Source organism: Rhinoderma darwinii, chromosome 3 (assembly GCF_050947455.1).
Source record: "Rhinoderma darwinii isolate aRhiDar2 chromosome 3, aRhiDar2.hap1, whole genome shotgun sequence".
In the NCBI taxonomy this organism is placed as follows: domain Eukaryota; kingdom Metazoa; phylum Chordata; class Amphibia; order Anura; family Rhinodermatidae; genus Rhinoderma; species Rhinoderma darwinii.
In genome coordinates, this window is record NC_134689.1 from 420,902,171 (window position 1) to 420,974,259 (window position 72,089).

Consider the following 72,089-nt stretch of genomic DNA (forward strand, 5'->3'; position numbering starts at 1 on the left):
ATATATTATATTTAATCTCAGTTGGCTTGTGACAACATATTTTCTAATAGATGAGTATTTTTCTTATCCAATGTAGCTTTTATAAGAACATCCCCCATTACATGGTAAGGGAAGAAGGTGAGAGAGTTTTAGACAAACCATTTGATAGACAGGTATTTATGGAATTATTAGACAATTTCAGTAGTTTTCCCTTCGAGTATTGACGTAATTGTTGTGAAATCCATCTTCCTCCCCTATAAATAGCTCCATTCACAGTCTTGTAAATCAACGTCAATGTCACCAGCTCCTGTCCATTTCATTGTTCCTTAGTCTGGAGCACAGCCCAGGATTGATGTGATTGCAAAACCTCCTCTGCGGTTGTGGAGAATCTCTTGAGAATATGTGAGAGTGTAGAGTTGCCAGGCCAACACGCAAATGGAAAACCACAAATGTCCATCGTCATGAGCGGTGCTAAGTGAATGAACTATTCTTTATTGGAACTTCTATAGAAGTAGGCAGTCTAAGTGGGTAGACTTGTCACGCTCAGGGTACTCAGATCTGAAATCTAAGGTCATCACATACACTCAGATATTTACTAATAGTTACGTCTTTTTCTATGGTTTCCTCAAAGTTGGGCTCAAGGACGAGACATACTTTTTTAGTTATTTTGTCTCGGTATTACGGATCATAGAATTTTCTTATTTTTGCGTTGGCCCAACTGAATGAGGCCTTGATTTTTGGAGAACATGTTCTACTTTCTATTGCAGTTGGTGGTACATATACATTAGCATTTATTTCTTAAAAATTTCTTAGTGGGGGTACAAGAAAAAAAACACCTAGATATATTTAAATGGGCTGTCTCAAAGGGACTGCAAAATGTTGCTCGTTGTGGCCACGCTTTTCTCTGGTTCATGGAGGGGATTCCCTCTATGAAGTTCATCTGCCCGTCCCGAGATGAGACAACCCCTTAAATATCATAAAAGTTGTTATACGTCATATGTGGCTGTCGGGGTTGAGGACTTCTGTGCTACATAGACATCAAGGGGAACCAGGTGAAAAGCCTCAATGACTTACATTGTGTACATTAAAGCGACCCTCCGGTCGTGCGACAACATTTTAAACATGATAGGGCATATGGAGTAATATTACCTGGTGCCCTCCAGTTGTGACCCTCTGTCATAGATCCACCGCTTTGGGATCCCCTCTGTGTTGTCCCAACATGGCTGCAAAGCTTCTTAGGGTACGAGACTGAGACACTCCCATTGTTCTCGGTTTTGCCAGAGCTGCTCAAGTGAGCAGTTCTGGCCAATCAGAGAACAAAGGGTGTGTCTTAGACTCAGTCTGTGAAGCACTGTGGCCATTTTACGACAACGCAGAGGGCATCCTAAAGCAGTGGATCCAAGGCATATTGTCAGATCTGCAGGACACTAGGCAATATAACTCCATATACTCCATCGTATTTATAATTGTGACCTTGGACCGGAGGGCCGCTTCAAGAAATTGAGGCCCCTCGAAATAGATGAACCTAAGATATATCTTAATAATCAAGTATTCTAGACCTTCTCAGAATCTTTTAACAAAGCCCCAAACGCTCATCATGTATTGTGTTCAGATTTACACCGTATTTGTCTTTCAACCTCTACAGTAAACTTTGAGCAGTAGCGCAGCTGGAGGTGAGGGATGTGCCTTGGATGCTAGATGGCGCATCAACAAGCCACTTTTCTTTGGTTAGGCTATTTAGATATAGGGCTAGAGCAGTGAACTGAATCTTTGCCTAGTGTGACGGAAAGCCTAACACCTCTTGCACACGACCGAGTTCGGGCCGTGAAAAACGGTCCGTGTGTCGGCCGCATTTCCCGGCCCCACTGCGGTACACGTGGACAGGACCCCTGGAATCATATACATTTTATAGTGCTAGGAGTCCCTGCCTCCCCACGGAACTGCTGTTCCATACTGAACAAAATGATACAGTACAGAACAGCAGTTCCGCGGGGAGGCAGGGACTCCTAGCATCATAAAACATCTAAGATGCCAAGAGTCCCATTCACCTGTACCGTGGTTGGGCCGGGACATCCAGCCGACACTCGGACCGTTTTTTAACGGCCTGAACTTGGTCGTGTACAAGAGATGTAACTATGACTACATTGAGTAAGAAGCAGGTGATTGTGACTTGTAGTATTATACTGCACAGGTGCAGACAATGAAATCTCAATGGAAATTAGTAAAAACTCATCATCCTACTAGTTGTCTTTGTATTAGATCAGCTGAAGATATTAAACTGAATTAAATGGACACACTGTGCTCTGCACCATCGATAATGATCAGATTGTACTGGAAGCTAACCTATAATTTTTATGGAATTTCAATAGAACATGATTTACCGTAACTGGTGCTATACTTCATCCAAGAAAACTGAGATTTATAAACAGTTTATTTTAGGTAAGATGATAGAAGGCGCCGTCCGAGAATGGGTAAAATATTGAGGTGTGCCACGGACATTTGTGGCATTCCATAGATAAAATGCTTGAATACAAGACAACTAAAGAGTGGGAGAATAATCCAGAAGGCTATGAATGCCAGGAACCTGTAGATGAGGCCAAGAGGAAGAAAAGGCGAAGATGTTAGGAACGGGTAGCCAGGTTGAGGGAATAAGATGGAACATTGTTTAACCCCTTAAGGGTAAAGCCAATTCTAGATTCAAAAGGGTAGAAAAGTCATCATCAAATACGTGTACCCTATAAAGAATGGCCGTACCCTAGCCACAGGCATAGGGGGAGGCCACATGACTGGGGAAATAGGAAGGGGAGGAGCCAAGGGACACGAGGCCGGGTTAGACGGCGCTCTGGTCTGAGCGCCACTCTGACCAGAAGAAGCACACCAAGCAGTTGTCCCACCCTCGCTCCCTCCCTGTTTTTTCATTAGGTGCTTGTTTTGGTCTGTTTCGGGTACATTTTTCATTGTGGGTTTTTTTTGGATGAGTGTCTTGATCATAACTTTTATACGGTGTTATAGCAGTGTTTGGCGGGTTTGGGGGACCTTGAAGTTGGTTAAATTTGGTGAGGGATTCATGGTCCCTCCCAAATTATAATTATGGGTGTTCTGGCTTATTTGGGCTCCTGCTGGGTGGGTTCCAGAGGAGAAAATATATGTGAAGTTTAGCCATCTGTGGTTGGTTAGGGTGCCCCATAGCCTGTGATTTGATCGGCTGGGGGTAAAATTGGAGTTATGGGCAGACTGACGCCAGATCCTTCTTCTGAGCTGCAAGGACCTCCTCCCCAATTTTCTGTAGGGGGAATGTTTTTTCACGTGAATGTTTGCGTGAAAAGGTGAAAAAATTTCTTATTTATTGTTGATATGTTATTTAATGATTTATTTTTGTTGTTTGTTAATAAAATGGCTGCTGTGCCCAACTTTAACCCCTTAGTGACCACTAATACGCCTTTTTACGTCGGTCACTAATGGGCTTTAGGCTAGGCTGACGCCTTTTCACGTCAGCCTAGTCTAAGTCCTGCACGGGTCTCCTGTGCAGGCAGGAGCCGGGGCTCTGCTGTCTGATGACAGCTGAGCTCCTGCTCCAACGCCCGCGATCGAAGTTTACTTCGATCGCGGCCATTTAACCCGTTAAATGCCGCCGTCAATAGCGACCGCGGCATTTAACTTTGTTTACAAAGGGAGTGCGCTCCCTCTGTCACCCATCGACGGCCCGCGAATGCAATCGCGGGTCTCCGATGGGGTGTCATGGCAGCCAGGGGCTTGATAAAAGCCCCCAGGTCTGCCCTGGACATATGCCTGTTAGGACGCGCCGGAGGCACGTCCTAACAGATTGCCTGTCAGATTTACACTGACAGGCAATAATGCTCTGGTATACGAAGTATACCAAAGCATTATAGCAGCGATCGGAACATCGCACAGTAAAGTCCCCTAGTGGGACTAATAAAATAAGTCAAAGTGAAATAAAGATTATTAATAAAAAGTACAGTAAAAAAATAAATAAAACCATTTTTTTCCATAAAAAGTGGTTTTATTTAGTAAAAGTGTAAAAAAAAAAAAAAAAAGTACACATATGTGGTATCGCCGCGACAGTAATGACTCCATTAATAAAGTTAATATGTAATTTAAACCGCAAAGTGAACACCGTAAAAAAAAAACGCAAAAAACCATGGCGAAATTGCAATTTTTTTCCATTGCCCCCCAAAAAAGTCAGAATAAAAATGAATCAATAAGTCCCATGTACCCCAAAACAGTACCATTCAAAACTACGTCTTGTCCCGCAGAAAACAAGCCCAAAAAATCACTACATTGATGGAAAAATAAAAAAATTACGGCTCTTGGAAAGCGACGATGCAAAAACAAATAATTTTAGTTCAAAAGTGTTTTTATTGTGCAAAAGTCGTAAAACATAAAAAAACCTCCACATATCCTTGGTATCGGCGTAATCGTACCGACCCATAGAATAAAGGTAACATGTTATTTACGTCGCACAGTGAACGGCGTCAATTTAAAAACGCATAGAACAATGGCGGAATTTCAGTTTTTTTTTATAATCCCCCCCAAAAAGGTTAATAAAAGTTAATATAAAAATTATATGTACCCAAAAATGTGCTATTAAAAAGCACAACTAATCCCGCAAAAAACAAGTCCTCATACAGCTATGTAGAAGAAAAAATAAAAAGGTTATAGCTCTTTGAATGCGTCTATAGAAAAACGAATAAAATAGCTTGGTCATTAAGGCCTAAAATGGGCTGGTCACTAAGGGGTTAATTTTAATCCAACAAAAGCTTCTGTGTCGTTATTGGGGGAATCTGATTGCTACTAGATATCCTGAGATGAATGGGTGTAAATTGGTACAGCAGTATTAAAAGTCGGAACGTACTCTATTGTCCCTTGTCATGGAATTCTGAGCTTAAAAATGTGAAATGAGTTTGTTCAGGACCCTCATTTATTATCCAGAGTGGAGAGCAACTACGAAGAGAGTCTCTTGGACAACCCAGTTATGACCAACAGGTTATGGACCCACTGTGCTACTCCACCAGTGAGAGTAGCGGCTGGCCCAGCAGACCGGGATACTATGGTGTAGTAGACCGAGATGATGTCTTGGCAGCTGGATGCGGATCAGAAAACCGTTTGTAATAGGCGGGAACATCACAGGCAGCAGGATGTCGACTGGCAGCGGGTAACAGGAGACAGGCTGTAGTAGATAGCTGGATACAGGCTGATAATAGAGAGCAGATGCAGACTAGTAGGACACAACTAGGTTGCACCAAGGTTGTGTTGGGTGTGTTCAGTGAAGCAGACTGATATGCCTGATCATTGACAGGGATCTGATATACCTGGTGAATGACCGGGAGAGGTTGGGGAAGGATTTGGGTGCGTGCGCAGGCCCTATGAGATGCAGGAAGTGAACGCAATACCAGCAGCAGAAGGAAGTGCACGGCATTGTGGAGATCTAGGGACCGTAGAGCGTGTACCAAAGGTAACCTGCTAGCTGTGCCAGTAGGAGGTAGTACATCAACGAGCGCAGAGCGCAGGCATTTCAGTCTACACATTACACGGACAGCCGACTGATTTTAACGAGCACTGGTAATGGTCCATTCAAAGGAGGGCTTCCCCTATCGATCACCTCACGATCATTACTGCAATTAATAATAGATATTCTTATTTGCCCGTGTCACATGTGATTGATGATGGTCATTGACTGTGTCTGTGTTTAGTGTAATAAAAAGCGAGGAGCTCCTTATACAGACTAAGGTCTTTTTACACGTGAAGATGGATTTGTAAAACATTAAGACATGCATTTATATGGAACAATATACTTTGTTTTCTCGGAGGTTTGATCGCTCATTTTTACGTCACCCACTATAAATGTGACATTTCTCGCTGATCGTGCAATCACTTCTCATCCTTACACTGGCCAATGTTTGACAAATATAATCACCCCGTATAAAAGACCCCTAAAGCTGTCCGTATACATAAGACAGCTGTTGGTCGAATCACAGACACCTCCTCCACACCTCTAGTAGTAGCTTATTTTCTGGCACAAGAAAGGACTCACCAAGTTGCTCTGTCAATATAAACCAGACATTAATATAGAGTTTATAGAAGGTCCAAGTAGTTGACTAGGAATCGTCACATTGAGGCTCGTTACCCTGAACTGACCTTCTCCCAACTGGTGGCTCTAATTCAAAGTGGTATCACCTGACTACACAACGGACCGTGTCGTCAGACATGAGAGGCACCAGTTGATGATGTATGTTGAGACCAATCCCATGAAACGTCAAAAATTGTGTTAGGATTGAATAGACCTTTGACTGCCTCTATTAGGTAGATATCGAATAAACCAGAGCACAGAATTTGAGGGGTTTTCCAGAACCAACTAACTAGTTCCTAGTTAACTAAACATCTAAAATCAATGCAGTTTGTAATATACTTGCACTTCCATAGATGTTCCTGATGCCGTATCTTACGGGAGGTGACGTTATGCGTCGCCCACAGTTAAAGGGAAAATTAACGTTTGACAAACTTCTGATATGTCATAGTGACATGTCAAAAGTTTTGATGAGTACTGAGACCCCCACCAATCACTCAAACAAAGCTCTCGTGTTCGGCTTTTTCCGGAAATGAATGTATCGGAGTACGGACTCAATAGAAAGTCTATAAGCCACACCGGCTTTACGGAGAAAGCTGAACAGACACAAAGCGGCTGAGCGCTCACACATATCGTTTGACCGATTGGTGGGGGTCTCGGTGCTCGGACCCCCACCAATCAAAACTTCTGACATGTCACAATGACATGTCAGAAGTTTGTCAAACGTTTAGTTACACTTTAATCCGAACTTCCGCCGCTGCCCTGTACATGAGCTATCACTTCCCTCAATATACGGGCACGTCAATCCTCACGTCACTGTATACTGTGGGAAGGGGCGGACCGGATACTGCTTCCTCCATGTCTGAGCATGCGTGGTTGATACACAAACAGTATTCGCCAGGCATGCTCGTTCCACTGCACTTACAGCACCTGCGTGGCTTGTCCACCCCCCAGCCTATGCTAAATTCTCCATCCCGCTAGCTATATCTTGGTATTTTTAGGCTATGAGAGTCCAGGAAACGGGTGTGTAGCGGTAGTGCCGGTTGTAAACAATGTGGAGATCAGCCACAGTGCGCTTACAGGGAGTAAAATCAATGGGAAAAAAAGTGCTGGACAGCGTTGTTAGACCGGGTCGAACAGCAATATCCCAATAAAATAATTTCAAAACGATATCGGAAAACCCCTTTAAGACAGATTTCCATTGTTCTAGGTCAGGTCAATGCACAAACTGTCAAAAACAGAACCAAAGCATGGTCTAGATCGTGATCTCCAACCTGTGGCCTACGGTGGGCTAGAAGTTGAATTCTTGCAAGCTGGAGAGCCGCGGATTGGAGACCATTGGTCAAGCTCGTCATCAGAAGATCGTGTAAGATGTTTTAACTTTGCAGCTCACAATGTGTAGAGCCTTATTATGTATTACGTGGTCAATCTAAGGCTACGTCCACCATTCGATTGGAGGTTGTCGGCAGTTCTGGCACAAGAGAAGGCAAGAATAGCACCACAGCCAGTGCTATTCTTGCTGTCAAAATTATGAAAATCCCAACAGGACACCACTATAATTCAATTTGGTTTTTTAGGCACTATAGGGATCCGTTGTACGATGGATGTGTCACAGCGTCGTGGCTTCCATATGCCAATCGCAGGGTACACAAACTAAACTCTGGAAGGTTACCTGCCCAGGATTTGACTAAAATTTCAGTAGCAAGATCCACATCCCACTGCACGCAAATTCGTAAATGTGACTCTGCTTTTTGCGACACGCATATGGAAAATAATACATATACGACTCCCATAGATTCATCTTCTGAGTGACCAAAATCGCCGTGTAGCTCGAATACCGAACCCTAGATATATTTATTTTTTTAGTGCATGTTGCATGTTCGTGTTAATGAGTCATATTTTATCACGATCTTTGTATATATTATAAGGTTTTGTCCATAATTACACAGATTTATGACATCTGTGGTAAATAATTCCCCATAAATCTATAAGGTGGAGCAGATATTCTCAATGGCGGCTGAAGTTGGTTCCAACACATTTATTGAGTGACAGAAATTTGTTAGCAGATCTCGTTAATAATTGATGGTCATGATAGACACAGGAGTTGCTGAAGGTGGAGAAATAATGTATCGGAGGCACAGGTCGCGTTATTTGACCGCTGTTATCACAAAATACCCAAAGTAAAACTACTTTCATTGTACATTGACAGGCTCTAAATGATGAAAGATAGACCTAATTCCTAACTCAATGAAATATATGATATATATACTCACAAACAGGGCTGACCTTGGGTCGGTTTAGTGCCATGTGTAGTAACTTTATCTAATGTGCAAGTTCCACATGTCTAGGTCATCAGGAACAGTGGTAACCCATTCCATAGTGACGGGTGAAGCAACTTCTGCGACCACATAGGTCTCACCCCTCTATATCTAAAGACACTATATGGACAAAAATATGTGCCCCCCTCTTAATCATTGAATTAAGGATACATTTCTCTATCACAACCGGTGTATAACATCCAGCACCCGCCCTGCAGTCGCCTTTAGTGATAGAACGGGTCCTTGTAAAGAGATCACTGAATTCCAGCGCGGTCCTGTAATAGGACGCCACGGTTGTAACAAGTCAGTTCTGGAAATTTCTTCCCTCCTGGATATTCCACCATCACCTGTGACTGATATTATTGTAAAGTGGAAGGAACCGCAGCCACTCAGCCACGAATTGGAGACCACGTAAAATTACAGAGTGGGGGGCCGAGTGCTGAGGAGCAAGTGCAGAAAAGTCACCAATGCTCCGCTGACTCCATAACTGCAGAGTACAGACCTTCTCTGGTATTAACATCCACACAAAAACTGCCTGGGAGCTTCATGGCATGGGGACGAGCAGCTGGATGCCAGCCGAACATCACCAAGCACAATGCCAAGTGTCAGGTGGAGGAGTGGACTCTGGAGCAGTGGTAACGTGTTCTGTGGAGTGACGCTTCTCTATGTGACGTGTTCTGTGGAGTGACGCTTCTCTATATGACGTGTTCTGTGGAGTGACGCTTCTCTATGTGACGTGTTCTGTGGAGTGACGCTTCTCTATGTGACGTGTTCTGTGGAGTGACGCTTCTCTATGTGACGTGTTCTGTGGAGTGACGCTTCTCTATATGACGTGTTCTGTGGAGTGACGCTTCTCTATGTGACGTGTTCTATGGAGTGACGCTTCTCTAAATGGCGTGTCCTGTGGAGTGACGCTTCTATATGTGGCGTGTTCTGTGGAGTGACGCTTCTCTAAATGGCGTGTCCTGTGGAGTGACGCTTCTCTATATGACGTGTTCTGTGGAGTGACGCTTCTCTAAATGGCGTGTCCTGTGGAGTGACGCTTCTCTATGTGACGTGTTCTGTGGAGTGACGCTTCTCTATATGACGTGTTCTGTGGAGTGACGCTTCTCTAAATGGCGTGTCCTGTGGAGTGACGCTTCTCTATATGACGTGTTCTGTGGAGTGACGCTTCTCTATATGACGTGTTCTGTGGAGTGACGCTTCTCTAAATGGCGTGTCCTGTGGAGTGACGCTTCTCTATATGACGTGTTCTGTGGAGTGACGCTTCTCTATATGACGTGTCCTGTGGAGTGACGCTTCTCTATATGGCGTGTCCTGTGGAGTGACGCTTCTCTATATGACGTGTCCTGTGGAGTGACGCTTCTCTATATGACGTGTTCTGTGTAGTGACGCTTCTCTGTGACGTGTTCTGTAGAGTGACGCTTCTCTATATGACGTGTTCTGTGGAGTGATGCTTCTCTATGTGACGTGTTCTGTGGAGTGACGCTTCTCTATATGACGTGTTCTGTGGAGTGATGCTTCTCTATGTGACGTGGTCTGTGGAGTGACGCTTCTCTATATGACGTGTTCTGTGGAGTGACGCTTCTCTATGACGTGTTCTGCGGAGTGACGCTTCTCTATGACGTGTTCTGCGGAGTGACGCTTCTCTATATGACGTGTTCTGTGGAGTGACGCTTCTCTATATGACGTGTTCTGTGGAGTGACGCTTCTCTATATGACGTGTTCTGTGGAGTGACGCTTCCCAATCTGGCGTGTTCTGTGGAGTGACGCTTGTCAATCTGGCGTGTTCTGTGGAGTGACGCTTCTCTATGACGTGTTCTGTGGAGTGACGCTTCTCTATGTGACGTGTTCTGTGGAGAGACGCTTCTCTATGACGTGTTCTGTGGAGTGACGCTTCTCTATATGACGTGTCCTGTGGAGTGACGCTTCTCTATATGGCGTGTCCTGTGGAGTGACGCTTCTCTATATGACGTGTCCTGTGGAGTGACGCTTCTCTATATGACGTGTTCTGTGTAGTGACGCTTCTCTGTGACGTGTTCTGTAGAGTGACGCTTCTCTATATGACGTGTTCTGTGGAGTGATGCTTCTCTATGTGACGTGTTCTGTGGAGTGACGCTTCTCTATATGACGTGTTCTGTGGAGTGATGCTTCTCTATGTGACGTGGTCTGTGGAGTGACGCTTCTCTATATGACGTGTTCTGTGGAGTGACGCTTCTCTATGACGTGTTCTGCGGAGTGACGCTTCTCTATGACGTGTTCTGCGGAGTGACGCTTCTCTATATGACGTGTTCTGTGGAGTGACGCTTCTCTATATGACGTGTTCTGTGGAGTGACGCTTCTCTATATGACGTGTTCTGTGGAGTGACGCTTCCCAATCTGGCGTGTTCTGTGGAGTGACGCTTGTCAATCTGGCGTGTTCTGTGGAGTGACGCTTCTCTATGACGTGTTCTGTGGAGTGACGCTTCTCTATGTGACGTGTTCTGTGGAGAGACGCTTCTCTATGACGTGTTCTGTGGAGTGACGCTTCTCTATGTGACGTGTTCTGTGGAGTGACGCTTCTCTATGTGACGTGTTCTGTGGAGTGACGCTTCTCTATGTGACGTGTTCTGTGGAGAGACGCTTCTCTATGACGTGTTCTGTGGAGTGACGCTTCTCTATATGACGTGTTCTGTGGAGTGACACTTCTCTATATGACGTGTTCTGTGGAGTGACGCTTCTCTATATGACGTGTTCTGTGGAGTGACGCTTCTCTATATGACGTGTTCTGTGGAGTGACGCTTCTCAATCTGGCGTGTTCTGTGGAGTGACGCTTCTCAATCTGGCGTGTTCTGTGGAGTGACGCTTCTCTATGACGTGTTCTGTGGAGTGACGCTTCTCTATGTGACGTGTTCTGTGGAGTGACGCTTCTCTATATGACGTGTTCTGTGGAGTGACGCTTCTCTATGTGACGTGTTCTGTGGAGTGACGCTTCTCTATGTGACGTGTTCTGTGGAGTGACGCTTCTCTATATGACGTGTTCTGTGGAGTGACGCTTCTCTATGTGACGTGTTCTATGGAGTGACGCTTCTCTAAATGGCGTGTCCTGTGGAGTGACGTTTCTCTATGTGACGTGTTCTGTGGAGTGACGCTTCTCTATGTGACGTGTTCTGTGGAGTGACGCTTCTCTATGTGACGTGTTCTATGGAGTGACGCTTCTCTAAATGGCGTGTCCTGTGGAGTGACGTTTCTCTATGTGATGTGTTCTGTGGAGTGACGCTTCTCTATATGATGTGTTCTGTGGAGTGACGCTTCTCTATATGGCGTGTCCTGTGGAGTGACGCTTCTCTATATGACGTGTTCTGTGGAGTGACGCTTCTCTATATGACGTGTTCTGTGGAGTGACGCTTCTCTATATGACGTGTCCTGTGGAGTGACGCTTCTCTATATGACGTGTTCTGTGTAGTGACGCTTCTCTGTGACGTGTTCTGTGGAGTGACGCTTCTCTATCTGGCGTGTTCTGTGGAGTGACGCTTCTCTATATGACGTGTTCTGTGGAGTGACACTTCTCTATATGACGTGTTCTATGGAGTGACGCTTCTCTATGTGACGTGTTCTGTGGAGTGACACTTCTCTATATGACGTGTTCTATGGAGTGACGCTTCTCTATGTGACGTGTTCTGTGGAGTGACACTTCTCTATATGATGTGTTCTGTGGAGTGATGCTTCTATATGACGTGTTCTGCGGAGTGACGCTTCTCTATGTGACGTGTTCTGTGGAGTGACGCTTCTCTATGTGATGTATTCTGTGTAGTGACGCTTCTCTATATGATGTGTTCTGTGGAGTGACGCTTCTCTATAGGGCGTGTTCTGTGGAGTGACGCTTCTCTATATGATGTATTCTGTGTAGTGACGCTTCTCTATATGACGTGTTCTGTGGAGTGACGCTTCTCTATATGACGTGTTCTGTGGAGTGACGCTTCTATATGACGTGTTCTGCGGAGTGACGCTTCTCTATGACGTGTTCTGCGGAGTGACGCTTCTATACGACGTGTTCTGTGGAGTGACGCTACTCTGTGACGTGTTCTGTGGAGTGACGCTTCTCTATATGACGTGTTCTGTGGAGTGACGCTTCTCTATATGACGTGTTATGTGGAGTGACGCTTCTCTATGTGACGTGTTCTGTGGAGTGACGCTTCTCTATATGATGTGTTCTGTGGAGTGACGCTTCTCTATATGACGTGTTCTGTGGAGTGACGCTTCTATATGATGTTTTCTGCGGAGTGACGCTTCTCTATGTGACGTGTTCTGTGGAGTGACGCTTCTCTATGTGACGTGTTCTGTGGAGTGACGCTTCTCTATATGACGTGTTCTGTGGAGTGACGCTTCTATACGACGTGTTCTGTGGAGTGACGCTTCTCTATGTGACGTGTTCTGTGGAGTGACGCTTCTCTATATGATGTGTTCTGTGGAGTGATGCTTCTCTATGTGACGTGTTCTGTGGAGTGACGCTTCTCTATATGATGTGTTCTGTGGAGTGACGCTTCTCCATATGGCGTGTCCTGTGGAGTGACGCTTCTCAATCTGGCGTGTTCTGTGGAGTGACGCTTCTCAATCTGGCGTGTTCTGTGGAGTGACGCTTCTCTATGACGTGTTCTGTGGAGTGACCCTTCTCTATGTGACGTGTTCTGTGGAGTGACGCTTCTCTATGTGACGTGTTCTGTGGAGTGACGCTTCTCTATATGACGTGTTCTGTGGAGTGACGCTTCTCTATATGATCTGTTCTGTGGAGTGACGCTTCTCTATGTGACGTGTTCTATGGAGTGACGCTTCTATATGACGTGTTCTGTGGAGTGACGCTTCTCTATATGGCGTGTTCTGTGGAGTGACGCTTCTCTATATGACGTGTTCTGGGTAGTGACGCTTCTCTATGTGACGTGTTCTGTGGAGTGACGCTTCTATATGACGTGTTCTGTGGAGTGACGCTTCTCTATATGACGTGTTCTGTGGAGTGACGCTTCTCTGTGACGTGTTCTGTGGAGTGACGCTTCTCTATATGGCGTGTTCTGTGGAGTGACGCTTCTCTATATGACGTGTTCTGTGGAGTGACGCTTCTATATGACGTGTTCTGCGGAGTGACGCTTCTCTATGTGACGTGTTCTGTGGAGTGACGCTTCTCTATGTGACGTGTTCTGTGGAGTGACGCTTCTCTATATGACGTGTTCTGTGGAGTGACGCTTCTATACGACGTGTTCTGTGGAGTGACGCTTCTCTATGTGACGTGTTCTGTGGAGTGACGCTTCTCTATATGATGTGTTCTGTGGAGTGATGCTTCTCTATGTGACGTGTTCTGTGGAGTGACGCTTCTCTATATGATGTGTTCTGTGGAGTGACGCTTCTCCATATGGCGTGACCTGTGGAGTGACGCTTCTCAATCTGGCGTGTTCTGTGGAGTGACGCTTCTCAATCTGGCGTGTTCTGTGGAGTGACGCTTCTCTATGACGTGTTCTGTGGAGTGACGCTTCTCTATGTGACGTGTTCTGTGGAGTGACGCTTCTCTATGTGACGTGTTCTGTGGAGTGACGCTTCTCTATATGACGTGTTCTGTGGAGTGACGCTTCTCTATATGATCTGTTCTGTGGAGTGACGCTTCTCTATGTGACGTGTTCTATGGAGTGACGCTTCTATATGACGTGTTCTGTGGAGTGACGCTTCTCTATATGGCGTGTTCTGTGGAGTGACGCTTCTCTATATGACGTGTTCTGGGTAGTGACGCTTCTCTATGTGACGTGTTCTGTGGAGTGACGCTTCTATATGACGTGTTCTGTGGAGTGACGCTTCTCTATATGACGTGTTCTGTGGAGTGACGCTTCTCTGTGACGTGTTCTGTGGAGTGACGCTTCTCTATATGGCGTGTTCTGTGGAGTGACGCTTCTCTATATGACGTGTTCTGTGGAGTGACGCTTCTATATGACGTGTTCTGCGGAGTGACGCTTCTCTATGACGTGTTCTGCGGAGTGACGCTTCTCTATGTGACGTGTTCTGTGGAGTGACGCTTCTCTATATGACGTGTTCTGTGGAGTGACGCTTCTATATGACGTGTTCTGTGGAGTGACGCTTCTCTATATGACGTGTTCTGTGGAGTGACGCTTCTGTATGTGACGTGTTCTGTGTAGTGACGCTTCTCTATATGACGTGTTCTGTGGAGTGACACTTCTCTATGACGTGTTCTGTGGAGTGACGCTTCTCTATCTGACATGTTCTGTGGAGTGACGCTTCTCCATATGGCGTGTCCTGTGGAGTGACGCTTCTCAATCTGGCGTATTCTGTGGAGTGACGCTTCTCAATCTGGCGTGTTCTGTGGAGTGACGCTTCTCTATGACGTGTTCTGTGGAGTGACGCTTCTCTATGTGACGTGTTCTGTGGAGTGACGCTTCTCTATATGACGTGTTCTGTGGAGTGACGCTTCTCTATGTGACGTGTTCTGTGGAGTGACGCTTCTCTATGTGACGTGTTCTATGGAGTGACGCTTCTATATGACGTGTTCTGTGGAGTGACGCTTCTCAATCTGGCGTGTTCTGTGGAGTGACCCATCTCAATCTGGCGTGTTCTGTGGAGTGACGCTTCTCTATGACGTGTTCTGTGGAGTGACGCTTCTCTATCTGACATGCTCTGTGGAGTGACGCTTCTCCATATGGCGTGTCCTGTGGAGTGACGCTTCTCAATCTGGCGTGTTCTGTGGAGTGACGCTTCTCAATCTGGCGTGTTCTGTGGAGTGACGCTTCTCTATGACGTGTTCTGTGGAGTGACGCTTCTCTATGACGTTTTCTGTGGAGTGACGCTTCTCTATGTGACGTGTTCTGTGGAGTGACGCTTCTCTATGTGACGTGTTCTGTGGAGTGACGCTTCTCTATCTGGCGTGTTCTGTGGAGTGACGCTTCTCTATGTGACGTGTTCTGTGGAGTGACGCTTCTCTATCTGACGTGTTCTGTGGAGTGACGCTTCTCTATGACGTGTTCTGTGGAGTGACGCTTCTCTATGACGTGTTCTGTGGAGTGACGCTTCTCTATGTGACGTGTTCTGTGGCGTGACACTTCTTTATATGACGTGTTCTGTGGAGAGACGCTTCTCTATATGACGTGTTCTGTGGAGTGACGCTTCTCTATATGACGTGTTCTGTGGAGTGACGCTTCTCTATGTGACGTGTTCTGTGGAGTGACGCTTCTCTATATGACGTGTTCTGTGGAGTGACGCTTCTCTATGTGACGTGTTCTGTGGAGTGACGCTTCTCTATGTGACGTGTTCTGTGGAGTGACGCTTCTCTATATGACGTATTCTGTGGAGTGACGCTACTCTATGATGTGTTCTGTGGAGTGGCGCTTCTCTATGACGTGTTCTGTGGAGTGACGCTTCTCTATGTGACGTGTTCTGTGGAGTGACGCTTCTCTACGTGACGTGTTCTGTGGAGAGTCGCTTCTCTATATGACGTGTTCTGTGGAGTGACGCTTCTCTATATGACGTGTTCTGTGGAGTGACGCTTCTCTATATGACGTGTTCTGTGGAGTGACGCTTCTCTATGTGACGTGTTCTGTGGAGTGACGCTTCTCTACGTGACGTGTTCTGTGGAGTGACGCTTCTCTATATGATGTGTTCTGTGGAGAGACGCTTCTCTATGACGTGTTCTGTGGAGTGACGCTTCTCTATATGACGTGTTCTGTGGAGTGACGCTTCTCTATATGACGTGTTCTGTGGAGTGACGCTTCTCTATATGACGTGTTATGTGGAGTGACGCTTCTCTATATGACGTGTTCTGTGGAGTGACGCTTCTCTATATGATGTGTTCTGTGGAGTGACGCTTCTATATGACGTGTTCTGTGGAGTGACGCTTCTCTATATGACGTGTTCTGTGGAGTGACGCTTCTGTATGTGACGTGTTCTGTGGAGTGACGCTTCTCTATATGACGTGTTCTGTGGAGTGACGCTTCTCTATGACGTGTTCTGTGGAGTGACGCTTCTCTGTCTGACATGTTCTGTGGAGTGACGCTTCTCCATATGGCGTGTCCTGTGGAGTGACGCTTCTCAATCTGGCGTGTTCTGTGGAGTGACGCTTCTCAATCTGGCGTGTTCTGTGGAGTGACACTTCTCTATGACGTGTTCTGTGGAGTGACGCTTCTCTATGTGACGTGTTCTGTGGAGTGACGCTTCTCTATATGACGTGTTCTGTGGAGTGACGCTTCTCTATGTGACGTGTTCTGTGGAGTGACGCTTCTCTATGTGACGTGTTCTATGGAGTGACGCTTCTATATGACGTGTTCTGTGGAGTGACGCTTCTCAATCTGGCGTGTTCTGTGGAGTGACCCTTCTCAATCTGGCGTGTTCTGTGGAGTGACGCTTCTCTATGACGTGTTCTGTGGAGTGACGCTTCTCTATATGACGTGTTCTGTGGAGTGACGCTTCTCTATATGACGTGTTCTGTGGAGTGACGCTTCTCTATATGACGTGTTCTGTGGAGTGACGCTTCTCTATGTGACGTGTTCTGTGGAGTGACGCTTCTCTATGTGACGTGTTCTGTGGAGTGACGCTTCTCTATATGACGTGTTCTGTGGAGTGACGCTTCTCTATGACGTGTTCTGTGGAGTGACGCTTCTCTATATGACGTGTTCTGTGGAGTGACGCTTCTCTATATGACGTGTTCTGTGGAGTGACGCTTCTCTATATGACGTGTTCTGTGGAGTGACGCTTCTCTATGTGACGTGTTCTGTGGAGAGACGCTTCTCTATGGCGTGTTCTGTGGAGTGACGCTTCTCTATGACATGTTCTGTGGAGTGACGCTTCTCTATGTGACGTGTTCTGTGGAGTGACGCTTCTCTATATGACGTGTTCTGTGGAGAGACGCTTCTCTATATGGGGTGTTCTGTGGAGTGACGCTTCTCTATGTGACGTGTTCTGTGGAGTGACGCTTCTCTATGTGACGTGTTCTGTGGAGAGACGCTTCTCCATTACGTGTTCTGTGGAGTGACGCTTCTCTATATGACGTGTTCTGTGGAGTGACGCTTCTCTATGACGTGTTCTGTGGAGTGACGCTTCTCTATATGACGTGTTCTGTGGAGTGACGCTTCTCTATATGACGTGTTCTGTGGAGTGACGCTTCTCTATGTGACGTGTTCTGTGGAGTGTCGCTTCTCTATGTGACGTGTTCTGTGGAGTGACGCTTCTCTATATGACGTGTTCTGTGGAGAGACGCTTCTCTATATGGGGTGTTCTGTGGAGTGACGCTTCTCTATATGGGGTGTTCTGTGGAGTGACGCTTCTCTATATGGGGTGTTCTGTGGAGTGACGCTTCTCTATGTGACGTGTTCTGTGGAGTGACGCTTCTCTATGTGACGTGTTCTGTGGAGTGACGCTTCTCTATGTGACGTGTTCTGTGGAGTGACACTTCTCTATGTGACGTGTTCTGTGGAGAGACGCTTCTCTATGACGTGTTCTGTGGAGTGACGCTTCTCTATATGACGTGTTCTGTGGAGTGACGCTTCTCTATATGACGTGTTCTGTGGAGAGACGCTTCTCTATGACGTGTTCTGTGGAGTGACGCTTCTCTATATGACGTGTTCTGTGGAGTGACGCTTCTCTATATGACGTGTTCTGTGGAGTGACGCTTCTCTATGTGACGTGTCCTGTGGAGTGACGCTTCTCTATGTGACGTGTTCTGTGGAGTGACGCTTCTCTATGTGACGTGTTCTGTGGAGTGACGCTTCTCTATATGACGTGTTCTGCGGAGTGACGCTTCTCTATATGATGTGTTCTGTGGAGAGACGCTTCTCTATGACGTGTTCTGTGGAGTGACGCTTCTCTATATGACGTGTTCTGTGGAGTGACGCTTCTCTATATGACGTGTTCTGTGGAGTGACGCTTCTCTATATGACGTGTTCTGTTGAGTGACGCTTCTCTATATGACGTGTTCGGTGGAGTGACGCTTCCCTATATGACGTGTTCTGTGGAGTGACGCTTCTCTATATGACGTGTTCTGTGGAGTGACGCTTCTCTATATGACGTGTTCTGTGGAGTGACGCTTCTCTATATGATGTGTTCTGTGGAGTGACGCTTCTCTATATGACGTGTTCTGTGGAGTGACGCTTCTCTATATGACGTGTTCTGTGTAGTGACGCTTCTCTATATGACGTGTTCTGTGGAGTGACGCTTCTCTATATGACGTGTTCTGTGGAGTGACGCTTCTCTATGTGACGTGTTCTGTGGAGTGACGCTTCTCTATATGACGTGTTCTGTGGAGTGACGCTTCTCTATATGACGTGTTCTGTGGAGTGACGCTTCTCTATATGACGTGTTCTGTGGAGTGACGCTTCTCTATGTGACGTGTTCTGTGGAGTGACTCTTCTCTATATGACGTGTTCTGTGGAGTGACGCTTCTCTATATGACGTGTTCTGTGGAGTGACGCTTCTCTATGTGACGTGTTCTGTGGAGTGACACTTCTCTATATGACGTGTGCTGTGGAGTGACACTTCTCTATATGACGTGTTCTGTGGAGTGACGCTTCTCTATATGACGTGTTCTGTGGAGTGACGCTTCTCTATATGATGTGTTCTGTGGAGTGACGCTTCTCTATATGACGTGTTCTGTGGAGTGACGCTTCTCTATATGACGTGTTCTGTGGAGTGACGCTTCTATATGACGTGTTCTGTGGAGTGACGCTTCTCTATGTGACGTGTTCTGTGGAGAGACGCTTCTCTACGTGACGTGTTATGTGGAGTGACGCTTCTCTATGATGTGTTCTGTGGAGTGACGCTTCTCTATGATGTGTTCTGTGGAGTGACGCTTCTCTATGTGACGTGTTCTGTGGAGTGACGCTTCTCTATATGACGTGTCCTGTGGAGTGACGCTTCTCTACGTGACGTGTTATGTGGAGTGACGCTTCTCTATGATGTGTTCTGTGGAGTGACGCTTCTCTATGTGACGTGTTCTGTGGAGTGACGCTTCTCTATATGACGTGTCCTGTGGAGAGACGCTTCTCTATATGACGTGTTCTGTGGAGTGACGCTTCTCTATGTGACGTGTTCTGTGGAGTGACGCTTCTCTATATGATGTGTTCTGTGGAGTGACGCTTCTCTATATGACGTGTTCTGTGGAGTGACGCTTCTCTATATGATGTGTTCTGTGGAGTGACGCTTCTCTATGTGACGTGTTCTGTGGAGAGACGCTTCTCTACGTGACGTGTTATGTGGAGTGACGCTTCTCTATGATGTGTTCTGTGGAGTGACGCTTCTATATGACGTGTTCTGTGGAGTGACGCTTCTCTATATGATGTGTTCTGTGGAGTGACGCTTCTCTATGATGTGTTCTGTGGAGTGACGCTTCTCTATGATGTGTTCTGTGGAGTGACGCTTCTCTATGTGACGTGTTCTGTGGAGTGACGCTTCTCTATATGACGTGTCCTGTGGAGTGACGCTTCTCTACGTGACGTGTTATGTGGAGTGACGCTTCTCTATGATGTGTTCTGTGGAGTGACGCTTCTCTATATGACGTGTTCTGTGGAGTGACGCTTCTCTATATGACGTGTTCTGTGGAGTGACGCTTCTCTATATGGGGTATTCTGTGGAGTGACGCTTCTCTATATGATGTGTTCTGTGGAGTGACGCTCCTCTATATGACGTGTTCTGTGGAGTGACGCTTCTCTATGTGACGTGTTCTGTGGAGTGACGCTTCTCTATATGACGTGTTCTGTGGAGTGACGCTTCTCTATATGGGGTATTCTGTGGAGTGACGCTTCTCTATATGATGTGTTCTGTGGAGTGACGCTTCTCTATGTGACGTGTTCTGTGGAGTGACGCTTCTCTATGTGACGTGTTCTGTGGAGTGACGCTTCTCTATGTGACGTGTTCTGTGGAGTGACGCTTCTCTATATGACGTGTTCTGTGGAGTGACGCTTCTCTATGTGACGTGTTCTGTGGAGTGACGCTTCTCTATGTGACGTGTTCTGTGGAGTGACGCTTCTCTATATGACGTGTTCTGTGGAGTGACGCTTCTCTATATGATGTGTTCTGTGGAGTGACGCTTCTCTATGTGACGTGTTCTGTGGAGTGACGCTTCTCTATGTGACGTGTTCTGTGGAGTGACGCTTCTCTATATGACGTGTTCTGTGGAGTGACGCTTCTCTATATGATGTGTTCTGTGGAGTGACGCTTCTCTATATGACGTGTCCTGTGGAGTGACGCTTCTCTACGTGACGTGTTATGTGGAGTGACGCTTCTCTATGATGTGTTCTGTGGAGTGACGCTTCTCTATATGACGTGTTCTGTGGAGTGACGCTTCTCTATATGACGTGTTCTGTGGAGTGACGCTTCTCTATATGGGGTATTCTGTGGAGTGACGCTTCTCTATATGATGTGTTCTGTGGAGTGACGCTCCTCTATATGACGTGTTCTGTGGAGTGACGCTTCTCTATGTGACGTGTTCTGTGGAGTGACGCTTCTCTATATGACGTGTTCTGTGGAGTGACGCTTCTCTATATGGGGTATTCTGTGGAGTGACGCTTCTCTATATGATGTGTTCTGTGGAGTGACGCTTCTCTATGTGACGTGTTCTGTGGAGTGACGCTTCTCTATGTGACGTGTTCTGTGGAGTGACGCTTCTCTATATGACGTGTTCTGTGGAGTGACGCTTCTCTATATGATGTGTTCTGTGGAGTGACGCTTCTCTATGTGACGTGTTCTGTGGAGTGACGCTTCTCTATATGACGTGTTCTGTGGAGTGACGCTTCTCTATATGACGTGTTCTGTGGAGTGACGCTTCTCTATATGATGTGTTCTGTGGAGTGACGCTTCTCTATGTGACGTGTTCTGTGGAGTGACGCTTCTCTATGTGACGTGTTCTGTGGAGTGACGCTTCTCTATGTGACGTGTTCTGTGGAGTGACGCTTCTCTATGTGACGTGTTCTGTGGAGTGACGCTTCTCTATGTGACGTGTTCTGTGGAGTGACGCTTCTCTATATGACGTGTTCTGTGGAGTGACGCTTCTCTATATGACGTGTTCTGTGGAGTGACGCTTCTCTATGTGACGTGTTCTGTGGAGTGACGCTTCTCTATGTGACGTGTTCTGTGGAGTGACGCTTCTCTATATGACGTGTTCTGTGGAGTGACGCTTCTCTATATGACGTGTTCTGTGGAGTGACGCTTCTCTATATGATGTGTTCTGTGGAGTGACGCTTCTCTATCTGGCGTGTTCTGTGAAGTGACGCTTCTCTATGACGTGTTCTGTGGAGTGACGCTTCTCTATCTGGCGTCTGATGATGAGTCTGGGTTTGGTGAATGCCATGAGAACGTTACCCGCCTGACTGCATTGTGCCAGCTGTAAAGTTTGGTGGATGAGGGATAATGTGGGTTGTTTTTCAGGGGTCGGCCCCTTAGTTCCAGTGAAGGGAAATCTTAGTTCTTCAGCATAACAAGACATTTTGGACAATTGCAGCTTCCAACTTACTGGGAAGTTTGGGGTTCGGCCATTTTCTGCTCCATATAGGTACGTGGGGCATCTGCGGAGGATTTTTTTGTTGGATTCCATACAAATTGCTTCCATGGGAGAATATCTCCATAATACAGAACCTTAATGCGCCTGTACACTAGGACACAGAGGCAGGGTAGGTCTGTACTAGAGAGCTGTGTCAAGTCCACGGCTGCAGACCATCGTTCCTATTCACCCCTCGACGGCCGCGGCCATGGACTCCTTCCTAGGAGACCCCGGCACTCACTTCCCGTCCACTCTGCAGTGTACCATAGGGTGCGGGCGGGTTCGTGCCTGGCCTTATAGGGCCACATGCATGGTTAATTAGCCATAATCACCATGGACTATAAAAAGGGCTCTGCGCTTTCATTCCTTGCCTGAGCGTTGTTGTAGTTTACCCATGTTCGTATTGCAAATGATCCTTTAGTGTTATCCTGCTCCCAGTGTTTCCCGTGCCCTGCTACCTGTATCCCATGCTGTGTTTGGTCCTGAACCTGTCTAGTGTTGGAGTCGTATTGTGCCACCTGCTGTTATACACCACGTCTGGTGTCATCTGCCATCCCTGGTAACATCCGCCACGTCTGGCGCAACCTGCCACTTCTATTCCCATCCATGCCTAAGCCTCTGCCACTATCTGGACTACTTCAGGTACCCTTGTGTTACGAACTTTTATATAGACTTTGCATAGACTGTGACAGTGCCGAATATGGCACCTATTGCCTATGGTCCCATACCTCCAATTTTATATGTAGGCCCATGAATGTTTTTCATACGAGTCCATGGTGCTGTATTATGTAGGAGGCATTTCTTCTAAGGGAAAAACTGTCTTGATGGTCCCATACAATGGGACATGGAGTTCCTATAATACGTACCGAGTCCACAATGTTTGATATTTTTTGTCATTATCATAAATCGCGTGCATTTTTTTCTCATAGGGTTCTATAAAAAATCCGTAAAACAATACGCAATATCCCAATGTGATTTGAATATTTTTACTTTTAATAAGTAGGCTCCTCTCCTGCATGTGATTTTCTGCAATGCATTATCACATAAAATCCCAATTTCCTTAGTGTGATAGATCGAATTTCAAGACATTGTATGCGATAGGTCGCGATGGGGCCCCAGCTTGTGTCTCCTCTGTTTCGGATCGAATTCTAGTTTTGGCTCCAACCGACTGCTAGAAAAAACTGCAACAAAAAGCCTGACATGGGCCTAAGAAAAAGACTGAGAAATTCAAATTATAGGAAACATTTGGTTGCAATTTTTGCGGCTAAAGGTGGTGCCACCAGTCATTAAAGGGGTTATCCAGGGATCTTTTTACAATCGGCAGGGTAGGGGATGGCAAAACATAATAAACCATCCGATACTCACCCCCTGAAGTTCACCCCGATATGGATCAGTGCTATACGGTCCCCGGAAGCTACTGCAGCAGTCGCATGCCGCTGCAGCCAATTGCTGGTCACATGGCTTCCATGATAGGCCCGTGACAGTGAGGTCATCGATTGTCTGCAGCGGCACGTGACTGGTGAACGCCACGTGACCGCTGCAGGAGCTTCTGGGACCGGATAGGGGAGAACGAGACCTCAGCACTGGAGCGGGGGGGGGGGGGAATAGTTTACAGAAACTACTGTTCAGCGTGACCAATAAGAATTGGGGGCCAATACTTTTTCATATATCTGCAAGTATATGGAGCGTTATACATAAAAAGCACCGCTGTGTTTACCTTGAACCTGAGGGATGCTTTACCCCCCTCACACTCATCCATCGCTGTCACAGTCTAGAAATGTTTAGCTATGCACTGTATTTGCCAATGCCGCAATTGTTCTTTATATTAGAGCAGCGTGTAATTTAACTTCCCTCTACACGCATGACCGACCTTGGGATCTCGTGACTGCAGGATGACTGAAGAGACATGTACGAGATTTATGGGCATTCATATACTGTGAATCACATTGGATGACGGTTCGGCTATTATCATGTTACAGGAAGAGAAAGTTGTATAAACGACTCCCAAAATAATAGCGCTGCGACTACGGGAAGAGCGAACAATTACCTGGAACTTATAATGCATGAGGAATGACTCTGAATCTAAACTGTACAAAGGGTTAACGGTACTGAAGATAGAATCCTCTCTTACATGTCAGAAGGACACGGTGGGGTTTCACGACCTAGGATCTCTGATGTCACGAACTACCCAATGCCACTGCGAATGGCCTTTAACGGGCAAGGACGTATGGAATATGTAATGACTTTAATGTTAGCTTTCAAATGATACCAGGATCAAAGCAATAGGTGCAATATTAGGGGTGCAGCACTTGTTTAAAGTCAGGGAGCAGGATAAATCGTTTTAATTCCTTGTTCTGTGTCTGTGAAGGGGAGGGAGGGAGGAGGAGAAGCTGCAAATGAGAGCAGAAGAAAGATCACAGCCTGTAAAGACCCTATTACACCAGCCGGGGCAGCGAGCGCCGATCAACGAGACATTATTGATCGGCGCTCGTTTGCTCAAGTCACACAAGGCTATGGATGGGGACGAGCGGTCGTTACTCCAATCGCTCGTCCCCATACGTTATTATCAAGTCGGCAGCGCGTCTCCCTGTTTACTCACCAAGATGTGCTGGCGACAACGATAATATTTTACTTTTTTAAAACGATACGACCAGCAGATCATCCAGAAAGTCGGGACCAGGTTTGCACATTAGGGCCATTAATTTTATAAGAGGAACTTCACTTAGATCCGATGCAGAAACTGGTTTGTTTTGGGTGATCAGCAGTCAACAGGCTAATGTGGGCCCCTGACTGCATTATCAACTGTACTGCTCCGATGACGGCCCTGCCTGTCAACATTCAAGTCGTGAAGTCGACAATTGGTCTGATTAATCTCAGAGAGTAATTAGATGTGGAACTGTTTATTTTTTCACCTGTTTAGTGGAGAGAAAAAAAACACTCTCAAAATGTGATAATCAGAGAGCATATATCCTATCTGGCTGGTAAGATGGGTGATAACATGGAGAAAAGTTCCTGTATCACCCCCTGGGGTCACTGGAGGCTGTACAGGGGGAGGGATGACAGTAAAGGGGGCTTTACATTGGGCGATTATCGGGCAGACAAGCGTTAAAAAAAACATCTGTCTGTTACCGAACTGTATATTACACCCCCACTTATATATTATTTCATCTGATAGAGATATATATATATATATACACATATATATACACTAGTCCTTCTCAATTATTTATAATATCATCAAAAAGTTAATTTATTTCAGTAATTCAATACAAAAAGTGAAACTCATAGATTCATTACACACAGAGTGATCTATTTCCAGCATTTTTTTCTTTTAATGTTGATGATTATGGTAACAGTTACTGAAAACCCAAAATTTAGTCTCTCAGAAAATTAGAATATTTTATAAGCCCAATTTAAAAAATGTTGGCTTACTGAAAAGCATGTCCAGTATCTGCCCCCAATACTTGGTCGGGGGTCCAGAGTCAGTGCAGCGTCTACCAGGAAATTTTCCAGCACTTCATGCTTCCCTCTGCTGACAAGCTTTATGGAGATGCTGATTTCATTTCCAGCAGGACTCGGCACCTGCCCACACTGCCAAATGTACCAATACCTGGTGTAATAACCACAGTATCACTGCGCTTGATTGGCCAGCAAACTCACCTGACCTAAACCCCATAGAGAATCTATAGGGCATTGTATAGAGGAAGATGAGACACCAGACCCAACAATGCCGATGAGCTGAAGGCCGATATCAAAGCAAAGCAACCTGGGCTCCATAACACCTCAGCAGTGCCACAGGCTGATCGCCTCCATGCCACGCCACATTAATAACACCTCAGCAGTGCCACAGGCTGATCACCTCCATGCCATGCCGCATTGATAACACCTCAGCAGTGCCATAGACTGATTGCCTCCATGCCATGCCGCATTGTAACACCTCAGCAGTGCCATAGGCTGATCACCTCCATGCCATGCCGCATGGATAGCACCTCAGCAGTGCCACAGGCTGATCACCTCCATGCAACGCCAAATTGATAACACCTCAGCATTGCCACAGACTGATTGCCTCCATGCCACGCCGCATTGCTAACACCTCAGCAGTGTCACAGGCTGATCGCCCCATGCCACGCCGCATTGATAATACCTCAGCATTGCCACAGTCTGATCGCCTCCATGCCACGCCACATTGATAACACCTCAGCATTGCCACAGTCTGATCGCCTCCATGCCACGCCACATTGATAACACCTCAGCAGTGCCACAGGCTGATCGCCTCCATGCCACGCTGCATTGATAACACCTCAGCATTGCCACAGTCTGTTCGCCTCCATGCCACGCCCCTTTGATAACACCTCAGCAGTGCCACAGGCTGATTGCCTCCATGCCACGCCACATTGATAACACCTCAGCAGTGCCACAGACTGATTGCCTCCATGCCACGCCACATTGATAACAACTCAGCAGTGCCACAGACTGATTGCCTCCATGCCACGCTGCATTGATAACACCTCAGCAGTGCCACAGACTGATTGCCTCCATGCCACGCCGCATTGATAACACCTCAGCAGTGCCACAGACTGATTGCCTCCATGCCACGCCGCATTGATAACACCTCAGCAGTGCCACAGGCTGATTGCCTCCATGCCACGCCACATTGATAACACCTCAGCAGTGCCACAGACTGATTGCCTCCATGCCACGCCACATTGATAACACCTCAGCAGTGCCACAGACTGATTGCCTCCATGCCACGCCGCATTGATAACACCTCAGCAGTGCCACAGACTGATTGCCTCCATGCCACGCCACATTGATAACACCTTAGCAGTGCCACAGACTGATTGCCTCTATGCCACGCCGCATTGATGCAGTAATTCATGCAGAAGGAGCCCCGACCAAGTATTGAGGGCAGATACTGCACATACTTCTCAGTAGGACAACATTTCCGTATTAAAAATCATTTTTGAAGTTGGGCTTATATAATATTCTAATTTCCGGACTAAATATTGGGTTTTCATTAACTGTTACCATAATCATCATCATTAAAAGAAAAAAGCTGCTGGAAATAGATCACTCTGTGTGTAATGAATCTATATAATATATGAGAGACTTTTTCAATTGAATTACTGAAATAAATTAACTTTTTGACGATATTCCTCATTCATCAAGAAGGACTAGTATATATACAGTGAAGGAAATAAGTATTTGATCCCTTGCTGATTTTGTAAGTTTGCCCACTGTCAAAGACATGAACAGTCTAGAATTTTTAGGCTAGGTTGATTTTACCAGTGAGAGATAGATTATATAAAAAAAAAAAAAAAAGAAAATCACATTGTCAAAATTATATATATTTATTTGCATTGTGCACAGAGAAATAAGTATTTGATCCCTTTGGCAAACAAGACTTAATACTTGGTGGCAAAACCCTTGTTGGCAAGCACAGCAGTCAGACGTTTTTAGTAGTTGATGATGAGGTTTGCACACATGTTAGATGGAATTTTGGTTCACTCCTCTTTGCAGATCATCTGTAAATCATTAAGATTTCGAGGCTGTCGCTTGGCAACTCGGATCTTCAGCTCCCTCCATAAGTTTTTGATGGGATTAAGGTCTGAAGACTGGCTAGGCCACTCCATGACCTTAATGTGCTTCTTTTTGAGCCACTCCTTTGTTGCCTTGGCTGTATGTTTCGGGTCATTGTCGTGCTGGAAGACCCAGTCACGAGCCATTTTTAATGTCCTGGTGGAGGGAAGGAGGTTGTCACTCAGGATTTGACGGTACATGGCTCCATCCATTCTCCCATTGATGCGGTGAAGTAGTCCTGTGCCCTTAGCAGAGAAACACCCCCAAAACATAATGTTTCCACCTCCATGCTTGACAGTGGGGACGGTGTTCTTTGGGTCATAAGCAGCATTTCTCTTCCTCCAAACACGGTGAGTTGAGTTAATGCCAAAGAGCTCAATTTTAGTCTCATCTGACCACAGCACCTTCTCCCAATCACTCTCAGAATTAGCCAGATGTTAATTTGCAAACTTCAGACGGGCCTGTACATGTGCCTTCTTGAGCAGGGGGACCTTGCGGGCACTGCAGGATTTTAATCCATTACGGCGTAATGTGTTACCAATGGTTTTCTTGGTGACTGTGGTCCCAGCTGCCTTGAGATCATTAACAAGTTCCCCCCGTGTAGTTTTCGGCTGAGCTCTCACCTTCCTCAGGATCAAGGATACCCCACGAGGTGAGATTTTGCATGGAGCCCCAGATCGATGTCGATTGACAGTCATTTTGTATGTCTTCCATTTTCTTACTATTGCACCAACAGTTGTCTCCTTCTCACCCAGCGTCTTACTTATGGTTTTGTAGCCCATTCCAGCCTTGTGCAGGTCTATGATCTTGTCCCTGACATCCTTAGAAAGCTCTTTGGTCTTGCCCATGTTGTAGAGGTTAGAGTCAGACTGATTAATTGAGTCTGTGGACAGGAGTCTTTTATACAGGTGACCATGTAAGAGCTGTCTATAATGCAGGCACCAAGGTGATTTGGAGCGTGTAACTGGTCTGGAGGAGGCTGAACTCTTAATGGTTGGTAGGGGGTCACATACTTATTTCTCTGTGCACAATGCAAATAAATATATATCATTTTGACAATGTGATTTTCTTTTTTTTTTTTATATAATCTATCTCTCACTGGTAAAATTAACCTAGCCTAAAAATTCTAGACTGTTCATGACTTTGACAGTGGGCAAACTTACAAAATCAGCAAGGGATCAAATACTTATTTCCTCCACTGTGTATATATATAATTTTTTATGCTTAGATTTAAATTAAAAACGATTTATGCATATAGAGATGCATGAAAAAAATGGATCTTTCGCACACTGAACCTAAAGTGTCCCTCTTGGACCGTCCCAAAAGTTGGGAGGTATGCTCTTATATTCTAGTCATGGTAATGGTTTAAATTTCTGACATATCACATATGTGCTCAGCAGTGAAAGAGTTAAGGGCTTATCACAACTCAAAACATAAAGCAACAAACACCTAAAAGAGTCAAATCACCTTTGGGAGTGCCCCTTAGTAGGGATAACTCGTAGATTGGAGAATTTATAGATCATTTTCAAATTTAACCTAAATCCGTTAATTTTGATTAGACAATAAAAACCTCCAAAATACTCAAAAAATTTCCCTCCTGGGTCCCAAACAATATTGTACGGTAAAAAAAACGAAGACATGAAACGTACACAAATTAATACTTTAAATACATGCCCATTGAGTGTCACCCCATATTGTGTTGACTTTGCAGGATTATGTGATGCTGCTGTGTAAGAGGGACAACCTACAATTGCCTCTGGTCGCCTCTCATGCAATATATGACCAGGCATCTATGCAGTCTCTGTGGCAGTCACTTCAGGAAGTACATCAAGATCGCACCCTTGTGTAAGCTTCATGCATTACAATAGGCTGCAAGAATAAACCATGTGTCACCAACATAGAAAAATATCACCTCAAAGCCCTTGACAGTCAGTCTAGGCACGCCAGTGTCCTTCAAGTCATGGTAGGTGCTGAGTTTTGAGGGATAAAAAGGCAGCAAGCTAAAGCCTCATTCACATAGAGTACATGCCAAAAGATTCATTCTAAATCAAATCCAACATCTCAGGCCCCCTTCACATCGCGTTTTTGTGCCTGTCGGAGTCACGCGTTGGAAGGACTCCTGAAGTATACCTCAAATGGAAGGCCAAAACATATCCCAGTGTATGGCATACGTCACCCAGGGACTGGCCCTGGGGAAACTCCTTAAGTCGCTGTCCCGGAGCTTCCTCAGCGTCGGAGTCCCGGGGCAGAGCATCAGCTAACACTCTGCCTGGGGATTTCGGCCCTGGAGAGGCCCCTGACATCACTGTCCATATATGGACAGTAACATCAGGACCATTGCATTATAGGAGTTCCTGGAAAGAGCGTTGGCAACGCTCTGTCCAGGTATTCCGATGCTGGGGAAGCCATTGACGTTACTATTCTATATTGACAGTGATGTCAGGAGCTTCTCCAGTCCATGCGCAGAGTGCTTCCAATGCTCTTCCTGGGTACTTTAGCATTGGGAAGCTCCTGGCACAACTGTCTATATAAGGACAGTGATTTTTGGAGCTTCCTGTCATATTCGTTTAGCATATAACTGCGACGGATGCCATACAGTGGTATCCGTCACACATAGGCTCATGGCCACGGACCATCGGCAGTACTCACCCCCCGATGGCCGCAGCCATGTATCAGTGGGCGCTGGGCCACATCTCCTGCCCAGGAGGCGCCAGTGCTCACTTCCGCTTCGTTCGGCTGTGTCCCGTAGAGCCAGCACGTGCACATGAAAATAATTACCAATTAACCCATGACCACTCTGGGCTATAAGAAGGGCCATGCCCCTTCACTCATTGCCTGAGCGTTGTTGTTTACCCGTGTTAGGCTTGCAAATGGTCCCTTAGTGTTATCCTGTTCCCAGTGTCATCTGCCACGCTTTGCATCATCTGCCCATTTGAAGTACAATCTGTGCCTAGCCACTGCGACTGTCTGGACTAGTCAGGTACCCTTGTGCTGGACTTTGTATTATTAGATACTCTGTTCTTTGGCCAGCTGCCTCCGCGCTACGGCGGTGCGGCCTACTGGGTCCACATACCCACAGATCGTGCCAGCTCATATGTTAAAAAGACAACAAGGTCCTAAGGATGAAATAGTGATATTCCATCCTCTAAAAAAAGGTATACCGCCCCGACGGAGACCAAAAGGACACTTTTGGTCTATGTCGGTATAATGGAGCCCTATTAACACATTTATCGTGGATATCTGGAGCTTTCCCAAAGTACACGATAAACGCAGGGCAATAACACGATTTCAAGCGGTCCTTAACCAGAAATGTGTAAAGCCACATAAATGGCATACACCAAGGACATAACATAAACGTCTGGTGAAGGTCCCAGCACTAGAACCCCCGGCTTTCAGAGAAATGGAGGCACCATGTCCCTCATTGTGCATTTGAGACCTGCCTAAATTGTCCACAAAGGAGAGAAGCAGGGGAAAGTTGGCTAAGCATGTGTGCAGCACTCTCGATTACAGCCTTAGCAGTTTTCGGATTCCTGTTGGTAGATATAGTTGGTTGAGCCTTTAAATTTAAAGCACATATTTATTTATCTAAACATACTATTACTTTACATACTAACAATTGTGAATGAACATACTACCATACAACATGGATCACAGAGCATGGCCATATCTTACACCCTCCCAGCCCTGCTTCCCCTTTCCTGCAGTTCTCCTTGTGTGTGAGCCTTCACTATAACACTGGCATTATATATCTAAACAACAAGACTCAGGGTGATCAAATACAAGACACATTAAGATTTGGCACACAGCTACGATGCAAGGAATTATTGTAGGGTCCCATTTGTAAACAATGCTGGTGTCCCGCATCCTTGGCAATAGTCTTTGGAGTCTACTAAAATGTCCCTTTAAATCTGGATGTTTGGGGTTGGTAACCTGGAACCTTCTCATAACAGGTTAAGCAAAAAATCTGGCGTATTAGTAAAATAAAGTAATTAGATGTTAAGATACTTCCTTTCTCCACATAATAAAGGAAGCAAAGTGTGCCAGATCCTTACCCGCGATAAAGAAAATACTTGTGAAGATAGTGTTACCCAGACAATGGAGCAGTGTGATCCTAATCTATGGATTATACATGAAAACACAGCTGTGTTAATAACAAAACATCCTCCATCCAGACACACGTATATGCCACTGTACAGTGCATTCAGAAAGTATTCACACCCCTTCATTTTATTATGTTACAGCCTTATTTCAAAATGGATAATATTCATTTTAGTTCTCCTCAATCTACACAAAACACCCCTTAATGACAATGCAAAATCATATACGTAGAAATGTGTACAAATGTATTAAATGTTTCCAATAATCTTCATTGAGATGTTTCTACAACCTGACTGGAGTCCGCCTGTGGTCAAATCAATTGATTGACCATGATTTGGAAGCAATACACCTGTCTATAGAAGGGTCCTACAGTTGGCAATATATGTCAAATAAAAATAAGATCGAAACAATTGTCTGTAGACCTCCGAGACAAGATCGAGTCAAGGCACAGATTTGGAGAAAGGTAAAACAAAAAGTTTCTGCAGCATTAAAGGTCCCGAAGACCACATTGGCCTCCAAAATTCTTAAACCATCGGGACTCTTTCTAGAGATGGACGCCTGGCAAAAGTGAGCAATAAGGGAAGAAGAACCTTGGTCAGGGAGGTGACCAAGACCCGATGGTCACTCTGACCGAGCTCCAGAATTCTGCCATGAAGATACTGTAGGTGAACCTTCCAGAAGGACAACCATCTCTGTAGGACTTCACCAATCAGACCTTTGTGGTAGAATGGCTACATGGAAGGAAATGACAGCCCACTGGAGTTTGCAAAAGGGTACTTTAAGGACACTTAGAACATGAGGAACAAGATTTTCTGGTATTATGAAACCACAAGTCATCTTATTGCCTGGCAAGAATCATGTCTTGAGGAAACCAGGCATCAATCGTCACCTGGCCAATACCATCACTATAGCCATAGTGGTGGCAACATCATGCTGTGGGCATGTTTTTTCAGCTGAAGGACCTGGGAGACTAGTCAGGATCGAGAGAAAGATGAAACAAGAGCGATCAGGACCTCAGACTGGGCGAAGGTTCACCTTCCAACAGGACAACGACCCTAAACAAACAGCCAAGACAACACAAGAGTGGCTTCAGGAGAACTCTGCAAATGTCCTTGAGAGGCCCAGCCAAAGCCCTGACTTTACTTGATCAAGTATCACTGGGGAGACCTAAAAACGGCTGTGCTAATACCTACCATCCGACCTGCCAGAACTTGAAAAGAGCTGCAGTGAACAGGAATAAAATCCCTAGATACAGTTTGTGGTGTCATACCTGAAGACATGAGGCCGCAATCGCTGCAAAACATCTCCCAGCAAAGTACAGAGGAAAGGGTGTCTATACTTATATAAATGTGATATTTCGGGTTTCTTTTTTTTTTTTTTTATGTTGAAAAACCTGCTTTATCATTATGGGAGATTGTGTGTAAATTGATCAGAAAAAGAAAATGAATATTATCAATTATAGAATAAGGATGAAACAACAAAAAAATTTGGAAATTGTGAAGGGATCTAAATACAATCTGAATGCACCGTATTCTAATACAGGGTATCTATGTGTAGTGGTGGTGAACTGTATAATGAACTGGAGTATTTCTATGTATATGTTTCAAGAAAAAGTAAGTGAACCCTTTGGAATTACCTGGATTTCTATATTGAATACTAATAAAAATGTGATCTGATTGTTATCTAAGTCACAAACATAATCAAACTAAACTAATCCAACTAAAGTAACAACACACAAACAGTTGTAATTTTCATGTCTTATATTGAGAACATTCAGTAAATATCCACAGTGCAGGGAGAAAAAGTGATTGAACCTCGGTGTTAATTACATTTTCAATACCTAATTGGCAATACATGTTATAATTAAAGAGATGGGATTGGAAGTGTGGGTTTCACAGGTGCTTGGCCCATTAAATAAAGGCACTCAAAGCCTGGTTACTGACAAAGCTGTTCTCACTAAACTTTCAGAAGACCTCACAAGAGACGCATGAAGCTGGAAAAGTCTACAAAAGCAAAAGATCTGAATGTACATCAATCTACAGATTGTCTACAATCGGATGAAATTACAGACTGTTGCTCCTCTCTCTGGGAGTGGGTGTCTTGTTATGTTCACTTCAAGAGCACAACAGGCAATTCTGAAAGAGGTGAAAAAGAGCCAAAGAGTAACAGCAATAGACCTACTTAAGACCCTACAAACTCCAAAAACCTCAGTTGCCACCGTTAGAAAAACAAGAATGACGTTCATGGAAGGACACCACGAAGGAAGCCGCTGCCAAAATAAAACTTTGCGGCCCATCTAAAATTTGCCTGAGGCCACCTGGAAGTTTCACAAGGCTTCTGGGAAATAGTTTTATTGGACAGATGAGACAAAAGTCGAAAAATTGCACAACGCAAGGAAAAAAGAACACTGCACGTCAACACCTCATCTCAACTGTGAAGCTTGGTGGAAGAGGCATCATGGTTTGGGGCTGCTTTTCTGCCTCAGGACCCGGACTCCTTGGAATCATTGATGGAACAAAGAATTCAAAGATGAATCCAAACATTATCAGGAGAATGTAAGGGCAGCAGTCCATGACCTCGAGCTGAAGAGACGTTGGGTGATGTAACAAGACAATGACCTAGAGCACAGAGACAAATTAACTAAAGAATGGCAAAAAAAAAAAAAGAGGATTTGTGTTTTGAAATGGCCAAGCCAGAGTCCTGACCTTAACCCTATAGAGATGCTCTGGCATGACCTGAAGAGGGCTGTGCACGCAAGACATCCCAGAAATATTCATGAACTAAATCACATTTGCATGGAAGAATGGTCCAAAATTGTGCAAACCTTATTTGCCTCTACAGGAAACATTTGGTGGAGGGGATTGCTGCTAAAGAGGGGTCTACAGGTTATAAAATTCAAGGGTTCACTTACTTTTGCACGTTGGATGTTTACTCAATGTGCTCAAAAAAAGACGTGAACAGTACAAGGGTTCACTTACTTTTTCTTTCACGTGTGTGTGTATATATCACAAATATCCAAATATAGTGATGCCATGCCCTGTAAAAACCCTTTTACATGGGCCAATTATCAGGCAAATGAGCGTTCACACAACATTCGTTCCCAATCATTGCCCTGTATAAACAGGGAGACATGCTGCCGACTTGATAGGAACGTATGGGGACTGAGCGGTCATAGTAATGAGCGCTCGTCCCCATACATAGCTCCTTGTGAAAGGAGCAAACGAGTGCCGATCAACGAGCAGTCTCATTGATCGGCGCTCGATTACACAGCCGACGTCGGGCCTCGTAAGAGGATCCTTACTCGCATGTAACTATAGACACTGCAGTCACTCGATGAGCATAGAAATATACACTGCATTGTATGATATCACACCACATTATACAGTTGTGCCTCCTAAGTACGATTCATCTGATTTCACGCTTGGTAAAAGTTCCTTCTTCGCTCTCTTGATTTACAATCATTTTGATGTTTTCTGCACACCTCTTCGGAAACGGCTGTTTTGGGCAGAATATGGGCTGTAATTACCTGGGTATACTTGGCATGCATTATTTGACATTTCAAGCTCTTTGATCTACAGCTGTGGTTTGGGCTACATCCAGCCATAACATCACAAGATCCTGTTGAGGTGTAAAGCTGCATATCATGTGACACGCTGAAGGAAGCAACGCAAGCACGTTGGGTTTATTGTTATAAATTGATCGAGCACACATAGAACGGCTTCTGCGTTTCCATTATCGGAGAGGTCTGTCCCAGGAACGTCTTCAGTACTGGTAACTTCACCTGAACCCCTCTCAAATACCTGGCTGCCAGGGTCATTGCCAAGTAAAAGCCAGTCTTTTAGCACATAAGATAAAACAGCAGCGCAACATCAGACTGTCCTTCACTAAAGCCCACAGACTCCTAGCAATGTACAGAAAGCCACTGTATGTGTTCTTTAAATGGACGCTAACTTTTTCAAACAACGTATGCTAATCTATAGTTGACTTGATATGCATCAACTTTGTAATTTATGGTTTCAATTTAGCTGTTAAATCCATGTAAGTTCGGTGTGAAATTACTGCCATAAAGTGCTTTCCTTCCTGTAATTTGCGGTCCACCCTCTGTTGTCAAGCAAAATCCATCTCTAGTTACAAAGCAGTGGAGACATACCGCAGAAAGTGGGGTTGTGTCTCTTCACTGCCTGCCTATACAAGTCTATGGAGAGGGAAGGGGGAGCAGGAGTAGAGTGAGAAAGACAGACATGTTACATGCAAGTCTACAGAGAGCGGATGGGGCAGAGAGAGGGAAATAGACATGCTGCCTATACAAGTCTATGGAGAAGAGAGGAGGGAGCAGAGTGGAGCGACAGACACACTGTCCGTAGAAGGCTATGGAGAGGGGGGGGGAGTAGAAGCAAATAGAGAGACACAGATGCCGACCATATAAGTCTATGGTGAGGGGGAGCAGAGAGAGAGACAAAAAAAATTATTTGTTTTTGCATAGCAGAATTCCAAGTGCTGAAAGCTTTTTTTTAATGTTTCAGTCGATGTAGGCATCTGTGGGCTTGTTTTTATTGGAACACTTTTCGGGTTCATGGAACATATCAACTTTCAAATATTTTTCTTAGGAAAAGGCGGATGGAAAAAAAAAATAAAAATAAATAAGCTATTCTGCTTGTCCAGTCTTCACCATGCAGTTTAAATATTGCAATAACTTTATTGTTGTTCAGTTGTTGCGACCATCGTGATACCATATATGTGTATTTTGTATAGTTTACAAAATAAAACCACACCTTATGGGAAAAAAACCACAACATTTTAATAAACTGTATTTAGGACGTTTTTAAGTCCCACTAGGGCACTCCACAATGCGATCTGCTGATCGCTTATATAATTGCTTTGTATGCCAAAGCAGTACTGCCTTTCAGTGTAAAACTGACAGGCTGTCTATTGGGAGACTATTAACTAATTGCTGGCCATGGATCGTGTTCACAGGCCGCCAACAGGTGAAGAGGGTGCCCCCTCCCTCTGTCAAACCACTTAAACGCCCCAGTCGCTATTGACCGCCGCATTTAACAGGTTATACGGCCGGGATTGGCGGTTTCTCTGCTCCCGACCATCGCAGCAGGCTCCAGCGCGATCACCATCGTGCACTTCCCGTGACGCACATGTATGTGAAAATGTGGGCCAGATTTTCTAAAACTGCCATACGCCACTTAGATAATACCAGCTACAAGTTGGCATAGATTTCCACCCTAATTTCCGCCAATTTCTAGTGTCAATTATAGTCAGTTTATTGAGCCACTTTTTTTTTTAATCAAAAGTGTTGAGTGGCTTAAAAGTAAAAAAAATGGCGTATTATTCTGCAAAATACGGGTACGCGTTTTTCCGCCAGAATACTAGCACAAGTTTTATAAACTCTCCCTACCGTATGTTCTTTTATTCCATAAACCTCAGCCCTTTAACAATCCACCATCTTCCTTCCTGTATATCCATGTGCTTATACCCCCACATCTTCTTCCAGTCTCAGAAACTCTTCCATTGCTTTAATCCATAGCCTAATGGTTGGACTTCTTAGTTCCCCCATGTGAATGGAAACTTGGGTGACATTGGAAGACATTTGGCAAATAACATGAAGAAAAACAACGAACCCACACAGTAATTTTTTTTCCCCCCTCCATTACAACCACAGGTTTTGCCTGATGAAGTCTTCAAAACCTGCATATTAAAAAACAGCAAAAAAAAAAAAAACCGACTCCCCCTCAGATTATTCATCCCCCCTCCCCAAAAGAAATACAGCTTTATTTTTGTTGAAATATCATTTTATTTACATTAGCTGCAAACCCAATCTTCTATAAATACAATGTAAGCATTATAACAGGGCTGTAGCTGTAAAACCGGTTATTCGACCTGGTGAAAAAGATAGTAGTTACATAAAGTCCCTTTATATATAAAAAAAAAATGATAATATATTGAAACAAATAAAAAGTTGGTATTTCCGCTGTTGCCTGTGAAGAGCTGCTACATAAACATAGTTATTAAAAAATAAAAAAATAATTGTCCAGTATACCAAAAAAAACCAAAAATCTTCCTTCGTGTGGACTGCGAGTATAGGGCCTCCTCTAATCTTCTTCTTAAGGAACAATCTTCTTGCAAACTTTTTTTCTTTGTCTCCTGTGCCTTGTTACGCGGACTCGTAACCTACACGAGGGAGGAGGCAGTCATATTTTCACAAATAAAAAGTGCAGGAGAGACAAAAAAAAGCTAAACTATGAACAAAATGACACTTTGTTGCATCACGGTGCCCAGTACGGACCGGAAACCACACTCGGCATTGCCCATTTTTTAACCTATGCTTTAAGAGAGCCTCTAGGAACATAGAGCAAGGAAGTTGATGGCCTCCATTTCTATCAATTCCGCAGTAGGGCAGATCCGATAATGGAGTGCCATTGGCACGACACGCAATTGGCAAAAACACCAAGCTATTTTATGGGTGGAACCAATATTCTCCGGTCGGTTCAAGTAGAGGGTGGCATCACATTTACTTTGGGTACTTCATTAAAATCACTGGTTCCTACGAAACTTCTAGTACACGCGTAAAAGGCATCGTAAAAACTTCTTGCCAAACTCAACCGATGATGCAATTCACCGAACAAAACAGCCTTTGAACAAGACAGGTTTACGATCTTCAGCAAGCGACACTCGTCAATTTCTCAGCCAAAGTGATCTCGCTAAACAAACAGAATGACTTGGTTGTGCTTTGTCATTGTCTTTTAAACACAATACCAACGGGTCTCTTAACAACCGGCGATCAACAAGTCTCAAAATATTTATCTGGGGTCCAGTGACTTGATAAATAGTCTGAGCATAGACCCATTGTCAAGACTATGATAAGGGATTAATCACGGAGACAACTAATAAAAGTGTTTGGGCTGCCGCCCCTGGAATACAAATAATATAAAAAAAATTATGTGATATATAGAGTGACACATTTCTGACGGGGATTCCACAGCGAAGGTGTGAAGAGGAGCGGAATTCTTGACATGACAGCCTGAAAAACAGGTCTCGTAGCGAAACGCGCGTTACAAATTATGATCCGAGAGAAACCAATGAACTGAAATGTGTGAAAAAAAAATTGGCAAATGATTTTTGCAGTTAAAATTAAAAGTTGACTGCACATGGGTCAGCCAAGAAGCATAATAACTAGAGCTTCCGATACTCACAACATTTAGGAAAAAATTCAATATAAATTCCATTTATTCAGCTAGTGCAATATAAACAGGGAGGGGGGATGAGAAGAGCCATAGCAGCCAGCAGAACAGAGGAAGAGACTTTAGATACCAGTAGGGTTGGTTATCGATGCAGCATCCATTGATGTTAGATAATAAATTAACTTCGGAGAGTCTGGTGACCAGGACAGGACTTCGGGGTTGTAAATTCCAGAATAATTATATGTATGATTAGTAGCCAAGGTAGTCTGCCAAAAATAATAAAAGCAAGGCCTTGTGCACCAATTTTTTCCCTTTATTTGGACTTGGAAATAGCCAAACCGATAAGGCCAGCGAGACCGGCAACTCCCAGAGCCATACCGCCAACAATCGCCATGCCGACCAAACCCTCTATAAAAGAAAAAAAAAAAAAAAAAAAAGAGACATGAGTGTTTCCTTTATATACTTATTTATCTCTGTACATGAGAAGTTCCTGTCGCTTCCCTTATTCTACTCTACCCAATGCAATCCTCTCCTTTACTCTCTACACCAAACTCAAACATCCTTCCTTTATTCCAGCCAGATAAATTCCGTCTCTGTACCAGACAAGTTCAGTCTTCCCTTACTCCTCTCTGCATCAGACACGCTCCCGTCCTTCCCTTACTCCTCTCTGTACCAGACAAGTTCAGTCTTCCCTTACTCCTCTCTGCATCAGACACGCTCCCGTCCTTCCCTTACACCTCTCTGCATCAGACACGCTCCCGTCCTTCCCTTACGCCTCTCTGTACCAGACAAGTTCAGTCTTCCCTTACTCCTCTCTGCATCAGACACGCTCCCGTCCTTCCCTTACACCTCTCTGCATCAGACACGCTCCCGTCCTTCCCTTACGCCTCTCTGTACCAGACAAGTTCAGTCTTCCCTTACTCCTCTCTGCATCAGACACGCTACCGTCCTTCCCTTACTCCTCTCTGTACCAGACAAGTTCAGTCTTCCCTTACTCCTCTCTGCATCAGACACGCTACCGTCCTTCCCTTACTCCTCTCTGTACCAGACAAGTTCAGTCTTCCCTTACTCCTCTCTGCATCAGACACGCTCCCGTCCTTCCCTTACTCCTCTCTGCATCAGACACGCTACCGTCCTTCCCTTACTCCTCTCTGCATCAGACACGCTCCCGTCCTTCCCTTACGCCTCTCTGTACCAGACACGATCCCGTCCTTCCCTTACTCCTCTGTACCAGACACGCTCCCGTCCTTCCCTTACGCCTCTCTGTACCAGACACGATCCCGTCCTTCCCTTACTCCTCTGTACCAGACAAGCTCCCGTCCTTCCCTTACTCCTCTGTACCAGACACGCTCCCGTCCTTCCCTTACTCCTCTGTACCAGACACGCTCCCGTCCTTCCCTTACTCCTCTGTACCAGACACGCTCCCGTCCTTCCCTTACTCCTCTGTACCAGACACGCTCCCGTCCTTCCCTTACTCCTCTCTGCATCAGACACGCTCCCGTCCTTCCCTTACTCCTCTCTGTACCAGACACATTGCGGCAATTATCTTACTCTCTGCACCAGATACATTCCCTTCCACTTCTTTCAGATTCCTCATTACTCTTTTCTGTGCCGGACACTTTCACAACCTTCCCTTACTCTTCTATGTCATAGATGATTATAAAACTATTATGCTACTTATATTCCTGAGATATTGTTTGCTTCGTTAACTCTGTTCTAAGCTGCGTCCATTACTCCTCAGCAATGCTCCGCATAGTACTGAACATGTTCCCATCCCCCCTTGTTCTTCTGATATAGTCCCATCCCTCTATATTACTATAGCCGACAGATTATCCCTTCTCCGGTCTTCTCCCGTCTACGGCCCATGTTAACGAAGCTTTACCGTTTTGCATCTTTTTCTCTATGACCTTCTCCAGCTCCAGAGCCTGTGTGTTCTTTGGTTCTTTACCGAGAAGAGTCCTCACATACTTAAGAGCTTTCTCATATTCCTGAGAACAGAATCATAATCATCATCTACTAAAAATTATTCGACCAATCACTGATAGTAATATTTCACAAGAATCTTCAATTTCCCAAATAAGGGGGAGGAAAATATGTACCGTATTTTTCTAACTAGAAGACGCAGTTTTTAGCAAGAATAAATCGTGCTAAAAAGTCCCTGCGTCTTATAGGTCGGCAGTCAAGGGACCCGGCAGCGCCGGGCCCCCTGACCGCTTCCCGACCCATGATGTGCCGGCACATCATGGAGCGGGGAGGGGGATGATGTTTGGAGCCTGCTCCATACACTGCAGGTTTCAGCTGTGTTTTACAGCTGACGTGCTGCTCTAACGGCCAGAAACAGCGATGGTGCAGTTCCTGGTCGTTTAACTTGTTAAATGCTGCGGTCAATAGCGACCACAGCATTTATAGTTGTCTTCCCATAAATGTCAGATAGATGTGGGTCCTACCTCTGGGACCCGCACCTATCTCTAGAACGGGGCCATCTAAACCCTGTTCCAGCTTACTCGGCTCTGCTGTCTCCCGGACACTTCCTGGTTAGGTGGTTGGGAGTTACGGAAACAGCCGAGTGCTCGCAGAGCTACGCGGTTTCCGTAACTCCCATAAAAGTGAATGGCAGTTACATTAAAGAGGCTCGGTCACCAGATTATAAGTGCCCTATCTCCTACATGATCTGATTTTTGAGCAATTTTAGATTTATGCAAATTAGTTTCTTAATAGACAACTGGGCGTGTTTTTACTTTTTACCAACTGGGCGTTGTACAGAGGAGTGTATGAGGCTGACCAATCAGTGACTAATCAGTGACCAATCAGTATCATACACTTCTCATTGTTCCGGTCCATTGTTACAGTGTGATTGTGCAGTGAAAGAAGCTGGGCTGGAACAATGAGAAGTGTATGACACTGATTGGTGGTGATTGGTCAGTGTCAGCCACTCCTCTGTACAAAACCCAGTTGGTAAAAAGTAAAACACGCCCAGTTGTCTATTAAGAAACTAATTAGCATAAATCTAAAATTGTTCATAACTTGCTCAAAAATTATCGTTTTTCAAAATAAAAACCACTGCTGTTATCTAAATTACAGCGCCGATCACATTATGTAGGGACACTTATAATCTGGTGACAGAGCCTCTAACAGCGAAGCACCACGAGCTACGCTGTTTCCGGAACAAGGTAGCTCCGAAAACAGCATACATGGTCGAGTTACGGAAACAGCGTAACTTGCTGAGCTACGCTGTTTCCATAACTGCCATTCACTACTATGGAAGGTAGGGAAACAGCGTAGCTCAGCGAGGAAAGCGGTTTCCGTAACTCATCCATGTATTGCAGTGTATTCTACCAGCGATCTTATGATCGCTCATTCAAGTCCCCTAGGGGAACTAAATAAAATGTGTAAAAAAAAAAAAAAAAAATAGTTGGATACATTTTCTGGAGTGTAAAAAAAAATGCCTCTCAGAATGTGGAGAAGCAGAACAAATGATTTTTTTTTTTTTAACAAATAGTTTGTGCTTTATAAAAGTAGTAAAATAGAACATGTTTTCCTATTTTCTGTTGTCTAAAACCCGGCTGCGTCTTATAGTCCGAAAAATCCTGTACGTGGACGCCACAGCTCACACTCACCTTTAATCTGTGGTGAGCCACGGCCAAGTAAAACAGATAGTCACGCTGCTCGTCTTTACCGCCTTTGGGTAAAAGATCTTAAAATAAAAGAATAAAATCTAAGTTGGCGCTCTGAAAACTTGGAGACGTTTGTTGGTTCTGGATAGGAAGGGCCACACGAACCTCAAAATAATTTATAAAAACATATCTATATCTACTAAGAGTCCTTTATCTAAACTAAGCGACCTCAACCTACTGAGGTATCGGAGATCTTTGGGTGGGTCTTATTCGGAGAGCCAACATGAGAGGGATGAGGGTTTCATGTCTGCGGCTCCTCGTCACTGCATTCACAACCTCTCACCCCCCAAAAAAGGTTTAGTTATGAAGAACCCTCCTTGTTGTAGAGCCACGACACAGCGTCTTCTCCCCCATGTGGACACACAACACAGCTAGACAAGGAAAGAAAAAGCTCCTGGGGGACTGTTTTGAAGGAGGAGGGTCTGCTCTGGGGTCTGTTTTGAAGGAGGAGGGTCTGCTCTGGGGTCTGTTTTGAAGGAGGAGGGTCTGCTCTGGGGTCTGTTTTGAAGGAGGAGGGTCTGCTCTGGGGTCTGTTTTGAAGGAGGAGGGTCTGCTCTGGGGTCTGTTTTGAAGGAGGAGGGTCTGCTCTGGGGTCTGTTTTGGAGGGGGGGGGGGCGGGCGCTCTTGGGTCTGTGCTGGAGGGGGGGCTACCGGGAGAACAGACTACAACGTAGCGGCTACCACCACACCTCCTCGGAGCCCATACATTCTAGGCACAACCATTACTTCCGGATGTGACGGTCGGCGCCCGTGGATAAGCAGAGGCAGCGGGCGGCAGTAATACGGACTGTTCCTGGGTTCCCGCAGTATATAGAGCGCAGGCATCCTGTGCCGCTGGCCGGTAGTATTATACGTCATAGGTAACGAGCGACTGTGTGTGACGTATAATACTACTGCCCGTCAGTCCCCGCTTCCTGTGCTCTATATACTGTGTAAACCTAGTGACAGTCAGGATTACTGCCGCCCGCTGCCTCTGCTTACACTTGGGCGCGGAAAATTACATCCTGAAGTAATTGATGAGGAGAGAGGGCAGTGGCAGCAGCTGCTATTAAAGAGCAACAGATAAGAATATGACTTAAATATTACGGGACTCCCCTGCTGGATTAAAACATTTCCAGTGCTGGGCCAAAAGAATAAAAAAAAAACAATTTGCTGAAAATAAACCAAAAAGCGCTGACCTTCCAGAAGCACCACCCCCTTCTGGATGTCGGCAGAGTACTTGCTGCGGATCAGGCACCAGGCGTACTCAAACTGCGTGCTCTTGCTCAGCGATCCGGCGGAGAGTTCGGCCAGATACTTCTTCTCGAATCTCTGTAAATGCAAAAACAATTGTCAACGCGGAGAGGAAATCTCTCGGTTGACAAGTTTTCGGAGAATTAAAAAGAACAAAAAAAATTCAGAGCATATCACGAGGCTGCAGCTCGACTTTACCAAGGACTTAAAGTTCTTACCAAGGACAATCTCTGGAGGTCGTTACTTTGAGTCCTGCTGTGACGCAACTAGTAGATGAGGTGCCGAGTCTGGCTGAGAATTTGACCCATTTGGGTTAATCCGGACTCAAACTTCAGGGTAGAGGACTCAGAGGTCACAATGGGGGAGCCCGTTACTCTCATTCGGAAACATCTCTTAGAACATCATTCATGCCAATATGGTGACTCGACGAATGAACATCAGCAAAAAAAAAAAAAAAAAATGCGTGAGGTGTCTCCTTCCGGGCCGGCAGATCCCTGGAATGGGGGATGGGTGGAAGCCAAGGGGGTCAAGTTCGAAATGTACAAGGAAAGGCCATCCAAAGTCATAAGAGGCTAATCAAGGGTCATCCCCTGGAGAAGAGCAAGTGACGAGAACAGAGTTTTACCTATTCGGGAAGAACCTAAACGGTGACATTTTTGATTCCGGAGAAATTTGATTTTAAAAACATTCAACCCCCTGGAGAATCTGCTCGCCCGGTATCACGTTGGTCCCGCGGACAACGGATTGAGAAGATATTCTGGAGAAAAGTTTTTGCCCTTTGGATCAAACAACCCTCGTCGACATCGTTTTTCACGTTCAAAGTTTTCTCACCACATTTTAAAAGCCGTAACTTTTTTATCTTTCCGTCTATAGCCGTACGAGGGCTTGTTTTTTTTGCGGGACAAGTTGTAGTTTTTCATGCACCGCAGAATGTGCTGGGAAAATGTCTTTTGTGGGGTGGATTTCAAAGAAAAAAAACTGCAATTCTGGCACCTTTTTTTTTTTTTACGCCATTCACTGTGCAGGTTAAATAATGTTATATTGTAACAGACCTTCTTTAGTCCCCCAGGCTGCAATGAAAACCATCGGCACCCCATAGTCGTGAGAGGGGGCGCTGTTGGGGGGGGGCCACACCTCTTTCTAACGGCTTTGATGCAGCCGCCGCAAATGACTGCGGCAATTAAGGGCTTAAATGAGCGGGATCAGAGTTATCTCCGATCCTGCCCGTTGCAGTGACGTGTCGGCTGTAAAACACAACCGACACCCGAAGCTTATGGAGTGGGCTCGGCCCGTTTCATACTTTCCCTTCCAACGGCGGACGTTGGGAAGGAGATAAAAGGACATCACAGTACCCCAAGGGCTTGATGATACAGCATGAGGACAGTGTGAATGGGGGTACACGTGTGACGGGTGAAGGACCACGGCACCAGAGTATGGAGAAGGCAAGTTGCATTTATTTGATTATTTTTTTAATCGGATCCAATGGTCATCAACGGGGAGACAGGAGACAGAGTGGTGCACGGCTTTATCAGCGCCGCTGCCAATTTATGGGAGCGATAGGCAGGGGGGGGGGGGGGGTCACATTTGACGTTTGGACATTCCCTAGTGATTAGGATTGGAGGATACAACCTCTAATTACAGATCCATGGTGGGGTGAAGTATTCATAGGATAGAGGTGGAGGGATAAGGGGAGGATGTAGTATAAAAAAAAATAAAAAAAAAAAAAAAAGAAGAAAATGGTACAATGTCGAGCATAAACACCACATCTCCCAAAATGCATGACAACAGTAAGACGTGACGTCCTGAGTCTAAGTCATGACGTCCACCAGAAGTAAAGCAAAGGGTGTTTCATGGAAGGGTTTACTGAAGAAGCGGCGCCCGCCTGTCGCGGTGATGTCACTGACAGTGACCGCTGTGTTGTCATTCTGTCGGCACAGAAATATTTACACAAGTGTCTGAACACCGAGCGCCGGCAGCAGACACCTCCGCGTGTACTCAAAATCTACAGCACGTAGCAACGGGGTCCGAGCAGCAGCCTGCTGTGCGGTCATGTCCCGGGGACGGCAGCGAAGTACCCCCTCCATGATGTCTAAATGCTGTAATAGGACATATAGACAGGGGCTCTTTATACTTTCCACACAACTGAGGGTTTGTTACAATGTATCAGTGGAGGACGTTCTCTAAACCGAGTAATAAAACCTCTCTCTCTTATCCTGGACTCTAGGCTGGTAGACCAGAACTACACTGAACCTCAAGCCAGCAGCTGTGCGAGCAGGACACGTATGTAAGGCCTAGTTCAGAAAACACCCGAAGCCGAAAAAACACCCGAAGCCGAAAAAACACCCGAAGCCGAAAAAACACCCGAAGCCGAAAAAACACCCGAAGCCGAAAAAACACCCGAAGCCGAAAAAACACCCGAAGCCGAAAAAACACCCGAAGCCGAAAAAACACCCGAAGCCGAAAAAACACCCGAAGCCGCCTCCCATTGATTTCATGGGAGACGGATGAGGTTTTTTTTTCCCGCGAGCGCAAAAAAAAACCGCTTGCAGGAAGAAGCAGTGACATGCTGTTTTCTCCCGCGTTTCCGTCTCGGACTTCCGATTAAAATCAATGGGAGGCAGAGAAAGCGTTTTTTTTAGGTGCATTTTATGCCCGCGGCGCTCTATGGCCGTGCCCGAAAAACGCTGCAAAGAAAGTGCAGGCGGGTCAAAATATGCCTGCAAAAAACTCAGTGTGAACATACCCTAAGAAATTAAGTCTTCTGTTTACTGACAACAAGCAGAGATCTTAAAAATAGTTAGGACAAATAATAGTAGAAAGTTGCAGAAATGCTTCAGGAGTCTGATGGGGAAGCGCATTAAATAAAAACAATAAAAAACATTTTGTTGCGAGACTTTTTTTTAGGCTCCGCTGTGCCGGTAATTGCCACCCGTAATGGACCGCCATCTGTATTTAAGAGCCATTATAACGTATGGGAGCACGGGCCGTAAAAAAAAGAAATAAAAATAGGACATGTCCTATTTTTTTTTCGGCAAGTTTCTACAGCACGGACACCCTCCGGTAAATTTACGGGAAGGTGTCCGTCGGCCTTCGAAACTAATGGCGATTTTACGGTGGTGTGCACGGCGCCTTATGTTTCTTATGTTGTTACACAACTAAAAACTTCACAGAACTTGTGCTGTGGCGCCATCTGCTGTCCACTTAGAGGATCCTCCACTGCAGTGATTTATGCCTTGCTATCACATGGTACGGTTCTGCATTGTCCCGCTCCTTAACCCCTTGAGGACGTGGCATATTTATTTAGGACCATGTGGCAAAAACAGTCACAATGGTTTTGCTTTATTTTATTTTTCATTTAGGATTATTTTTTACTTTGTGGGTCGCGGCGTTTACACCAACGCCGGATATAAAAACAACTCGACAGATTTTACCGCTTTTGTACGATAGAACATGAACTTTATTACGCACGTCATTACTTGTTTTTTTTAATATTTCACTATTTTATCAGCATATCATGGAAAAATTTACATTTTATTGATTTTTCCTTTAAAAACTTTTTTTTTAATGAAACTTTATTTGATTATTTTTTGTACACTGGGGACTTGGCGGCGCCACCGTCTGATCGCTTCAATAATACGCTTCACATCGGCACCAGGAATCACGCTGCGGGGGCGCCCATAGGGATCACAGAAAGAGCCCCCTCCCTCTGTTAAACTTAGCAGCCGCAGACGCTTTTGAGCACGGAATCTAAGGGGTTAAACGGTGAGGATTGGAGATGGCGGCGTGCCCGGCGATGCCCTCGCTGTGGATGCTCTTGAGCCTCTGCCATCCACGCAACGTACAGCAGAGGGTCACGACTGCAATGGAGGAAAAGTCCCAAAAAAGGTTCAGTGGTTTCCAGAAGGGGGGCAGGAACGGGCGCCACTTATCAGTGCTGTATCTAGTGTATAGAGCAGCGGTGTCGTTCCTATGTGACTGTGCAGTGATCGAGCAGATCATAAGGTGGTCAAAAAAACATGTCAGAAGCAGAAGACACTGCAGGAGCTGCCAGCAGGGGGCGTACATCCTCCGATCCGAGGAGCAGGAGGAGGCAAGTAATAATGAGATCTACTTATCCCGTCCTGGGCGCTGCACTATCTCCGGCCGTCACATGGAGGACGGAGCAGCAGCAGCACGTGTGGGACCCCCGCTCCGCTCCTTCAGGGGACTCCGGACCCCCAGTCATCTAACACTTATAACATCAGACGTCGCTGTTACTTGGGGGGCGCTGCAGACGTCACAGTTACATGGGGGGGCCGCAGACGTCGCCGCTACATGGGGGGGCCGCAGACGTCGCCGCTACATGGGGGGGCCGCAGACGTCGCCGTTACATGGGGGGGCCGCAGACGTCGCCGTTACATGGGGGGGCCGCAGACGTCGCCGTTACATGGGGGGGCCGCAGACGTCGTCGTTACGGGGGGGGCGCCGCAGACGTCGCCGTTACGGGGGGCGCCGCAGACGTCGCCGTTACATGGGGGGGCCGCAGACGTCGCCGTTATGGGGGGCGCCGCAGACGTCGCCGTTATGGGGGGCGCCGCAGACGTCGCCGTTATGGGGGGCGCCGCAGACGTCGCCGTTATGGGGGGCGCCGCAGACGTCGCCGTTATGGGGGGCGCCGCAGACGTCGCCGTTATGGGGGGCGCCGCAGACGTCGCCGTTATGGGGGGCGCCGCAGACGTCGCCGTTACATGGGGGGCGCCGCAGACGTCGCCGTTACATGGGGGGCGCCGCAGACGTCGCCGTTACATGGGGGGCGCCGCAGACGTCGCTGTTACATGGGGGGCACTTTAGAGGTCACGGTTACGGGGTGAAGATTCCCTGATTGGTGGTATGAGGACCTCGGTGTCATGCTCCGCCCCCTCAGACTCTGCACCAGTAATAATAACACATATCGGGAGGTTGATGAGATCTGGTACACCGGAGAAGTCGTCCGTAGCGACCAATCACATCACAATGTTCGTCTGGCAGTGACAGCAGTCACACAATTTGTCGCCACGGGCAACTGCTCCACCAATCCTGTGCTCCGGATTAGACACGATCAGTTTTACGTGACGTACCATCTGGAATGTTTACCTGGCACAGGAGAGTTTGTGCCCCCGATATAAAGTTATACAATCCATTGTAAGGAGACCGCGACCTGACAGGAGATAAGCGGCGCCGCGTGGACAGATATCGCCTGTAATGACGTCAGCGCTCTGTAATAATATGAAGTTTCGGGGTTCGGCGTCTGCACATATTTCGGGGCCTGTGGAACTCGTCACGATTATACCGGAGAGAAGCGGTGACGGTTCGGCCGATGATAAGCGTTCTCCTCCTGACGTCACAATCCGTGGTGACATATTACCACGAGAATTATTATACATTGGGGCACGGACAACGCCACATTTATCAACCCTTTGCCAAGGACGCCGCGATGCGTGAAGTCGCCGCATAAACCGTCTACGATGAACCGTGAACGTCAGGAACGCAGCGATTTCTAAATAAGAAGGTGACCAAAAGTAAAACACAAACTTAAAGGGTCTGTCAGTGATTACTGCCTCAGCTGTAGTCTACACCACCACCCCATGACGTCACCTCCGGGCCATGACGTCACAACCCTTCTCACCATCAAATCCTCCACGGCCACCAGGTCATTGAGCACGGCTTCCATCCTGACTCCTCGCAGCCGTTACTTCCGGTCACGTGTCTCTACCTCATAGCTCCGGCGCGGCCATCTTAAGTGAGGTCAGTGTCGCTTTAGCGGCATAGGATACGGGAAGCTGCGGCGGCCATTTTTCTTGCTGGCGAAACGGCGCTGCGTCATGACGTCAGATAACCGCGCCTCCATTTAAAGGGGGATACCCATAATTAGATCGTACTGACGTCAATATTAACTCCTTAGTGACAACCAGCTTTCATGCTTATACTGTATATGGAATTACATTTTTATAGTTTTTATTTTTTATTGTTTTTTTTTCCTCAATCTATTCATCCTTTATTTTATATAAACTTTTATTTTCATTTCCACTTTTATAGATTGTTTTTATTTCGGTTTTCAACTATTTTGATTATTAATATTGAATACATAACGTAACATTTCTATATAGTTACTTTTTTATGTTGTTATTTTGTCATGTCTTTATATTTATTCCTATTATTATTATTAATTGCATTTATTAATATTTCATTATTTTGTTTATTTTTACTTGTCATATATTTTTAGATGTTAATTATTATGACCTTCATTTCTATTTCTTGCGTGTGAATTTCTTTAGTTCCGTGAATTTATTTAATTATTTTACGGGCTTCATTATTTTTTTGGGTTTTAATTTAAATTATTTAGCATATTTATTATATTTATAATTTGTTTCCTGTTTGTGATATTTTTGTATGTGACGTATATTTATTTATTTGTATTCATTTTTTTTCAATTTATTTATGTTTTTTCATGTTTCTATGAAGTCATTTAGATATTTTTGTATTTTAATCAATGTGTCAATTATATCATAGAAGATCCATAAGAATCATTTTTTTTATAGACAGATGTTATTTTCATCTTCCTGATATATAATGTATACACAGATAGAGGTGCAGATAATATGGGGTTAAACCTTTTCCTGCCAATGGCGTTGTTAGTTGCCCAGAAATTTGAAACACTAATACTGGAAAAACAGAAAGTCCCAGCGCCCCCTGGTGGTGAAGTTTATGTATGTGCTCTGCCTATAGACCTGTATAAGATAATGAAATAAAGATGTAAACATTGATGCAAATTAATAAAAAGAAAGGACCAAGATATTTGAGGTTACGGCGAAAAAGTTAAACCCTAACTTTTAATGAAAATTACATAAAGAAGCGAATAGACAAGTGATCCTTCTGTATGTGACTGCAATGGTTACTATTGGTTGCTATTGGTGAATGCATGGGATTGTTAAGAAGATACCTTATAACAGCCATGTGTGTGTGTGTATATATATATATATATATATATATATATATAACTATATGGCAAGGTGCTTGGACTACTCCAGTATGGCCCGTATCACAACTATACTGTGCGTAAAAGAGCACCGGACATTGCTCAAATACAAATATTACCTTCATATGGTGCCCAAATATTACTTCCATACGGCACCCACATATTACCTTCATACAGCACCCCCATATTACCTTCATACAGCACCCAAATATTACCTTCATACAGCACCCACATATTACCTCCTTACAGTGCCCACATATTAACTTCTTACAGTGCCCACATATTACTTCCATACGGCACCCACATATTACCTTCATACAGTGCCCACATATTAACTCCTTACAGTGCCCACATATTACTTCCATACAGCACCCACATATTACCTTCATACAGTACCCACATATTACCTTCATACAGCACCCACATATTACCTTCATACAGCACCCACATATTACCTTCATACAGTGCCCACATAGTACCTTCATACAGTACCCACATATTACCTTCATACAGCACCCACATATTACCTTCATACAGCACCCACATATTACCTTCATACAGCACCCACATATTGCCTTCATACAGCATCCACATATTACCTTCATACAATACCCACATATTACCTTCATACAGCACCCACATATTACCTTCATACAGCACCCACATATTAACTCCTTACAGTGCCCACATATTACTTCCATACGGCACCCACATATTACCTTCATACAGCACCCACATATTACCTTCATACAGTGCCCACATATTACCTTCATACAGCACCCACATATTACCTTCATACAGTGCCCACATATTTCCTTCATACAGCACCCACATATTACCTTCATACAGTACCCACATATTACCTTCATACAGCACCCACATATTACCTTCATACAGCACCCACATATTACCTTCATACAGTGCCCAAATAGTACCTTCATACAGTACCCACATATTACCTTCATACAGCACCCACATATTACCTTCATACAGTACCCACATATTACCTTCATACAGCACCCACATATTACCTTCATACAGCACCCACATATTAACTCCTTACAGTGCCCACATATTACCTTCATACAGTGCCCACATATTACCTTCATACAGTGCCCACATATTACCTTCATACAGCACCCACATATTACCTTCATACAGCACCCACATATTAACTCCTTACAGTGCCCACATATTACCTTCATACAGTGCCCACATATTACCTTCATACAGCACCCACATATTAACTCCTTACAGTGCCCACATATTACTTCCATACAGCACCCACATATTACCTTCATACAGTACCCACATATTACCTTCATACAGCACCCACATATTACCTTCATACAGCACCCACATATTACCTTCATACAGTGCCCACATAGTACCTTCATACAGTACCCACATATTACCTTCATACAGCACCCACATATTACCTTCATACAGCACCCACATATTACCTTCATACAGCACCCACATATTGCCTTCATACAGCATCCACATATTACCTTCATACAATACCCACATATTACCTTCATACAGCACCCACATATTACCTTCATACAGCACCCACATATTAACTCCTTACAGTGCCCACATATTACTTCCATACGGCACCCACATATTACCTTCATACAGCACCCACATATTACCTTCATACAGTGCCCACATATTACCTTCATACAGCACCCACATATTACCTTCATACAGTGCCCACATATTTCCTTCATACAGCACCCACATATTACCTTCATACAGTACCCACATATTACCTTCATACAGCACCCACATATTACCTTCATACAGCACCCACATATTACCTTCATACAGTGCCCAAATAGTACCTTCATACAGTACCCACATATTACCTTCATACAGCACCCACATATTACCTTCATACAGTACCCACATATTACCTTCATACAGCACCCACATATTACCTTCATACAGCACCCACATATTAACTCCTTACAGTGCCCACATATTACCTTCATACAGTGCCCACATATTACCTTCATACAGTGCCCACATATTACCTTCATACAGCACCCACATATTACCTTCATACAGCACCCACATATTAACTCCTTACAGTGCCCACATATTACCTTCATACAGTGCCCACATATTACCTTCATACAGTGCCCACATATTACCTTCATACAGCACCCACATATTACCTTCATACAGCACCCACATAGTACCTTCATACAGTACCCACATATTACCTTCATACAGCACCCACATATTACCTTCATACAGTACCCACATATTACCTTCATACAGCACCCACATATTACCTTCATACATCACCCACATATTAACTCCTTACAGTGCCCACATATTACCTTCATACAGTGCCCACATATTACCTTCATACAGTGCCCACATATTACCTTCATACAGTGCCCACATATTACCTTCATACAGTACCCACATATTACCTTCATACAGCACCCACATATTACCTTCATACAATACCCACATATTACCTTCATACAGCACCCACATATTACCTTCATACAGTACCCACATATTACCTTCATACAGCACCCACATATTACCTTCATACAGTGCCCACATATTACCTTCATACAGTGCCCACATATTACCTTCATACAGCACTCACATATATACCTTCATACAGTGCCCAAATATTACCTTCATACAGTGCCCAAATATTACCTTCATACAGCACCCACATATTACCTTCATACAGTGCCCAAATATTACCTTCATGCAGCACCCACATATTACCTTCATACAGCACCCACATAGTACCTTCATACAGCACCCACATATTAACTCCTTACAGTGCCCACATATTACCTTCATACAGCACCCACATAGTGCCTTCATACAGCACCCACATATTAACTCCTTACAGTGCCCACATATTACCTTCATACAGCACCCACATATTACCTTCATACAGCACCCACATATTAACTCCTTACAGTGCTCACATATTACCTTCATACAGTGCCCCCATATTACCTTCATACAGCACCCACATAGTACCTTCATACAGCACCCACATATTACCTTCGTACAGTGCCCACATATTACCTTCATACAGCACCCACATATTACCTTCATACAGCACCCACATATTACCTTCATACAGCACCCACATATTAACTCCTTACAGTGCCCACATATTACCTTCATACAGTGCCCACATATTACCTTCATACAGTGCCCACATATTACCTTCATACAGTGCCCACATATTACCTTCATACAGTACCCACATATTACCTTCATACAGCACCCACATATTACCTTCATACAATACCCACATATTACCTTCATACAGCACCCACAAATTACCTTCATACAGTACCCACATATTACCTTCATACAGCACCCACATATTACCTTCATACAGTGCCCACATATTACCTTCATACAGTGCCCACATATTACCTTCATACAGCACTCACATATATACCTTCATACAGTGCCCAAATATTACCTTCATACAGCACCCACATATTACCTTCATACAGTGCCCAAATATTACCTTCATACAGCACCCACATATTACCTTCATACAGTGCCCAAATATTACCTTCATACAGCACCCACATATTACCTTCATACAGCACCCACATAGTACCTTCATACAGCACCCACATATTAACTCCTTACAGTGCCCACATATTACCTTCATACAGCACCCACATAGTGCCTTCATACAGCACCCACATATTAACTCCTTACAGTGCCCACATATTACCTTCATACAGCACCCACATATTACCTTCATACAGCACCCACATATTAACTCCTTACAGTGCTCACATATTACCTTCATACAGTGCCCACATATTACCTTCATACAGCACCCACATAGTACCTTCATACAGCACCCACATATTACCTTCGTACAGTGCTCAAATATTACTTCCATATAGCACCCACATATTACCTTCATACAGCACCCACATTACCTTCATAACTCACCCACATATTACCTTCATACAGCACCCACATATTACCTTCATACCTCACCCACATATTACCTTCATACAGCACCCACATATTACCTTCATATAGTGCCCACATATTACCTTCATACAGCACCCACATATTACCTTCATACCTCACCCACATATTACCTTCATACAGCACCCACATATTACCTTCATACAGCACCCACATATTACCTTCATACCTCACCCACATATTACCTTCATACCTCACCCACATATTACCTTCATACAGCACCCACATATTACCTTCATACAGCACCCACATATTACCTTCATACCTCACCCACATATTACCTTCATACAGCACCCACATATTACCTTCATATAGTGCCCACATATTACCTTCATACAGCACCCACATATTACCTTCATACCTCACCCACATATTACCTTCATACCTCACCCACATATTACCTTCATACAGTGCCCGCCCAAATATTACTTTCATATAGTGCCCAAATATTTCCTCCATTTAGCACCCACATATTTCCATACCTATACCAAACCAGGCCAAAAGAATACATATAATGATCTGCGTATATCAAAGCATAAACACAATCCCCTATAGGATATACGTAGACACTAGCATATAAAGACTGAAATAACACAATAGCACACCATAAGTACATACAACAAACTTATATTCTATTTTAATCAGATATTTAAGAGCAATGGCCATCAAGACCTAAAATAACACACAAATTTAAAACCACATTGTGGTGGTGGGAGGGACTACAATACACAGACCCGCATATCACGCCAATAATATAACCAGATAGTACTGGCGTTGTAAATATATCTGTCACCTGCTATACAAATAAACATAGTTTCAAGAGCCAAAAGGTATATACTCGGTATAATACTGGATATCCGTGCTGTCTCCAAGAAAAAAAAGCCATTCAAAACATAGATACTTCCAAGGTTGAATACCAACCACTGTACTGCAAATCACACCAGACCACCACAGAACCCCCGACGCACGTTTCGCCGTCAGCTTTTTCAAGGGGTACTGTGTGGTAGGATGGATAGGTCTTTTATAGGGAGTCTCTATGTTTAGGGTGGAGCTGTTTCCCAATTAGAGCACAATATGTGACCTGATTCTCAAAAAACATTGGCTACAATACGAACACAGGGGAGGGTATGCGCCCACCTGAACTGGATATACACGTGGTGCCGCTCACTACATGCCGCCCGTCCATGGCGGACATACCAGCCCTGGGAACCCACATCCCGGCGCCCGGAAGATGCACCCACATATTACCTTCATACAGTGCCCAAATATTACTTCTATACAATGCCAAAATAACACTTTCCATAGTGCTCAATAATGGGATGACATGGTTATAAAATGTTATCTGTTTGCGGTGACTAAATAATACCACCATTCAGCGCTCAATGTATTTTTCCGGTACTTTGATATTGATGGCCGATCCTTAGGATAGACCATCAATATCAGGTTAGTGGGGATCCAACTGGCAGCACCCACAACGATCACCTAAGTGAAGGGACCGCGACGCTCAAATCAGTGTGTTAACCCTTCATTGTTAGCCAGGCACAGCTCTGTACATTTTTTTTTTCAATTCTTTATTTAAAGAAAGACATTTCTTAATACAGAATAACATTTACAGGGGACACTTTTACGATCCCAATCCATCAGCAACATGTCGGGTACATACACCCAAAGTGTAAATGCAATATAAAATACAGCAGTGGGAAATCGCAAAAGGTAACTAGAGTACAAGAACAATATACATAAGAAATGCACTGGGCTCTTACGTTGGAAAGAAAAATATGGTGTTCGTGATATAAAGTCTAATGCTAATATTGGCTTCAAGAGATAGGAAGGTAGAAGAAACCAATAGGTCATCAGTCCAAAGCTAGATTGCAATGAGCTGTCCTCCAAGGGTCCCGAACCTCCTCAAATCTAGCATGTTTCCTGTCCTCCCAACTGGCGAGCTCCTCCTTTCTACACAAATGGTCCCTTTTATCAACCCAAATCTGTGGACTTTCATTTTAAAGGAATCCGTAATTTTGCCACAGTGATCATGAAAGTCACTAAGTCATTTTTAGAGGGCTTAAAAACTAGATCGGGCTTCCATAAGAGTGCTAATGCGGCGAGAGATCAACGGTTTTGTTGCAAATAGTTGAGGTAAAGGAGAAGATCGCCAGCTAGGAAGGAGTTATTTTAGGACAGCTCCACCAAATATGTGATAGCGAGCCAGTGTGACCATTGCAAATCCAACAAAGATTATTGAAGATGAGGCCTATAATGGAAAATAATTCTGGGGTTCTATACCACCGGGTAAGGCGCCATGCACATGTCCGTAATTTCATTTCTATTGCCCACGGACACCTTCCCGTATAATTATAGTCTGATACGTTGAGAAGATCTTTTAATTACTCCTCAGCTCAGTGAGGTCTTCCTGAGTCGAAAGTGCCACAAATCTTTTCCCTAAGGATTCTTAGAGAGGAGATCTGGGCTAATAGGAAATTTAGTTTGGTTTGTCGTAGTTTTTTTAATCTAGACCCCCCAAGGCAATAAATTTGCCTCAGATAAATGCTTTATGGGATTCTCAGACCAAGGGAGAGGAGACGCGGGAGGTCTCACCCCTAACAGAAAGAAAGTCAGTCAAAGCCTCCTCTATCTGCGCTACTTCTCTCCCTCGATCCAGAAGCGTTTAATTGAGTCTCCCTATCCAGTTCAGTGGGGAAGGGTACTAATAGGGAATTTCATGTGAATAGGGGCACGACCAGAGAGAGTTATATTCCCAATTTCGGTGGAATGCACTAGTGGAAGATGAGTTGTGGATATAAACAGATAGTCGAGCCTTTGATATGTGTTATGGACTGCAGAGTGAAAGTCTTTGTCGGTCCGTTCACAGGCTACTCTACTCTGTGTCCAGAATCAGGCATAACCCGGAGGCACAAAGCTGGGAAGACGTCTTCCTGTGGAAGATCCTTAGGCCGGCCTGAGGAGATGGTAGTAGCTGCTAATCGAGACCGTGGCTTTACACCGCGTGATAGGCCCAGATCCGGCTTGAGCCTAAAATGCCTGAATAAGGGCTTTAAATATGCAGCCTGTATCACCAAAGTGGATGTCGGTTAAGGAGAGCAGGTAGGAAGGGTGTCTATCCCAGGATTGCCTTGGATAGAATCAGGCGGTGTGGAGCTCAGTCTCCATGCGTCCTTTCATTCTGCCATCAAGCCACGGCCCGACACAGCCATACTTGCAAACAGTCCCAAATTTGCTGGGACTGTTGCACAATGCAGCACTGAAATACCATCATACCTGCTATTGTCTTTTTGGGGTGACTGAACCCTTCTAAAAGGTGGAGCCCGAGGGCATTTGCATGTTTGTACTAATAATCTATCAAAAAGTGTTTTTGTTTTTTTGCACTACTCCCCCAGATCAACCAAACCTACCACGGCCCTTTAGTTGGCTGAAACAAAGTCTTCTTGTAAGTGTGTACAGCTGGAAATAGCAAGGAATAAAAACAATGTTCCTTTACTCAGATTTTTTCACCGGATCTCAGGGGACTGTCTTCAAGATACATCGGAAGTGGGAGTTCTGTTGACTAGTCTTCACCCTAAGGTTACGAATTCTGTACGAGAAGAATGCAGTTTCACCTTGGACTCCTTTCCCCACAAGGGTACTGACTTGGATTTGCAGTAAAATACTAATCTATAAATTGGTGAAGGCCTCTTGCTGCTGTATAATTCAGCCCTGGTGCTGCTACCTCAAGAAGCAGGAACACAAAATCAAGAGTGACTGGACAAAACTCAGTGTCTTAGGTTGCCCATACACAATAGATTAACTGCGTAATGTTTCGTCAATTTAAAGTGTATGTTGCCTTCAGATGCTCCCCGAAGGGAAGATTTTAAGGTAAAGAACGATTGGCCATGATCCTTTTGTTCTACTGGTAGATAAACTGCTGACAGAGGTTTCTGCATAGAAATGAGGAGACTGACAGTAGACGTTTGCTGAGGGTGCGGAAGGGTCAGGGGAGTGGGAAGTAGACAAGGGACACAACTACAGTATATGCGGTGTAGTCATTGCAGTTGCACCGGAGTCCTGGAGTTTAAGGGGACCAAAAAGTTCCTCTGTTTGATAGTAAGGGCCAGTACTATAAATGATGCATGAGGGGGACTAGTTACAAATTTTGCATTAGGGCCCAGGAAGGGGCAGTAGAGTCTCAAGGTTGACAGAAGAAGGCAGAGGTATGTGGAGGTGGCAGAGGGAATTGGAATAGACAGAGGCATCAGAAGAGGAAACAGGAGTAAGGAGGGGAGACAGGTGTCTCGAAGGAGCAGAGAGGACTGGAAGAGACAAACGAGTTTGGAGATGACAGATATGTATACAGGGAACAGTGGAGTCTGGAGGAGACAGAGAGGTTTGAAGGGGACAGAGGGGTCTAAAGGGTATAGAGCAGTCTAAATGGGACAGATTGGTTTGGATGAGTCAGAGGGATCTGGAGTGTGATGTGTTTTGAGAGGAGAGGAGATGACGTGTGTCATAGATCTACATACAGCTGAATAGGAAGAAAATGTCCTCTTCATAACAATGGACGTGACAGCACTTTACACCAACATTGTACATAGGATCAATTTAATATGAGGTAATGTATACCTAGACAATGATCCAGCAATAGCTGACTCCCAAAAAAGCATTTGGCTAGAGGCATTGGAATTTATATTATGCAACAACTATTTCCTTTACAACAATCAGGTCTATCACCAGAGACATGGTACTGCTATGGGTACGTGCAGACATAATATAATTTTATGCAAGACATTTATAGATGAGTACTTCCTTATATGAAAGGGAGGAGATGATCGTGCCAATGTGAATGGTATATTACATATTTTCTTCTGTATGTTACATACATAGTTACATAGTTACATAGTTAGTACGGCTGAAAAAAGACACATGTCCATCAAGTTCAACCAAGGGAAGGGAAAAGGGAAGGAAAAATTTCTACACATAGGAGCTAATATTTTTTTGTTCTAGGAAATTATCTAACCCTTTTTTAAAGCCATCTACTGTCCCTGCTGTGACCAGCTCCCGCGGTAGGCTATTCCATAGATTCACAGTTCTCACAGTAAAGAAGCCTTGTCGCCTCTGCAGCTTGAACCTTTTTTTCTCCAGACGGAGGGAGTGCCCCCTTGTTTTTTGAGGGGGTTTTACAAGGAACAGGATTTCACCATATTTTTTGTATGTGCCATTAATATATTTATATAAGTTAATCATGTCCCCCCTTAGTCGTCTTTTTTCAAGGCTAAATAGGTTTCATTCTTTCAATCTTTCCTCATAACTTAGATTCTCCATGCCCCTTATTAGCTTCGTTGCTCTTCTTTGTATTTTTTCCAACTCCAGGGCATCCTTTCTATGAACTGGAGCCCAGAACTGGACTGCATATTCTAGATGAGGCCTCACTAATGCTTTGTAAAGTGGTAATATTACATCCCTGTCCCGCGAGTCCAGGCCTCTTTTAATACACGACAATATCCTGCTGGCCTTTGAAGCAGCTGATTGACACTGCATGCTGTTATTGAGTTTATGATTTACAAGTACACCCAGATCCTTCTCAACAAGTGAATCCGCCAGTGTAGCGCCCCCTAGGACATATGATGCATGCAGGTTGTTGGTACCAAGATGCATAACTTTACATTTATCTACATTAAACTTCATTTGCCAAGTGGACGCCCAAACACTTAGTTTGTTTAAATCTGTCTGTAATTCATGAACATCTTCCATAGTCTGAACTATATTACATAGCTTGGTGTCATCTGCAAAAATAGAAATAGTGCTATTAATCCCTTCCTCTATATCATTAATAAATAAGTTGAATAATAGTGGTCCCAGCACTGAACCCTGGGGTACACCACTTATTACCGGTGACCATTCAGAGAAGGAATCATTGACCACAACTCTCTGGATACGGTCCTTGAGCCAATTCTCAATCCAATTACAAACTATATTTTCTAAACCTATAGTCCTTAGAAAATATAGTTTGTAATTGGATTGAGAATGTACAATTTAAAACATGCAATACCACTTGTACCATTTTCTTCACTTCCGCTACACGTCTCTCCATATTTGGGATGCGGCTATGCTACAGATTCCAAGGCAGAGTGCTAGTAGCTAATAGCTCTCTGCCCTGGACTCCGGCTCTGGGGAAGCCCCAGACATCACTGTCCATACATGGACAGTGATGTCAGGAGGAGAGGAGTCCCAGGCAGAGCGCTAGAAGCGACTCTGCTCCGGGACTTTGTCTCTGGGGAAGCCCCTGACATCGCTGTAGATATATAGACAGTGATGTCAGGAGGAGATAAGAAGTACCAGACAGAGCGCAAAAAGCGGCTCTGTTCTGGGACTCCGTCTCTAGGGAAGCCCCTTGCATCACTGTCCATATATGGACAGTAATGTCAGGAGCAGAGCAGGAGTCCCAGGCAGAGTGCTAGAAGTGCTCTGCCTGGGACTATGGCTCTGGGGTTGCCCCTGACAACACTGTCCATATATGGAAAGTGACGTCAGGGACTATTCCTGAAGTGGAATCCCCAGCCAGAGCGTCGGCAATGCTCTGACTGGGGATTCCACTCCTAGAGGGAGCCCCAAAGGCGTTACCTACAGGGAGGGAGGCTTTGTGGTACTACCAGGGAGGGGGCTGTGTGGCACTACCAGAGAGGGGGGGCTGTGTGGCACTACCAGGGTGGGGGACTGTGTGGCACTACCAGGGAGGGGGGCTGTGTGGCACTACCAGGAAGGGGGGCTGTTTGGCACTACCAAGAAGGGGGCCTTTGTGGCACTACCTGGGAGGGGGACTGTGTGGCACTACCTGGGAGGTGGGCATTATGGCACTACCAGGAAGGGGGGCTGATTGTCAGAGTGGACTACCTTGTGTCCACCAGAGGAAATAATTTTTAGGGCCCACCCGTCAGCTATAGAGAAATAATGCGAGCACTCTTAATTGTGTAGCAAAATGTGTGTAGTATACCAAAGAGCAGTATAACCACCATACAGTGACCATACAAGTATAGATCAGCAGCACTGGACAAAAAAATTTAGTTGGGTGCACGCCTCTTGGGTCACAGTCCAATGACCCTTCAATATAGACAGAAGAAAGTAAGGCAGCACTACCAAATTTGTGAAAAAAATGATCCTTTTAGGGGGCGGAGCTTGACAGCGAGCGAAGAAGGTGGCTTGATTCGGAGCTCCCACTTCAATCTGACTTACCCGAGCTAATAGCGGGATAAGACACGGCAGCATGGTGAGGACCACAAAGGACAAGGGCAAGGACCTTTCTGGCACCCCGAAACCGGGAAGAAATCAAGCCGTCATGGACAAGTTTCTGAGGAGGACTCTCGATCCCTCTCCGATGCGTGCATCCAAGATGGTGCCGGATATGGCTGCAGAAGACTCTGATGCCGGCAGCACAGGAGATCGTTCAGATGCAGGGGGTGAGTCTGCTTATGCCCCTGGGTCCAGAGCATTCATTAAGAGGGTTCTTTTTAAAGCCCTGGGTCCCTTAGCCAAGGACTTGGCAGAAATAAAGGCTGACTTGCAACATATGGGGGACAGGGTGGAAGTGCTTGAGGCAGCACATAATGAGGTGGTCAAGTTTGGAGAGGCTGTACAAGAAACTTTGCGTATACAGCATGACCATATCAATATGGCTTTGTTACAAGCTGAAGATCAGGAAAACCGAAGCCGCCACAAGAATATTAGGATTTGCGGCCTTCCGGAGTCCATCGCTCATGAGGCGCTACCTAAAGTTGCATTGGAGATTTTTACTTCTATATTTGGTGCAGACAGAGCTACTTTGATTCGCATTGAGCGTATACATCATGCCTTGAGGGCTAAACCACGTACACAAGATCCACCTATAGATGTAATCTGTGGTCTGCTCAGCTGTGTGGATACAGCAGCACTTTTAAAGATGGCAAGGGCATCAGATGGAATACAATATGAAGGTGCTTCTATTCTTCTTTTCCAAGATTTGGCGTCTTCCACTCTTGCCAAACGTCGCATATTAAAGCCGCTATTGGATATGCTGAGAGCTAACACTATTCAGTTCCGTTGGCTGTATCCTTTTGGTGTGGCGATCATTAAACAAGATAAGCAAATTGTGATTAGGAAGCCAGAGGATCTTTGTGTTGCCTGGGATTTGCTGGGCTTACAACCTATAGACATTCCATCATGGCCCCCCCTGGCTCAATCGCCGAAGGTACCTATTTTACGTGAGGCTGATCCCTGGACACGGGTGTCTGGTCATCATTCGCCAAGAGGAAAGAAAAACAGTCTCATGCCCCAAAGAGTGGATTCGACCTGAGGACTATTGGTTGTTTCATAGTACATATGTTTTTGCGTAACTATTTGCACTAAAGGATGACTTATTTTTCCGTTTCCTTGCTCTTGTATGAGATTCGGGAGATTGATAGTCATATCACAAATGTTATAAGTTGACTACTGATTGTTTCTTGGTCCTCACATATGATTGTATAATGTATTATAAGGCTGGATTCACACGAGCATGTTCGGTCCGTAAAGGACGGAACGTATTTCGGCCGCAAGTCCCGGACCGAACACACTGCAGGGAGCCGGGCTCCTAGCATTATAGATATGTACGACGCTTGGAGTCCCTGCCTCTCCGTGGAACTACTGTCCCGTACTGAAAACATGATTACAGTACGGGACAGGTGTCCCGCAGCGAGGCTGGGACTCTTAGCGTCGTACATAACTATGATGGTAGGAGCCCGGCTCCCTGCAGTGTGTTCGGTCCGGGACTTGCGGCCGAAATACGTTCCGTCCTTTACGGACCGAACATGCTCGTGTGAATCCAGCCAAATTGAACTCCGTAGTGTCTTATTTGTATTACAATAAAAATATATCAAAAGCTGCTTGGGTTGGGTTGCCGTGCCTTGCGGCCAATCTCATGTATTCTATAGTGACCCTCCCAACACTTTCCTTGCCTTTATTCTTCTCCTTTATTGAGGGTGATGCCGCTTGTTGTTCTGGCTATTGCAACTGCACACTCTTTCATAGTTCTCGTTTTATTCCTTTTTGGAATAGGGTTATTTACTACTCTAATAATTTAATGTTATTTCTGTCATGTCACGTGGAATAAGAGGATATTAAGGTGGATTCTCATGGGAAATGGCTGATTTTAAGATTGTGTCGCATAATGTGAGGGGTCTGAATGTGCCACAGAAGCGAAGTCAAGTTATTAGAATGTTGAAAAAACAGGCTGCGCAGGTGGTTCTTCTATAGGAAACGCATTTTAAAAAGGGGAGAATTCCAAATCTTCCTACCAGAGATTTTACATCCTGGTTTCATTGCCCCTATCATGCGGCAGCAAGGGGTGTTAGTATAGCTATACATAAATGCATCCCATTTTCATTGCTAGATCTATTAGAAGATCCGGAAGGTAGATACTTGTTTATAAAAGGGAAGATACTTTTGCTAATCTGTATTCTCCTAATGTGGGACAATCTTCTTGGCTTATTCGGACCCTGAACATTTTTCTGAAGGAATCCTAGTGGTGGGAGGTGACCTTAATTTACCCCTCAATCCGATTTTGGACACAACAGGATCACAACATGCTTCGTATAAAACATTAGCGCATGTGAACAGGGCTTTGAGTTCCTTACATTTGACGGATGTATGGAGATTAATGCATCCGTTAGATAAGGATTACTCTTATTTTTCTCCCACTCACAATACATATCACAGATTATATTATATTTTTCTTTCACAGAAGTATACTTCCTTAGTTCACTCTGGGGATGTAAGCCATATTTTATTATCAGATCATGCCCCGATCTCGGTGTCCATAAGTTTAGTGGGTATCCCTAAGGGGGATTGGTGTTGGCGACTCAATGACACTCTTATAGCGGATAAGACTAGTGCCCAGATTATTGAAAACCATTTATCTCAATATTTTACACACAATGTCTCAAATTCTATTTCAACTCCGATTGTGTGGGAGGCCCATAAATCGGTAATAAGAGGTGAGCTTATTTCATTGGGAACATATGTAAAAAAAAAAAGACCAAGGCTTTACTGGATTCCTTGTTCTCTCAGATTGCTCTTTTAGAGGGAGTACACAAAAAGACAGTGGCCATCTCTTCATTAGCGGAACTGACAAGTCTTAGGGATAAGGTGGAAGACATTCTTAATGTTAAGTCTGCCCAACTCATTCAAATTTCAAAATATAAGACACATGCTCATGGTGACAAGGGGAATGAAATGATGACGGCCTTAATTCGCAAACAACAAGCGAAGACTTTTATTCCAGAGATTAAAAAGGCGTCAGGGGGACTGGTCTCGGATACGACTCATATTGCAGAAGCTTTTCAGGCCTTTTTACCATGATTTATATAATTTATAACCCTCGTATGGGTCTGCCCCATCGGTTACAAAGGAGATTCCCCTGATCTCTAATTTTTTAGAGGCCCTTGATCTTCCAAAAATAGCTGGGGAAGATCTAGACACTCTTACTTGTCCCTTTACAGCACTGGAATGAGACAATTTTTTGAAGTCTATTCCTTCTGGGAAGAGTCCTGGCCCAGATGGCTTTTCGGTGGGGTATTACAAAAAGTTTAAAGGAACAGTGTCACCAAAATTTTTTTTTTTATATCAGTTTTATGTTAGGGTTTTATTAAAAACGTTTATATTTATTTGTGTGTTTGTGTGTTACTTTTTTCTATTTTAACACTTTTTCTTCCCTATGGGGGCTGCCATTTTTTTTTCCATTTCTGTATGTGTCGATTAACGACACATACAGACATGGAATACGGCAGCTCCAGTCCCATAGGGGCTGCGAACGGGGCCCGTTCCATCCACTATGGTGTACGCCGTGTGTGTGGGAACGGCGCATGCGCCGCTCCCACACAGTCCAATTTGAAATGCGCGCCGTCCGGCACCATTTTCCTGTAGACCGGAAGTCGCGGCCGGACAGTAAGATTACTACTTCCGGTCGCGGCTTCCGGACTTGTCCACATGGAGCAGCGGCAGCAGACGGAGCGGACGGACCGGAGGGAGCGGCGGCGACTGGAGCAGGTAAGTGATTTCTATGTATGTTCGTGTTTCAGTGTGTTTACTACTGTATGTAAACCTTCTACACTGTGTGTTAGCTCAAAAAATGGCAACACACAGTGTAGGAGGTTAGACCGTTCAAACCGCTCGTTTCTCCCGGCACTAGCCAGGATAAAGGAGGGGGGGATTCTGAGAGCTCACTAGAGCGAGGGATTTTTTCCCAATTTTGCAGCATAAAGCAATGTGGTTGCTTTACCACATGCAATGCTGCAATTTTGGGAATTGCTCCATCTAGTGACCAGTGCTGGGAAATATTATAAATTGAATCCAATTTATAATATTTCCTGACTCGTGAAAAAAATAAAAAAAATGAGAACAATGTTTAATCACCTACACACTAATTGTTTAACTAAAAAAAAAAAAAAAACATGTTTTGCTGGCAACACATTCCCTTTAAGGCAACATTACTTCCTCACTTCACTGGTCTCTGTAATTCCCTGCTCAGAGGTGATCGTCTCCCAAAACAAGCATTGGAAGTTCATATTACAATATTACCTAAAGAGGGGAAGGATCATACATGTTGTAGTAGTTACAGACCCATCTCACTCTTGAATACTGACATAAAGTGGTGGGCTAAGGCTTTAGCAGCTAGATTAGGACCCCTACTTCCCAAGATTATAGGGAGGGAACAAACTGGTTTTATTCAAAATAGACAGGGTAAAGACAACACATGTAGAGTTCTTAGACTGATTGAATATGCTAAACTGCATAAGATCCCCTTGGTCCTTATAGGTACGGATGCCGAGAAGGGTTTTGATAGGGTCAGTTGGGCATATTTGGAAGCTACCCTGCAGAAATTCGGTGTTCCTCAGATGTTTATTCAGGTGATATTTTCTTTATACAAGGATCCGAGTGCGAGAATTAGGGTTAATGGAATCCTATCCAAGCCTTTTAACATCAATAATGGCACACGACAAGGATGTCCTTTATCGCCCTCTTTGTTCATTTTGGTAATGGAGACTCTAATTCAAAAGATACGACAGGATCCTCAGGTACAGGGCATTAGGGTTGGTTCTTACACACATACCACTGCAGCATTTGCTGACGATTTATTGATTTTAACTACAAACCCTGGAACTTCGATTCCTCATTTTATGGGTCTGTTTCATTCTTTTGGGGAAGTGTCTAATTTTAAAGTCAATTTTGGGAAGTCAGAGATACTTAATATCTCCACTCCTGACAATGTTATCGCTCCTCTCAAGGTAAACTCTTTGTTTAAATGGCCTGATAGCAGCTTGACGTACTTGGGTATTCAAATTACTAAAGATCAAGCACATTTATATACTTGTAATTATACGCCTTTATTCTTGTCTATACAGACCCAATTAAGAGAGCTTAAAGTACCATATTTGTCTTGGATGGGACGCAAGAATCTTTTAAAAGCTTTTATAATCCTTAAGCTTCTATATTTGATACAGACACTTCTGATATGGCTAGCTAGAATGTTTTTTGATAGAGTTAGGAAATTGTTTACTGCTTTTTTTGTGAAACAATGCTAGGCCAAGCCTGAAATACAGGTTACTGACTCAGAAGCCGCATCTTGGAGGTTTGGGTTTACCGGATTTCTTTATTTATTACAAGGCAAATCATTTGAATAGATGGCAATTTTTGGTTGGCACGTCTCAGTCTACCCTATATGTGGAATTGGAGAGGGAGCTTCTCACGTTACCTGACCCGCTGTTTATTTGGAGATTGAGACCCTTTTCTCCGAATTATATATGTTCCAGCATTTTATGAAAGGGCACTATAAGGGTGTGGCAAGAGGTTAACACACATATTTCCCTTTTATCTGCTAATTATCCACTTTTGCCTTTAAGTCTTTTGCCTTTTCTTGTTGATCCCAAAAGAATACCTGTGCCCTCCTTCTGGAGACACCTTAGCAACACGACAGTTTCCAAATTTTTTAATATTGAGCCACAGGTTTCGGCTTCTTTATTGTTTAGGACTACATGTCTTCTTATGTCAGATTTCATACAAACACAGGATTTTTTTATCTGTATTTAATAAGTACAAATCACAACATGCCGCTTCACAAACTTTGACTTTATTTGAGAATAGATTAAATAATACTGTATTCCAAAAAGGTGCATTTGCTAGATCATATGAGTTACTTTTATTAGATGAGAAAGAGGGCAAATTAGATCTAATTTCTAAGTGGGAACAGGACCTACATTCTACTTTACAGAAGAGGAACAACGCACTATCTTGAAGTATTCCCATGGTTCCTCCCAGTGCATTAAAGTTAAGGAAAATTCTTATAAAATCGTATCCCGGTGGTATAAGACTCCAATATGGTTGAATATGGTCAATTCTGATATAACAGATAAATGCTGGCGGTGTTCTCTTGACAGGGGTACTTTACTTCACATCTGGTGGGAGTGCCCTTTAATACAGGAGTATTGGAGGAAGGTCATTGCTACAATTCTATTTGCTCCGCATCAATCCCTTTATCTCCTCAGGTAATTCGCTTGTGGTTGTCATCTAGTTCCTTTACTCCCAAGAGACATGATTTAGCTACAATTTTACTCACTGTGGCTAAATTGTTAATTCCATTACGTTGGAAGTCAGCTCGGCTCCCTACTGTTGAGGAGTGGGAATTGAAAGTACCGGAAATTCGCAGGTTTGAGGAGTTGATGCATTGGGACAAGCAGACTAGGTCTAAATTTCTACATATTTGGTCTCCTTGGGTGACTTATTTGGATAGCTCTAGATCTTCCTAATGAATTTCTCTTGGTTACTTCATAAACTCATGAGGTTTTATGCTCTTTCACACATGACAGTTTTGTGTTTTTTTATTTTTCTTATTGTATTACCTTTCTTCTGTATTATTGTATTCTATACTTGAATTGTCAGAGCAAGGCTATGGGTTATCTAGAGAAACTAGGGAAAAGCCACGGTGAAAACGATTTTAAATTATTCATAGTTGACCATGTACCCCGCCATAGACGTGGCGGTGGTAGGATCTCGAAATTAAAACGTTAAGAGCTCCAATGGATCTTTAAATTAGATACCCTATCACCTAGGGGCTTTAATGTGGATTTTAAAATCTTCCCTAGTTTCTCTAGATAACCCATAGCCTTGCTCTGATATGAACACTTGCTCGGAATCCCATAATGGTTTCTATGTCTTTCCCTCTGTTGGAAATCAATAGCAGTTTGACCATTGAGTAAATATGTATATACATTTATGGTATGAATATTTGAGAATATAACCATTTGATATGTTGTTTATATACTATCTTTTAAAAATATTCCCTTTTTTTCTCTTTTAGAGAATACTATTCTCAAGTTTCACCTCTAGGATAGGCTGAAGACGCATATACACTGCATCTGAAATCATTGGTTGGCTTTTTACACTCTGTATTTGAAATGTTTCGCTTTAGATTTTTCTCCATTGGGTCCGTGAAATTATATCACATCCTACTTTTTCATTATTCGCAAATTACCTGTACGATTCATATACTGTACCTTCTCCTTATGTTAATGTGGTCCTATATATATATATAGATACATCATAGACTTTAGATATATACTGTATATATATATGTTATGATGGGGTAGGGAGACAGACAGGTGAGCCCTAATCTACCCGCCACTCAGTCACTGCCTACTTGCAACGGCCCGTCCTAGGCGACGGCGTACAACTGGGCGACGGTTCCTACGCTCAATAAGTGCACGACAGACAAACAGACAAGGGTACACAGAAGCTAAGGGAAATGGGGCCGTTGACCACGGCAACACCGTGAGCAACAAGAGTAGTGAACGAGCCGAGTCAAACCAGGAGTGTACGAGGTACCAATCGCAGAGCAGGAGCATAGTCAGTAAAGCCAGGGTCAAAATAAAGCAAGGTCAATAATAATAGCAGGAGCAGCAGAGCCAGGAAAGAATCATAGGCAAAGAAGGAGCAGGAAATGCAGGTATAAATAGACAGAGGGCGGGAGCTAGCTCCGTCTTTCCAGGCTGTGATAGGCTCTCCCACTCCTCAGCCTCCCAGCCTGACTGGTAGAAGATCGTGTCACTCTCTCAGACTTAGGAGCAGGTGCAGACTGATTACCCACGGGCGTCGACACAGAAGCTGTGTCTGGCAGATAGTTTACAGTACCCCCCCTTTTAAGAGGGGACACTGGACCCTTTCTAAGTGGACCTGGCTTATTGGGGAAGCGAAGATGGAACCTCCTGAGCAATACCCCAGCGTGAACACCCAAGTCCTCTCCTCAGGCCCGTATCCTCTCCAATGGACCAGGTACTGGAGAGAGCCTTGGACCATCCTGCTGTCCACAATCTTGGCCACCATGAATTCTACCCCTTCAGGGGTGAGAACAGGGACCAGAGGTTTCCTCGAGGGAGCCAAGGACGGGGAGCAGCGTTTAAGGAGGGAGGCATGAAACACGTTGTGTACTCGAAAAGACGGGGGTAACTCCAGTCGGAAGGAGACAGGGTTAAGGACTTCAATGACCTTGTATGGCCCTATATATCTGGGAGCAAATTTTTTGGACGGGACTTTAAGGCGCAAAGATAGCCTCACCAGATCCCTGACCACAAACAAGGGGTTAGCAGAACATCTTAATGGCTAAGAGTTCGCGGTTGCCAATATCATAGTTACTCTCAGTGGGCGAAAACTTCCTGGAGAAGTAGGCACAGGGGCGGAGGTGGGTGAGGGACCTGGGACAAGACAGCCCCCACTCCCACCTCGGACGCGTCAACCTCCACGATAAATGGCTCCATTTTGTTGGGCTGAACCAGCACTGGGGCCGAGATAAAGCACTTCTTAAGGACCTCAAAAGCCTGGACAGCCTCAGGAGGCCAGCGGAGGAGATCAGCACCCTTGCGAGTGAGATCCGTAAGAGGCTTAGCGATGACCGAGAAGTTAACAATAAATAAATCTCCTGTAATAATTAGCGAACCCCAGGAAGCACTGTAACGCCTTCAGGGAGGCAGGTTGGACCCATTCCGCCACAGCCTGGACCTTGGCGGGGTCCATGCAGAATTCATGAGGAGTGAGGATTTGACCCAAAAACGGTATCTCCTGCACCCCAAACACACATTTTTCGGTCTTAGCAAAGAGTTTGTTTTCCCGAAGGGCCTGGAGCACCTTCCTGACATGCTCAATGTGGGAGGACCAGTCCTTGGAAAACACCAGTATGTCATCAAGGTACACTACAAGAAATAGCCCCAGGTAATCTCTTAAAATCTAATTTATGAAATTCTGGAAGACCGCAGGAGCATTACACAACCCAAAGGGCATGACGAGGTATTCAAAATGACCTTCGGGCGTGTTAAACGCAGTCTTCCACTCATCCCCCTCTTTGATGCGGATAAGGTTATACGGTTATACGTCCCCCGTAGATCAAACTTAGAGAACCATTGGGCCCCCTGAACCTGATTAAAGAGATCAGGAATCAAAGGAAGGGGAAACTGGTTCCTTACAGTGACCTTATTCAAGTTACGGTAGTCAATGCATGGCCTAAGACCACCATCCTTCTTCCCTACGAAGAAGAAGCCAGCACCTACCGGAGAAGTAGAGGGGCGAATGTAACCCTTGGCCAGGCATCCCTGGATATACTCTCTCATGGCTTCACGTTCGGGACAAGAAAGATTAAATATCCTACCCTTAGGGAGCTTAGCTCCTCGTACCAATTTGATAGCGCAATCGTATTCTCTATGAGGAGGTAACACTTCGGAGGCCTCCTTAGAGAAAACATCAGCAAAGTCCTGAACAAACTCAGGTAGCGTGTTCACCTCCTCAGGGGGAGAAATAGAATTAACAGAAAAACATGATGTCAAGCATTCATTACCCCATTTGGTAAGCTCCCCAGTATTCCAGTCAAACGTGGGATTATGTAACTGCAACCAGTAAAGGCCTAAAACCAAATCGGACGATAATCCCTGCATCAACAGTACAGAGCACTGCTAAAAATGCATGGAGCCAACAAGGAGTTAAAAAACAGGGGTATGCTGTGTAAAATAACCATTAGCAAGAGGAGTGGAGTCAATACCCACTACCGGGATAAGTTTAGGCAAATTAATTAAAGGCATAGCTAGAGACATGGCAAATTCCACAGACGTGATATTAGTAGAAGACCCTGAATCCACGAAGGCACTGCCGGTAGCAGACCTACCCCCAAAAGAGACCTGAAAGGGAAGCAAGATTTTATTACGTTTCATATTTACGGGAAATACCTGTGCGCCCAAGTGACCTCCCCGATGATCACTTAGGAGCGGAAGTTTTCCGGCTGCTTATTCTTACGCTTAGGGCAGGTGTTCACTTGATGCTTGTCATCCCCACAATAGAAGCAGACACCATTCTTCCTGCGGAACTCTCTACGTTGTCGGGGGGACACGGAGGCC

The 72,089-nt window shown here is 44.7% G+C and overlaps 1 protein-coding gene across 1 annotated transcript; it reads right to left on the minus strand.

The window, feature by feature from the left end:
* Positions 1 to 38,773: 38,773 nt before the first annotated feature.
* On the minus strand, positions 38,774 to 49,405 carry FIS1 (fission, mitochondrial 1). Its single transcript, XM_075859280.1, has 5 exons — positions 49,297 to 49,405; positions 43,598 to 43,730; positions 42,363 to 42,439; positions 40,628 to 40,733; positions 38,774 to 39,153 (listed from the first exon to the last, which is right to left on the minus strand). The coding sequence occupies exons 1-5, from the start codon at positions 49,339 to 49,341 to the stop codon at positions 39,059 to 39,061; spliced, it is 456 nt and encodes a 151-aa protein (XP_075715395.1). The 5' UTR covers positions 49,342 to 49,405; the 3' UTR covers positions 38,774 to 39,058.
* Between the last annotated feature and the right edge of the window lie 22,684 nt (positions 49,406 to 72,089).

Coding starts and splice junctions, on each gene's coding strand:
- FIS1 (XM_075859280.1), bottom strand. CDS start 49,341: ATGGAAGCCGTGCTCAATGACCTGGTGGCCGTGGAGGATTTGATG. Junction 43,731..49,296: donor TGGCCGTGGAGGATTTGATG/GTGAGAAGGGTT, acceptor TTGCATTTACAG/AGATTCGAGAAGAAGTATCT. Junction 40,734..42,362: donor TGGCTCACCACAGATTAAAG/GTGAGTGTGAGC, acceptor TTCTGTTCTCAG/GAATATGAGAAAGCTCTTAA.